Source organism: Mizuhopecten yessoensis, unplaced genomic scaffold (assembly GCF_002113885.1).
Source record: "Mizuhopecten yessoensis strain PY_sf001 unplaced genomic scaffold, ASM211388v2 scaffold10883, whole genome shotgun sequence".
In the NCBI taxonomy this organism is placed as follows: Eukaryota; Metazoa; Mollusca; class Bivalvia; order Pectinida; family Pectinidae; genus Mizuhopecten; species Mizuhopecten yessoensis.
The window spans coordinates 335809-398679 of record NW_018408769.1 but is presented as its reverse complement, the minus strand read 5'-3'; the positions used below and the strand labels follow the sequence as shown (position 1 = coordinate 398679).

Here is a 62871-nt window from a genome sequence, read left to right as displayed (position 1 = left end):
CTCTCTCTCTCTCTCTCTCTCTCTCTCTCTCTCTCTCTCTCCTTATCCCCCCTCTCTCTATCCCTTGAATTGATGTATACAACAACTAAGTGAGGGATTTTAAATTTGTAAAATGTTTGTAAATCAGGAATGATGATGATATCATTATGAATTAATGATGATGATGATAATAATATGTTGATGAAGATACATATAGAATGATGAGTGAAGATTATAATTGAAGATGATGATTGTATGATGATGGTGATGATTGTATTATGATGATGATATGATGATGATGATAATTATATGTTGATGATGAAACATTTGAAATGATGATTGAAGATTTTAGATGATGATGGATTATGGCAATGATGATGATTGAATAATTATATATGAAAGAGGATGATGACGATGATAAAGATGAATGATGATGATGATGATGATATGTTGATGATGATATTATGATGACAATGAAATTGATTGTGATAATGCTAAATCCATGCCCGTGTGTGTATATGTGAGAATGCGTGAATGTCCTGTTTATGTATATGTATATGTAATGAAAAACTTGGAAAAATAAAACCATTACAAAAAATTGTTCATAACAACTAAGGTCATGGGACGACGTAACAATTAACGCCGAAGGAAGACGTAACAGCTAAAGTCAGAACAACTAAGGTTATAGAATGACATAACAACTAAGGTCATAGAATGACGTAACAACTAAGGTCATAGGACAACAGAACAACTAAGGTCATAGAATGATGTAACAACTAAGGTCAAAGGACAACAGAACAACTAAGGTTATAGAATGCCGTTACAACTAAGGTCATAGGCCAACAGAACAACTAATGTCATAGAATGATGTAACAACTAAGGTCATAGAATGACGTAACAACTAAGGTCATAGGACAACAGAACAACTAAGGTTATTGAATGACGTTACAACTAAGGTCAAAGGACAACAGAACAACTAAGGTTATAGAATGACGTTACAACTAAGGTCAAAGGACAACAGAACAACTTAGGTTATAGAATGACGTAACAACTAAGATCAAAGGACAACAGAACAACTAAGGTTATAGAATGACGTTACAACTAAGGTCAAAGGACAACAGAACAGCTAAGGTCATAGAATGACGTAACAACTAAGGCCATAGGACGACGTAACAACTAAGGTCATATCACGACGGTCATTGTGAAAGAGAGAAAACAACATTCTAACAGTAAGATAACCATTCAAGGGTTGAATATTGCTTTGGTCGATTTCATGATATCGACCAAAGCAAGATTCAACCTTATCTTTCGATCAACGTGTTTTTTTTTCAATAATTGGAACTTGTGAAATCCATTCTGATCGTTTGTTTCAGGTTTTGGCCCATGGGCAAGTCTACGTATTGACGTAATGTAAAATAATATAGTCCGTCATTGAAGGACCATCATACAACATGATGGTATACGTTGATAGTTCAATACACTCAAACTATGTAGAAACAAAACACACAACAGTATTTTAAATGTCATAATTAATTTATGTTGATGAATTCATAAGATATCAAATTTTCTGATGCATCATTGCGAAAGAATAATGTCTAGACGCAGCTGCGAGTCTACGGCAGCCATCTTTTTACTAGCTCGAAGTGGAGAGCCGCTAAATTTCGAGGTTCTACATCTTCTGGAATGTGAAGCTGCGGTAACTAAATGTCAAATTATACAGGAAACCAGGCGTGGCTTGAAAGGACGAAACATTTGATATGACATTTGCCTGTTCGAATGTATTTCATATAAGACGGGACCACATGGATCTAACACAGGAGTTCTTCTTCTTTAGGGGTTCGTTAAAAATGTCTGAAATGTAGACATATTCTATACTGATTTGGTCACAGCACACATAAACATGCATTTATACACACTGATATTGGTCACAGCACATATAAACATCCTTTTATATGTATATTTATGTGTGCTGTGACCCATATCAGTTATATCATGATATGTGTATTTCAGTCATTTGTAACGAACCCCTGCGGATCTACGTTGTTTACATTTTGTACCGGGGATTGCTACTTGCACAAAGCAGAATGGGAAGCTGGAGTGAAAATTTCTAGGATAGTACAAGACTTGCCAGTACCGCTAGCAACCGTGAGCTGATAATATTCTGCTGATTGATCGTTTTTGGTTGTTTGAACAAATTCTTTTTGCTTCAATGAAAAAAGTGAAATCTCGTCAAGTGGTATCTTTGTTTAAACATGTCAATAGTTATCTCCCTTCCCAAAATCATACGCACAGGCAATGTTAATCTGGTCAAATTCATCGGCAAATGAAATATGTTACATTTGGTAGTTGCATTGAGTCCAACTTGGGTAGGAATTGAAATATTTACAAATGAAATCAATGATGGGACAGACACTCGATTGCTAATTGCTGATGCTCATCTGCAGTATCAGTAATATATCGGCGACCCGTTCTCCTCTGTCGGTAGATAATCCGGTAATGTTTCTATTGAAAGCGTAACATCACAAGTCTCAAACACTTCTTCTTTTAAAATTATGAATATGGATACAATTTGGAGCGAGTATGTATTTTGTTGTATCGCGTTGTGGGACGAAAACATAGTTTCTATTTATGATTATATTCCCCATTGAAAAGTTTGGGAAAACCACCTTCACAAACGATAACTATATCCTATTCAATGTTATCTATTTAAGAAAACAAGTTTTGTTATAATATGTTTACGAGATATGATGTATATATTCCTTATGCACGTGCATGCGCGCGCTAACACAGCACATACTTTCATCTGGCTCTAGAGAATGTCGCTACAATCGGCGAGGTCTCCCCCACTGTAGTGAAGTAAGCGCTCCGTGCCATAAATACATATACATCCCGCGTGTTGTGGTATCGTATCTCGCGCAGCTCGGGATACAGGAATGCTACACCTCCCTGCGCGTGTGACGTCGTTGGTCTGTTAGAGAGGTCTGGTCGCTCGTGTCTTGTGTTCGACTAGCTCTATAGGTAAGTCAGCATTTCTTCATACGCTTGCATTGTTTTATTTCAAGAAGTGTAAAACATAATTCACTTGTTGTGCGTGAAAGGAAAATCAAAGAAAACAGTTCTTAAACTTTATTTGCAAACAAGATTCGTTCAGGTGAGTTCTAATATCTAATTTCTAATTTGCAGCTATATATCATAGCTTGTGACACATATCTGTAGGATCTGTGTACCCCCTCGCGAGCATGCACGTGTACCGTGTCAATGAGACCTAAATCAACTACACCAGGGTTAGTAAGTAGCTTGATTATTACATGTTTATGCATAAACGCTTTGGTCCTTTCAACGATGTTCATTTCTTCTCTTGTTTCTGTCTCTCGGAATTATTATTCAGTCGTGACTGGTCCTAAAAAAGTAAACATTCATCTGTAGGTTTAATATTTTGTTCGATTATTTATTATATTATTTTCCTGATTTGATACTATCAACTCTCTGTGTATATTTGTACTAGATACAAGTTGACATGGAGACAACTTGACAACCACTAATACTGGCATGTCCCTTAGCTTTGTAAGATAGGTCAAGCCTCTGTAATTAGTGTAACCAATCCTGTACTTAGTGTTATCCATTCCTGTATTTTGCATTACCTATTCCTGTATTTAGTGTTTCCATTCCACGACATTAAAGGCTTGTGCAACAATACAGCGGAAACATTTATTAGTCGCGATGTTGACTCTGACCTTGGACTCGGACGCCGCCTGAGGCGAACAAATTCTTCAAGCACAATAGTTAGTTCTTACTTAAATGTGTTTCACACCTGTATATATATATATAAGATATCGATATGGTTACAAAAGTAAGTTATTCATTGTTTCAATCTGATGTGAGGGTTGCTGATGGTAGAGTATGTGTAATTGGTGTTATACAACCACTTTGTTAAACTTAATGAGTTCGCCATTCGGGCTCCTGGGTCATATTAGTGATTGTACAAACTCTCTCCAACTTGTATCGATAGTTATATATTTATCAGGTGAGATAACACGAGACCTCCGCTCTCTCGCGAGCTCGTATTACTGATCAAATATTTGCCTCATCTAGTGTATATAGACCAGATAGGTATCTACACGTGTAGTCGATTACCCATATAACCTTTGCTCACACTCCCACCGCCATTTTTGTTACTGCAGTGCGCCATCAGTGTACCTACAGGATCTGGTTGCTATGGCAACACACGGTATTGTTTAGTACTTGCTCGGTACGCGTGCATATGGTTTCTGATTGATCACAATATTACGCGATCAGATCGGATTCCATCGGACAGTTTACAAAGGGTTAGTTGGGTCAGTGGGAGCCCAAAGGTCCTGGGGGCGAGTCAGTGCGCCAGGGACAAAAACAGTCTCGGAGGAGTAAAAGTAGTACTGCTAAATGAATTGAACGGCGAGTCAACATGGCAGGGGCGAGTAAGGATGAATAAGGGTGACGGGGTCAAAGAGAGTCAGGACTAGTAAGGGTGGTTTGGTTAGAGGAACCAAATGATTCTAAGGGCTAGTCGGGCCAACATTAGCCTAATGATCTTGAGGGCGAGCCAATAGTGCGGGAGCAATACATGTACTACAAGTAAGGGTTTGTAACTAAAAGTAAGGGTGTTGGGGCAAAATCACCCGATGTATGGCGGGGACCAAATAATATATAAAAGAGAGTCAGAGTAAATGGAGCTTGATAAATTCCACGGACGGGTCAGTAGTACAAGGAAAGAAAGGAGAGTCAGGACGGTAGACAGATACCATTAAGCCGAGATGATCGTGAAATTGACTCAATGTTTGCAAGACGGGCTAGTGATCGTAAGGACAAGTCTAGATTGTTGTAACAAAAGTGTCAAACTTATCCTAGAGGTGAGTCACCGTAGTGGCAACGTAATTGTCCTAAATGCGATCTAAATGATAGTAAGGATCCCTGTACCACTGCCAAAAAAGTAATTACGCTACGGAAACTGTTTTCCCGGCATTATAATAACTTTAATAAAGAATTACTGACGAGAAAACCATATCTTGCGGGACTTGTACAAAAAAAACTAGAAATTAAATAAACAAAATATAATAAACAACAGTGTTTAGATTTTTATGACTTGGGCGGAACTAGACAGAGATTCGAACCATGTACTTCAGATTGTCATACGATTGATTTTACCGACTGAGCTACAATGTACCTGATCAACGAAATTGTCCTAATACAACGGTGCTACAGTTATTTTCAAACCGGAACTATGGGGAGGTTTCTGTATATACGAAAAAGTACAGGGCAGAAAATTAGGGATACTTAGTGGCGAGTCAGAGAATTGCCGACAATATAATGTACATATTGTAACCATGAGAGCGAGACAGTGGGTGTAAGTCAAGTGATTCCATGGTCTAATATCGCGTGTGTTTATAACATTATTGGGAATGAATCATAAGAAAAAATAATAAAATCTCCATTGACATCGTTGCATATTTCTTGACACTCTGTATATTCATTGTATTGCTGGTTTATGTTATCAGTTTTCGCGAAGTATGAAATTAAAAAGGTGTGATTTAGATACAAACTGACTTTACGCCATTCTGTCACAAAACTGTGTAATGACTTCAACGTTAATAGGTGTATGTTATATGACACAGTTTTATTATCAGTCATGAGTATCGTGCCAAATTTTCTGACAAAACGATTATGACTAATCTGTGAGAAATACATACACAAACCAACTCCCACGACCACAGGGCTGTACAGAACTAGAAAAAGATAGCACATCATGAAACTAAAAGTATTGCTGTGTTCATCATACAAAACACTTGAGCAATTCGCAGACGTGTGAAGAGAATGTTATTAGCTTTCCACATGTTGAACATCCCAATATCTCTTAAAGTGTCTGATGTAAAACGGTGCTATGTACTTTTATACTTGCTATATCCCACATCACGGAAACTGGTATGATACTCTGTCCACCTCCTGAGTAAGCTATCTATATAGAAGATGAACCATCATAACCTCAGCATTTGAGTCACCTCCAAAGACAAAACATAACGTTTGATGCTTATATAGACATTTGAACAAAGAACAATGCCGCCCACAATAAGTAGCGCTGTGCACATCTGTGATAAAGCTTTACTGTCGACCCGCCATTATCTATGTGATCGGAGATCAGCCACGGAGTCTGACAGTCATATATATCACCAGTGACAGATACCTGGGTTGAGTCCAGAGTGTACGGGTGACCGTGCACTAGGACTGGTCCATTGTTCCTTATTGTACGGTAATGTACCGTGTCGCTGTAACTCACAACGGTTCCTTATCTCTTGTCAATTGTAAGTTTGCTGTATTCTCCACAACAATCTATCATATCGCCTTACTCCCTTGTAATGGATGCTGCTTGCCTTGGTCCGTTGCCCGCTTTTCTATATATAAAATGGCACCTTCATAGAGTTGGATGTAAGTCTTCCTATTTGTGACAAGTACAGAGTGTAAGTAACACATCATGTTTTTGTTTCTGGTTTTTTCTGACCATCAGAAAAGGTCATTGCCAGAATATATAAAAGGCCGATCATACAAAGCGCAGGGTGTGTGACGACATGGTACCTACCCCAAACATTACACGAGATTTGTCAGTTATAGGAAAGCGCGATGAACATAAATTTTATGGTGGATCCTGAGCCAAGATACTCATGTTTCTGACTTGTAACGTTACAGTTTTTCTTAAGGTTTAGGGTTTCAAACAATCTCAAAGGCCGTCCATAGTACATTGAGCAACGAATCTTTCCCCAATTCCCCCCCCCCCCCCTCCCCCCCTGATGAAGAAACCATTTTCTGTGAGAACAATCATGGCTGAATATGACCATCAATAGTCTTCATCTACAAGAGAACCAGAAAACAGTGGTCACCAGTACTCCTCCTACCACACGCACGACAAAGTGAAACTACGTTCAACTTCAATTTGGTTTGGTTTTCTATCGTTTAGTGTCCTATTAATAGCTATCTTCAATTAAAGACGTGCCTCCGTGTTTATAATATATGCGTGCATGTGAGCAACATATATGTGCTTGAGGTGGCATGTTGGTGTATTTACTTCCATGCGATAGCGAAGATCTACTACTGACTTGAGAGAGCTACCTCATGATCACCGAAACACCACGCCGGACGAACTCGTCACACTATTTCACCACCCTAAATGCTGAACGTTAAGAGTAAATAACAACTAACATTTCAGCCAGGAACTATCATCTTGTCGTCCCCTACGGGCAGACGATCTAGTGCAGATTAGTTCAATTACTATGCCATTGTGTGCTTTTGTTTACAAACATGCCAGACTACTGTTGTGAACATCTGACTGAAATACTAGGAAAACAAATAAGCATCCCCCGACTTGCAGGTATAACAGAGAACTCCCTTACCCTCGGGTTGATTATTCATTTGGAGGTCTTATTATCGGCTTCGAGTTATTCAATTTACCCTTCGGATTGGAGATTAGTTTGTCGCATCCTCAAGGAAAAGGAAGATTATATCAGTCTTACACCCTAACATTGACCATCAGAACCTCTTCCCATCACTCTAACGTCCTTCATCTCTGGGCATTGTGTTCTTTGACCTCTGATATAAGAGTCGAACTCTCCATTAAGCTATATTGCATATAGAGAGAGCACTGTGCTATAATTGCCCCGCCCTGGTCTGTACAGATAATTTCAGCAGGCATTGGGTACAGTTCCAGTAAGACAGCAGGACTTGTTGGAACCCGGTGTTCCCTGCCGACCAGTTTCGATAGCCAAAATACACTCAAGGTTGAGGTGTCTGGTAAGATCATGTTTTTTTTATAACTAGCTTCCAAATGAATAGCAACAAATGATGTATGTGTGTCTGTTTGTAGACGTTCTTTCTTTTGCTTTTAAAAACTGGAGTTCATTTAGCGCAGTTTCAATAATATTATGTTTAGCAATTTCTGTGGTCATGTAGGGAAACATGTAAGGCACAAATAATATTTCGAGATGCAGTCGTCTGACTGGAAGTCTGCTTCTTTAACTTTCAGTCATTTATGATTATTGGGAAGGCGATAAAACATATCTCAGACTGCCAGATTGGAAAGATAGCAAATACTTAAAATAGCTAGTACATGATTCAATATTAGCAAAATTATTCTCGACCTGGACGGAACTATTTTTTTCCGTTTAATTTTTACGAAAAAAATAGATGATGAGAGACTGTATGAACAATGTCTCATTATTCACTTGTCTTCCTGTTGTTTAATTTTGAGCAGAGTACCCGTTCGGGTATACCAGTGTCTCTGATCTTTATTTGACATATGATTTTCTGTACTACTGCTCGAAATGCCAGTGGGTTTTTTCAGAGACAGGCAGACTATCCGTTGAGAATCACGTACTATCACGATAGATCTGATACTGTGGGTACAAACTCACATCACTCAAATATCACGCAAGAATATGTCGTCACATAATCGTCCGTGTTCGTACAGACAGGAAGATCATTTGGCAGATTTCTGCGTACTTTTATTTTATAGGTGGGACTGCAACAGGGCGGGTTGTTAATTCCATATCTGTTCAATTTAATTGTCATTCTTTCTATCAATTTGTTGCGTGTACTGCCAAACTTTCAGATATCTGTCAGTATCAGACCTTCTAAATATGTTTACTACAACTCTCGTCACGTTTGTTACCCTGTAAATAGTTATCAGTTTACATTGTAACATACACACTCACGCTCGATACTTCAGACTCCCTATCGGCAGCCATCTTCATCTGCTGGTATATATCTGTGTAACTCTTTGGCGTGCGCAGGCGATGTAATACCCAGCAGGTGGCGCTAGTTATCTAGATAATGCACAAATCCCATCAGTCATGCATGGCAAAGATAGCCAATCAACAAGCAAAGATTGTTTTCTATTTGATATGTTTACGTTTACGGAATCATAACTCAACGTTTATGATACATTATAATTTAAATGAGGAACAGTATAATCCTTTGTTTAACAATGTTTACTGCCTTTGTCGGATTGTTCTGCGTGTAGGACTATCTCGTTTACAGCTTTATTAAAATGTTTAACGAATTTGATTTTAATCAGAAAACAATGTTTTCTTCTCCGTGCAGCAAATATATCTTTGTTTTTGCTTAACATACAACAATGCGGTGCGCCGACATTCGTCTAAGCAGGACGTCTAATTTCATCAGATATTGAATTCAGAATTAGTCTTGAAAATTAGTTTTCATATGTACTAAGTTGAAAATAAGAACAAGTGCAGTCGGAGGGATGTTTATCATGAACAAGATGTGATCTAAGAATAGAACCTAGGAATACTTATTTTATTCCGGGCAGACGTTTTGTTTGATCTGTCATCGCTAGAAATAACGATAATTACACAACAGTTATTATACATATACACTACGGTGTGTTCGATGGAATAGGTTGTGCCAGCAAATTACGTATTCGCGCCCTGATGACAACATTACAATGTACTTCCGATGACACACACCGCAGTGCCAGCAACACAAGTGAACATAATCGGGCAGACAGCTCAGGGTCAATGATACTGTTATACAAGTGCTAAAGTTATAGTACAGTATGCTTCAGGAGAAAATGTAACTTGTTGGAACTGATATTACATTATCAGGCATCTACCTCTGTAGCTGAAACCATCACGTGTACATGTACACGGGGTAAGAAGCACGTATTCCGTCTTTGCGTATTGCAGAGTTATCTTCTCTTCGGAGAAGGTATTGATTGTTACGTCACTTTTTTGTGAGAGTAACGTCATCAATTTTTGAGAAAACGACGTAATTTTCTCACACAGACCAATGACGTAACAATCAATACCTGCTCCCAAGAGAAGATAACTCTGCAATACGCAAAGACGGAATAAGTAGTTCGATTTAAAATGCTCTGTATACCAATGGTAATTTAAACCCCCTTATACGACGATCATAATACCACGCAATGCATTTACATGTTAAGAATTAATGTCGATCTTGAAAACATGCATTTTAATTACAAGTGTAAAACATACACATCACAGAGCATGCTATTTATGTGGAGGTGAACGCAATGATGATCAGTGTGGGAACATTAAGTATTTTTCCATGTCACGAATGTTTGGTTTATAAATTAGGACTTAATCATACATGTAGCAATCCTGATATCAAGTTCATAACTCGTCAAAGTATTTAAGTTAAACATGTCCACACCCTAACCAAGTACATGCATGTATCCCTGGGCTCTCTGGGTAATCCAGCCAAGCCAATTTATAAAAATGATGTTCATACATTTTATATGTACATAAAGTTACTCATGAACATACCTCTCTCAGTAACGGCGGTAGTGCTGCTGTATGTTTGTTTACACGTGGGAGCTCACTAACAGTTTCTTGAGATGCAGAAAAAAAAATTCACTTGCAACAGAAGCCATTATTATTCTTTTATCGTGAAAAACAAGTAAGTCTGCTTGGTATGTGTTTGATATAGTCTGTTTGGTGGCTGAGATAACGGTTAATGGATTTCATATGCTCATGACCGAGAAGGAAACGCCTTGGTTTAGTACCTACCATGATTTCAACACATCGCAGTCTAACATTGGTATATATTTCAATTTAAGAATAATGTCGTTCTCTTAGCTGAATTATAATAAGCCAATCGTGACCAGAAAGTTAATGGTTTACCTTAACAGTTATTCAATCCTTATCAACCATCCAGACTGGTTAGGTACTATATACTGCGTACCTAAAAGACATATGTAAGGTCTAGCTCACGGTACTGAACCTCCATGTGTTTCACAAGATCTCGCCATTGTACCTATATAATTCTCACTGCTTTACCTGCAAGTCTCAAAGTCTCGCCACTATTCCTACAATTTTCGCCACTGTACCTACATGTCTCAAGGTCTCGTCACTGAACTTACAATTCTCGACACCGTACCATGTCTGTATGTATCGCCACTGTACCTACCATTCTCGACACCGTACCGTGTCTGTATGTATCGCCACTGTACCTTCAATTCTCGACACCGTACAATGTCTGTATGTATCGCCACGTGAACTGTACCTTCAATTCTCGACACTGTACCGTGTCTGTATTTATCGCCACTGTACCTTCAATTCTCGCTACTAGCTTACATGTCTCAAGGCCTCGTCACTGTACCTACCATTCTCGACACCGTACCGTGTCTGTATGTATCGCCACTGTACCTTCAATTCTCGACACCGTACCATGTCTGTATGTATCGCCACGTGAACTGTACCTTCAATTCTCGACACCGTACCATGTCTGTATGTCTCGTCATTGTACCTACAATTCTCGCTACTAGCTTACAGGTCTCAAATTCTCGCCACTGTACAAAGAAAAATATACCTACATGTCTCTATGTATCGTCATTGTACCTACAATTCTCGCCAATGCACCTACATGTCTCAAGGTCTCGTCACTGTACCTACAATTCTCGCTACTGATTTACATGTCTCAAGGTCTCGTCACTGTACTTACAATTCTCGCTACTGATTTACAGGTCTCAAGGTCTCGTCATTGTACCTACAATTCTCGCCAATGCACCTACATGTCTCAAGGTCTCGTCACTGTACTTACAATTCTCGTTACTGATTTACAGGTCTCAAGGTCTCGTCACTGTTCCTACAATTCTCGACACCGTACCAGCATGTCTTTATGTCTCGTCCCTGTACCTACATGTCTCAAGGTCTCGTCACTGTACCTACAATTATCGCCACTGTACCTACATGTCTCAAGGTCTCACCACTGGACATGCAATTCTCGCAACTGTACATACGTGTCTCCTCGTGGGACTACCTTCTGTAGATCACCAGACGTTAATACCCATTATCTGTTCTCAATCAATGTCTGAGGCGTGCTTATGCACGTAAGCTATTCATAAGGAACAGGTTTTGAAACCGATGTCTTGGAAAGATAACGCCGATCCTGCTAATGGCTAGCAGGAGGACGGACTGATAGATGGATTATCTGCCCATCAACTGGTCAGACAAAACTAGAGCAGCTTCACGGATTATTGACAAATAATAGGACTATTTCCGTGTACATAAATTTCATAGAAAAAAAACTTAACATATATGTTGCAGGTTCTCAGGTTTATTCATTTATTTATTTTTTAATTAATGAAATCGAAAAGTTTTGCAAGTACCAAAACCGAATTATTTAGAATATTTATATTTTGATATGAGTTAAGCTTTCCGGGCCTGCACCTGAGCTGTCTGGCACCGTGAGATAGGCCTATCTGTACCGTCAGGTATATAAATGATTCTCCCGATGTTTATATCTGAGTAAAGAGTTCAAAGCCAGGCCAAGTGTGGTTGTGAGAGCATTGCTTTCTTTTTATATTTGTTCGCAGCCTTGGACTGGAAATGTGCGTTTTTCTCCTCGATATAACGAAGATAGAAGAATTGCGCCGTTACTTGTATGTCCCATCCAAGCTACATTATCGTACGCTAGTCGTAACACGCGATACGGTTCCTAGTCCTCCCCTCATGTGTGAACCCTGCCTGATGAATACAAGTGCTATCTTACCACAGGTTATGCCTAACGGTGACCAGAACAACACTGTTTCTATAAAGATTGATACTTTGACTTCCACGCATTTAATGTCGATTAAATGTTGATATATAGCCACAATGAGTTAGATTGTACATAAGTGTGCATGCACTTTTCTAGTACGGACAATACAGACGCTTTCATTTAGAAGTAGTCTGCATTCGTGTTTATCTTTGGTTGTATCTTTCAAAATATGTTTGCTGAACTAAAACGTTTCTAAATTATAACCAGGTTTATATGTTTCCAAACTAAAGCAGACCATGGATTTATTCTCCTTAGCACATCCAGGACCTTTACCGACATGTTTGTTGGAAAAACATGCGGTTGTTATGACAATCAAACAGAAAACAAACAGTTCGTTAGCTGTTGCCCATATGGAAATATAGTCGGCTATAACTGGCGCGTGACGTTTTGTTTACTTTTTGGAAACACCTCAGCGAGTCATTATTTCGATATTCCTTGGGTCGGTGCGATATTCCCGGTGTTAGATGTTTACGCGATCCTACTGCCGATGGAGACCTGCCCCCTGTATTACCACTACACACTCCAAGTATTGGTGACAATAACGTTACACGTTGTCTCTTCAAATCTTCCAACGTTCAACCATTGTTAATCAAGTTAAAATCGTGAGTATTTCGCGAGTTAACAGACTGTGGACAGAAATACTAGTACTTAGACATCATCCGTTCATATTGTATTCATATTTCTATGATTGTCGCATTATTTCATGGAAAATTCCTGTGAAAGAAACTATATTGTATAAAACATGTTCAGCACACACACACATTGCAGTATTGGTAGATAGGTATTACTTGTACGTTCAATGTACAATAAATCCTGATGGTGAATACTGATCATGAATTGGCTTGTTTACAAGCAGAAGAAATGACAAAGTTAAAACAAATGCTTTAAATAACTAGATCGTTGTTGTGCGTACATACTGTTTTCGTTGGGGCTCCGCCCTGCTGGTCACAGAAAATACAATTCAACCTTTCATATTCTTATTTATTACATTAGACAGTAACCTTCTTTCCAGTAAAATGATAGGCAAATCAGATTATGTTGAGTTGCCCTTCAAATTGGTGTGTATCAGTTTCATTGGGGATCAAGGATTTGATTAGCCAGTGTGGTATAAGCGAGGATATGTGACGGACTGATCGGTGGGTGGTATCCGTGATGGCCTGATATGTCTCGATTAAATACGTAATTACAAGGCAGACCAGAGAGAACGCCCCGGGCGTCTTAAGTTTTTAAATTGAAAGTTTGTACATAATTTAAATGATTACAACTTTTGTAAACAACCTACAGGAGAACGCTTGGTAAAGGAGTTTTTATGAATATATCGATGCACTTTTCCGGACCATTAAATGCTTCTGATGTATGTCATTCCTCCCTCTCCCTTTCCTACTTCGCCTCCTCTTCTCCGTTTCACGTTATCATTCTTACTTTAGGATTGTGTCCTTGACCGTGAAATGTTTGATGTTACGTAGTATGAACATGCCAGAGTGAGCATGTTGATATGAAAAACATTCGGCTGTTGTATTAGTACTCCCCCTCCCTCTGCCAAACGGTCTTGGAGAAGGCATGCCGTAACACAAGGACTAGATGTTTATATTCGGCTAAATAGCGTGATCGGTATTTACGACTTATTATGGCCATGACGTTGTGATCTCTCCACATCTGTCCTAACTTATTTTATCATAATGTTCTTACATATAACGGTACGGTATAGTGTATGTCTCCAATGGTACCCGTTTCACAGTTCATTATTCTGTTGCCAATATTCTGTTACACTGGCCTCTAGGTCTGTTTAAGTTAGAGTGTTGGACTTCAAAGCAGAAAGCTGTGCTTGCATCAAAGGAGTGACAGCAGCACATTTATTTCTGAAGGAACACTGCCACCTATGGCATCGAGTTGTTAAAACTTTAATCATAGGTTACACGTAACTGTTCTCATCACTTCATCTTCCATAGTAGTCCTGTTGAATACCATTGATGTTTCACGAGTGTGACAGAAGGCTTCATTTTTTTCACGGTTGTGCAGCCACTCGGTGAATTATGATGAATCGGTTTTGTATTCTGTCATTGGTTAAATTCCGAAAAAGTGTTAATTTAATACTACTAGAAAATGTCAGTTTTGTCTTTCTGAATGTATTTAAAATTTTAACTTTTGTTCAATGAAGAATTCCAAACTTTTCACTAGTTTAAAGTTCGATCTTGAAACAATGGAGGATGACAACACATTCTATTATATAACCTGGCGGAGCTGACTCGTAACATTCGGATTCGAAATTAGATACAAACGTTTTGATGCATGCATGTTCTGACGACAACAATGCTCATTCCTATTGTTTATCTAGCTGGATTTTGAAACAGTGAAGGGACACGTACTAGTTCACAATACCTCTCGTTGTGTGAACATTGTTCTTACTTTTTTTACTCTACACGTATTAATATGCTTGGAATGAACTAACGATGGATGACCTCTGTTGAGTATTAATCTTCTATAAATTAAAAAAAGTAAATTATCGTTACTGCCACGAATTAGCTATGATTATGCCACGATCCTATCATTTTTTAATTTTCTTCTTTCTTTTTCCCCAAAATCATATTAGCGCAATAGAAACGTGCACACTCACCTCACACATTTCAACTTAGAGAAAGAAGAAAAGTCCTGACTTTACAATACGCCTTCGACAAGTTACCTTCATGGAAGCTGACATGCACAGCACGTGTTGTAAATTAACGAACACAGCGGCGATGTGAAACGATGCTCCGAACTACAAGTACAAGACACCTAGCGGGGTTGTCAGTGTCCGATGTCATGTATTGTAGTTAAGGTTTGACCATCTACTATAAAGCCGTACATATAACCATACTTTGCAATTAGTATGTACCTGCAAACAAGTATACCCTAGAATAGCATTGTCGGTAGTAAACACACCCTTGAGAACCATCGTCAGGTGTAAGATAATATACTTTCTGGCAAGTGGTGGTCCCTTTTTCCTGTTTGTTCATTTAAAGTCATGTGGTGTTTTTTTAAATAATTTATTAAAGTACATTTTTACGAATTTTACGAACACGAATACTATTTATTATAAATGAATTTCTCCGCCTCTAAACAGTTGACGAAACCTCACCCAAACCCTGGTATCAAATTCACCTATTCTGTCAAGTTGATGTTTGTTGTTGTTTGTTTGACCAACGGGTAGTTCGGTTATCTAGCAGGCGAAGAGACGTTGTGTGCAGTACAAAGGGAAGTAACTACTTACAAGCAGATCATGGTTTCAACCCTATCCCACTGCAGGCAAATCACGGGTTAACTTCGCACAATTGTTTCCTAAAGAGTATCCTCCCGTTAACTTCGTTTTGGTTATGTAGCTGTAACGCCACTGAGGTCAGGGTACTAAAGTTGACTTGTAGTTTAATTGGTCATAGCGACAATATAATGATAGACTAAATTAGTATATTTGTAGGTCATGGGTTCGAATCCTGGTGTGGCCTCGTTGCATTTTATACTCGGAACGATACTATTTTTCAGGCAATTTTCAGCATTTTTCATCAAAGTTTCCCAAAGGATGTTTTTTGTTTGTTCGGAAATGGAAATTTTAATGCGTAGTTATAGTTTTTGGCAGTTGTATAGGGGTCTTATAGATTGTTAATTTGTGTAAACTACAATATATGCGTTTGAAGCACAGCATACAAGTGCATCAATGTTCTATAAGTGCAACACTGTGTTCGCTCCAGTAGCCTCAAACCACACATCTATAGACGAAACATTTGCGGCAAGAGTAGAAACGATGATTTTTGTCTTTAATCTCTCTCATTACCTACACAGATAAGTTCTGTGATGTCGTTTAGAGTTGAGAAAAATATAAAAACCTGTTACTTCTACCGATGTAATATATTCTAACTAAAAATAAGAAATTTGAAATTAACTTTTCCGCCGTGAAACGTTTATTTGAAAGTGTATTCAATTTTATGATATACCCGACCCCTGACGACAAGTGTATCTCTAACGAAGCCCCGAGATGTTCCAATGAAAATATGACCAGATAACACCAGTCTGTTGATGTGTTTACACGATATGTGTGGTACTTTCTGACATAGCGCGCCTGATAAAGACAGAAAAAACTCTGTTTACACGAAAACTAGGTCAAGTGGTAGCACGTGCTCCAATAATACTGTATAAATAATATGTTTCATTTACAGAATCAAGTAACAAGCAAATCTATATGGGTTGAGAAACTGAAAACACATGCACACGTATTAGCGTAAAACGAAGTAGTAAAACATCAGATACACTTAGTTAAGCCTCATAAGACACACATTTTTAAACATCGAATACCAAGGTAAACATCAGATACACACAGTAAAACATCAGGCTCACGTAGGTAAACATCATATGTATTTAGCAAAACATCAGGTTCATGTAGATTACCATAAGATTCATGTATTTAACAGATACACGTACATTGTAGGTAAATAAGTAAGAGATACCCAAGATTAAACACCAGCTACAGGTATTTAACAGTACACGTAGGTTAATTTCAGATACACGTTCAGTGCACGTTATGTCAAATACAATTACACGTTTAAAATACAAAGTTGAACACAAGATTCACATGGGGAGTAACACGCAGTTAGATATAGGATACTTGAATTTAAACATCGTTTTACGATAAGAAATGACACATGTTGTAGAGTTTAAATTAGACATTGGACACGCCCGTATACGAAAGTTATTCAGTTCGATTTGGATGTCAAAGGAAATATTCTTGACAATTAAAGAGTCGGCCTCGGACATTGCTGTCATGTAAACGAAGCCATCTGTTCATGATGATGAGATGGTTCATTAACTCCAAACGTATGTACGTCAGGTGTGTCAGTGAAAAGTGACGTCATGAGTTTAGGTAACATCTAGGTGAAGGCATGTCAGGACTTTACTCAATCACACCAATTAACTGAGTCTGTACCGAATGGTACCATTCCACAGTGGGTAAACAAGTCGGTGTGAGATTAATGCGCGCTCTTTGGGTTCGAAGATCTTAGTCTCCTGATTCTTGCTTTCGTGTGTCTGGGTCTTTGAAGCTCTTATCTCCTCTGATAATCAGCATTGTTTACAGGATGTCTGGCCTGTAGTTATTGAGTATTACACAATAAGTACAGGATGTTACGTATTAATCTCGTCACGTTCGGAGATGTAGCTCTCATCTATCACCATAACAACGGCCTAACCTGATCAATGATCATGATAACGGTTAGCTCATTTTAATTTCATAACCATATAATCGAAGACAAGATAAGTTTACAAATGTAGATACTTCTTGTAAAATCTGTTCAGTATTAAACGGTATATCACTCGATAATATGCTAATGCAAATAATTAAATTGACTAATTATGAAGTGCACAACACAAATGTGGTTTATAAAAAACTTAACTTTAAGGTTTTGTTGGTAGTGCAACCTTTGGATAATTGCTCGTATTATAATTACACTAATTGATCACAACAGTCAATGGAAAATTCATTAATTATCACCTTTTGAGAGCAAACCTTGTTGATAACGTAACTTAAAGCAGTAAACATCAATGCTAGAAATATGTCAATACTTTAAGAGTGCCAACTTTGCACAAATGAAGTCGTATTCTGGTGCAAATGTAAAAATGCTTGAAGCTGTCTATTACAAAGATTGATAAATAAAAAACAAGCATAAACAGCATAAAATTATCATATTTTGTTATTAAAGCTAACTTTAACAAGAGAAGGCAATTATAACAAGTTACAAGACAAAAGGGAGTATTAGAATACTATGAAACTGAATTACAATACTGAATACTGGTATATCAGACAAACATCCTCAGGTTTATTGGTAAAGCACTACGGCTGTATAAGATACATTAATGTGGAATTTAATACGGAAATAATTTTGTTTGAGAATGTGCGGCTTACCATGGACCTAATACAAGCATATTTAAAATATATTACAACAATTGAAATTGAGTTTTCAATTGTATTGATTCATTACATGTGTGTTTCCAATGTTATATTATCATAAATGTACAGTGTTGAGGAAGGCGTTGAGAACTTCTGCCTAATCGATAACGAAACAGGTATAGACATGTATTAACAAAAATCTATTCAGAACTCTACAACATTTTCTTTTATTAATAGTCACTTAATTCAATGTATCCTTATTTGTATTATATGTTGAAGAAAAGGGAACGCAAACACATTTTCTGCTTATTGGTCTTTTACATTTTAAATTAATGTGTGTAAGATTTCCTCCAATCTCTCTCAGCCATTTCTCCAACCATTCAGCGTAATGGTAACAACACTACCTATGACAGGGGAGATAATTCTGACATGATGCTTGGCTTAGAATAGGGAAAACATCGTTTCCTCCATATTCAAGAATAGTTTATGCTTAAATAGGTAAATGAAAAAAACAAGCGATTACAGTTTCTTAAGAACATGCTTCAATTTCTTACTTGACATTGATATAGAATTGGAGGAAATTGGACGAAACAGAAACACTGACTATTTTCAGCTGTACATCAAACGGTTCCACATACATCTAAAGGTGTAAAATCATATCACCAGTTAGAAGTAGGAAGGCAGCGTTAATGTGCCGAATCTGAGACCTGACGCTATCCTTACTGACGTTTCGTGTGTTTTTGTGGCATATAACGAGAAAAACACACTCATAACTTCACTCACTTCCAAGCACGTCTGTGTTCTCTTTCTGTGTGTGTTGAAGGTTATACAACTGTTCAATATCAGACGGGACATATTCACTTACTGCTATCGGCACCCAACACACTGAGCGACTGCAATATTGTAGAATCTGTTATCTGAGGAATGGCCACTGACGTGGGGAGCCTACTTTCGGTTTTACCACCGCCTACACTCGATGGTGCCAAACGCTGCCGCTAGCCTTACAGTGTTATTGTGTATTTATCTAACTAGGGCTAAGTAAACATCAGGATTATGACTAGCTCGTATTGAAGGAATAACCGCAACGACTGCTTCATTCCTTGTGTTAGAAATACAGCATAAACTTGTGTCGTCTTTTGACGAGGAGAAACTCGTATTCCTACATCATCCCATAATACACACACCAGAGGTGTACTCACGTGTATACTTTACTGCGGAGTTACTTACTCTTTGTAGTGCAGATCCATTCTAACAACGATAACCGGATCACGCGCTGGTACCTTCCAATACTATACTCCTGTATGTGTATCTACCTTTTTATGTCACGTGATAAGTGAAACGCAGATAGAGGCATTTCACTTTTTTAAAGTCCAGCGTATGTTTTCATCCATTTGATGGCATTTTGTTTACAACAGTTTGCATTGTTTCAGGGCCTGATGAGTCGAACCATGAAGATGTGAACGTGTTCCTAGAACCCAATTCGCAGTGACGTGAGGACGGACGGACATCTTATCGACATAGGAACAGACACAGTCCACTATGGTAACTAGCCAACAATTGACCATCACCCTGACAGGAGGAGGACCTTGGGGGTTTCGGCTGATCGGTGGGGAAGAATTCCCATTGCAAATAGCAAAGGTAACTATCTTGTTAATTGTGAAAATGACATGACGTTAAATACAGCATGAAAATTCCTCCAAGGAAGTACGACAGGGTCTAGGACTTACGCAACTAAACCAGTCACTAGGTTATTACTAAGCTGTTTAACTGCTTGCTTTGATGTTGGAGGGTCAACACCAATGACAACTGTCATTTAGAGATGCATACATGAGTAGGCTGCAAAAGACATGTTGTCGGTTTTAATGGCTATGGCAGTGTCGCAACTTTCAGTTGTTGACAACCGGAAGTTTACTAGCAAAACCGGTGAAGCGGGACGGGAATACCCTCTTACTTTTGACCCATTTTGAATCTGCCATCGGATATTAAAATCTATTAAAACTGTACATTTTCCAAAGTTATGTAGAATCTACATGTAGTTTTCATTCAGTAAAATCTGTCAACAATGATACAATTAGATTACTCAGAGGCACAAACGGGAGGAAAAATATAATGTGAAACAGTTGCCGATTGACTGATTTAGTTGCGTTAGTCCTCACTGGTATATTAGTTCAGCAATTAGATCATTTGTAATGTATATGTATGTTTGCTTTGTAGACCGGATTACTTCCCTTTGGAGTTATGTTTACATTGATTTGTTTCCGTGCTTACTTTGCACTTTTGACATATTTGTATTGTTTATTGGATATTTTTACATCGCTTTGTTTTTTACCTTTACCGAGATTCGTTCTAAATATTTTTTCGCTAAATAATTGTTATGCTTACTTTGTTTTATACATGTAGATGTATACTAATGTTGCTTTTGGAATGTTTACAAAAGGTAATTTGATGCAGCTTTTTTTTTAAAAAGGTGATATGTATCATAGTGTTATCTGCCATAGTTAGTGTTATGGTGTTACTAAGTAGCATACTCAGTATAGTGTTGTTGTTTATCATTTATGTACTAGTTGATGTATGTCGCGATATTCTATTCAATATGAAATCACCGAAACAAGCTTTTAAGATCTCAGTTGAAATTGAAATGAAACGTGTATTTATTACCTTACCAAGTATGTAAGTGTCCATCAACAAGTTTCCAATATCAACACAGACCTGAGTCAGGTGATATAACAGGAGGTGATGCAGAACGATCAATACATCGTACTGTGATCATAGGATCGATATTGACACATGTGATGGGCTCATTCTCTATTGATATATTGTATGTGGCTGGAATGTTTTGTTAATATACCTTTTATTCATTTACTGTGAAATGTTAGGTTAATCAATGAAAACAAAATGCATTTTTTTTCTATTGTAAGAAGTAACATTTTTTTTATTAATTGCACACGAAACTGACCAACTAGAGAGAAAGGTTTATCGTGAAAAACACAATTGTCCACTCTGACATCATAATTGCCCGACGGTTTCCCATTGTGACATCGATATATACACGATAATTTTGTTTGACGATTTGGAAAAATATGATAAATGGAATATTCTTGGTATTTTAATGAATAAATCAAACTTTACATTTTTCACTCTTTAAATTATTTCAAAATGTTTATCCTTATAGCGGTCGTGGTCATTTTATGTTGATAATCTATCTTGGTGATATCTAATGGTTTCACATTGAATACCATATATATATTTAAATAATATGACAGAATACCGATAATTTTCAATGGTTCAAAGCACGGGTGGAAATATCAGTATATAAGTATCGTTATGATTTGTCGATACTTTATTTGTGATTGAACAATTTGTATAAATGTTTCATTAATTTTTCATTTTGATAATTTCTGATATTTCAGCGGTACAAATAAAATAAATCGATAAATGTTGTTGAAATCTATATTGATATCTGCTAGTATATTATAGCCTTACATTTGTATATATAGATATCTGTCATACCCGTAAAGTGATCTATTTATATGGCTGTCATGGTAACCTACATGTTGATGTCAGCTGTGTTACTCTTATATAATGTTGATACCTGCCGTTGGAATGCAAGAAGACGTCTGTCGTAGCGACGTATGTAGAAAACCTGCCGTGGTAATTGTTAGTTTGCTCGGGGTTAAACGTCCTGGCAACAGCCAAGGTCATATGGGGACGGGTGTCTTGGAAAAACACAACAACCAAGGTAATATGGGGTCGGCTGTCTTAGGATACAAAACAGCCAAGGTCATATGAAGACGGGTGTCTGGGGAGACACAACAGCCACGGTCATATGTGGACGGGTGTCTGGGGAGACACAACAACCAAGGTCATATGAAGACGGGTGTCTAGGGAGACACAACAGCCAAGGTCATATAGGGACGGGTGTCTGGGGAGACACAACAGCCAAGGTCATATGGGGACGGGTGTCTGGGGAAACACAACAACCAATGTCATATGAAGACGGGTGTCTGGGGAGACACAACAGCCAAGGTCATATGGGGACGGGTGTCTGGGGAGACACAACAACCAAGGTCATATGGGAACGGGTGTCTAGGGAGACTACGGCCAAGGTCATATAGGGACGGGTGCCTGGGGAGACACAACAACCAAGGTCATATGGGGACGGGTGCCTAGGAAGACAACAACCAAGGTCATATGAAGACGGGTGTCTGGGGAGACACAACAGCCAAGGTCATATGGGGACGGGTGTCTGGGGAGACACAACAACCAAGGTCATATGAAGACGGGTGCCTAGGAAGACAACAACCAAGGTCATATGAAGACGGCTGCCGAGGAATATTCTGCAGATTAGAAAGAGTAGAGAAGCCAGATAAGAAAAACATTAGAACCAATCCTTGTAAAGAGGGGATAAGATCAGTTTAGGTTTATTCATTGTCCCCAAGCAGAAGTCACAGAAGATGAACTCCCTATGCTGCCGGGGACTCACATTAGTCGCCTCTGACATACTGTGGGGGAAACAGCAGGCCTCTTCTTTCCCCGAGCCTACAGGAGTCTGTGGTAATCAATGTTTGATATCAGTAGCAATACATAATATATGTCGAAGTGATATCAGAACCACCTTAAAACGCGTTCATTCTTATTGCTAAATCTCTATGGTGTTTTTTAGCAGGCTGCTGCTGTGTATAGTCTGGTACTCAATAGCCTGTTGGAAATGTTTTAGACATATAGATGTGTTTCATATCATTTTGATGCAAACCAGCTCAATTAGCTTTCACATAGAACATATGTTTGGCACGCTGTTATAACATTCACATGTCACGTGTACCCAAACATTACATTAAGAAAGTGCTTTACAATACAATTCATTCTTAATAGCTTACGTCTTCGAAATCATGATACTAACCTAAATAAATACACAAAGATTTATTTTCATAAATCGAAACAAGTAAATAATGCTGATATGAATCAATGATTCATTAATAGAGTAATGTAAAAGTTGTTGATTATTGATAAACAAAAAACAAGTAAAGTATTTCGATAAGTCCTTGTAAAGGTGAGGGCCGATACATATGTAATCTGGGGTGTCTGTGTACATCTGTTGTACATCTCATCACCAGCAAGTATGTAATAATATCAGTAATATATCAGTGTGTTTGTGATGGGCAGCATCTGACGTATTCTCACCAGGTGTATATATATCTTACACTACGTCGCACGCCATGGTCGTATGCACTGTAGTCCAAGCAGCCTCCAAGTACCTATCACACCATGGGCGCGTGTACTGTGGTCGGAACAAACCACGAACTATACTGTATAGTGCGTAACCACACCATGGGGCAGTGTTATGTTAAATGAACACTCTCAATTTAGCACCTTCATTTTGTATGACGGTTCATCTTGATTTGGGTTTTTTTGGACGGTGCTTTGTCTGTTCGCATTGCAAAACAAAAACAAAAATAACGTGTTTTTTTTTGTTTTTTACCTTGTTGAAATTGTATTTTGTTCTGTTTGGAGTTTGAACATGTGCGATGCTTTGCAAGAAAATAAAAGAACCGTCTAGGTATATTCTCTCATTTTCTCATGTGTTTTAATGGTAAGGAATGTATTAAAAAGCATTATTGTGGTAATTAGTTGGGAACAAGTTAAACTTTAGTTGTAACTATAACGTCTGGTAGATGTACCTACCGAATGAGTACGAAAAGCTAGTGTAAAGAGTACTTTCCGATTTTCTTTAAACTACAAGAGCATGATATGAGTAACCCAGGTAAACCGATAAAAGAAGCTATACACATACCATACAAAGACCTTTATTTTGGCGTTATTGATATGCTTACAGGAAGTTCAGGTGATACATTGAGCTAGTCATGTAACACGGCGAATGACAAATATGTGGATTTAATAAATACATAAGACTGTGTCACCCAACACATCCATGGTACTACGGCTGGTTGGAGTGTTTTGTTACAGTATCACTTTTTGCAATACCGTGTAGGTGAGATATTCAGGTAGACACTAAAACACTGGGATGTGTAGGGCGACACTTCCCCTCTGTGTCGGTGTCACACAGGTAATAGTGGTCGATGGTAGTAGACTTATCGGTGCTGTTTCTATTTTGTTACAACTGTTTGGATAGAGAAAGAACTTTCAGGTAAACATTTTATTTTATACATTCGAGTTTTAAAAGCACCCGTATCTGTAAATTATCACATATGTTCACGTTATCTATTTGTTTTAATATATCATTTTGGTGAACATGTATGGCCAAGCGATTTATATGATTGTAGCAGTTATAAATTCATTTTAATTTCATTTTTCTCTATGATGCATTCTGCTTATATCGATTCATTTTCATATACTGTTGATATGTCTTACCTTTATGGTTAGTCAGAGTGATGAGTTGATTTTTCATCATTCATAATTAAAGAAATACAATTGTTCACTATTTATATTTTTAATGAGTTGATGAGCATGGTGTAGGAGAAGAGCTGTATTTGTTATTTGATGAGCATGGTGTAGGAGTATAGCTGTATTTGTTATTTGATGAGTGTCTTTAGTTGTACTTGATGAGATTGTCTTTAATTAGTATGTTATTTATTAATATTATTCAGTTGATGCGTATGTTTTAATTTTAATGTGAATAGTAATTATCATGAGTATAAATATGATGAGTATGTTTTTCAGTATTTATTTGAGATGTGTTTTGATGCTTTTATCGTGAAGAATATTATTTTTTTATGGTTATTATAATTTCATGTTCCCTTTTTTTGTAAATTTCTCATAGTGAAAAAAAACACTTACATCATTTAAAAAACTACAGAATACCAGAGAATAAGAAAACTATAATTTGAACTCAAAATCTGTGGAAATAGTGCAAAACATGACATAAGCTTAAGATATTTTTTCAAGTACCGTTGATAATATGAGGCAAAATCGTGCATATGTTATGTGCAATATCCATACGTTTCCTTTGTTGGCAATAATCAACAAATAATCAACATATCCATCAAAGACACATCTGGTGTATGTGTTTTATCACTAGGTAAAATTGAGTATATAGATCCATTAATAGGGGGGGGGGGGCTGTTATGGCGTTTTCTTTGTCACCATTTGTCAGTATAACCTTTTTCGCTCTGTAACCTAACTGCGGGAGTTGTACTTGGTAAACGGTAGATACCTACATGTATCTGTCATTGGTCAAAGTTCCTGGTTATTCAAACTAAACATCATTCGATACAATTGACTTACGGTTTCAACTTCATAACTTTACTGTTTCTGAATCTTAAAAAGGGTGGTTCAAGATAAAAAAAAATAAAAGACGTGTTATCATAGTTGCTTTAATCACCTCTATATCTGATCTGTATATCTGAAACTACTTTTCTGTATTTAGTATTTGGTGTTAAATAATTGCTTCATTTATTTTGATTTGACAAATGTTCATATTGTCCGACGAATATAACGATAACATGGTCCAAGATTTGCACTGGTTCAGAAGAAACACATGTCTGTTTGACAGAAAGGTTACAACAGAGCGGTCTGTTTGACAGAAAGGTTACAACAACAGAGCGGGTAATGAAGTTTGTCTAATTTTTGAGACAATCTGTCTCTTTATTATGACACATGTATGAAAATATCAAATAACAACATTTGAGACGGAGAAAAAGAGATACTTTAAAATATAGTTATGCTGATGTTAACACAACCCCTCGGACGGATGGGTGCCGAAGACTAGTGATGAAAAATCAATCTTAAGATGGTGCAACAACGTAAACAAAATAATTATATTTCAAGGACAAAACTTTAAACACAGTTGTGGTGGCTTCGACCGTAGCTTAAATATAAAACTGTTTAAATATATCTTAAGTGCTTTATCAACACTACGATTATTGGATATGTTACATTATGTTACTATTATATCAAATTACTTTAAGCACATATACATATAAGTTGTATGTGTATTTTCTACAGTTCACGATCTTTGTGTCCTATCGGGCACTATCAATCGCGATGGAGCCCACATTTCCAGCACGTTTTGCAGAAAAAAGTAATGTTTAATTTCTCAGAAGCTGCCCAAGTATGCTACATTGAAAGGGCAACTTTTAACAAGTATACGACACGAGTGAGAAGTTGGGGATATGTTCATCACATCCTATTTATCTGACCAAAATTGTTTACGTTTCATCTGTGGACCATCATCCATTACCTTTAACATTTCAGCGCGCAATAATAAAATTGTATTAGTCTATTTTATCCCACTATGAATCCATTTGCATCGGCGGCAGTAACGAAATGATAATACAACTATGTTAAAGAGTTCATTTAAAGTAACAATCTCATTCGTAGTCCATGTTCGTTGTTTGACCTGTAAAATCATCCTAGGTCAGGTCAAAGGTGATTAACAAAAAACGGATTGAACATTACAGTAATACAACTGCTACTAAAAATGCATCTTTATCAGTGATGGAACGCACATAGTAACAGAATAATCTTTGCTGCACACGTTTTGCAGAATGTTCCCGGCTGACATTCTCATAGATGGCTAATACTTCATTGTGTATGCTACAAAAATGTGTCTAGATGTTGCAAAATGCGTTCTGGAAATCAGGCGTGCTAACCTAGATTCACATAGAGGAGATAACAGCAAACTAACACTTTTTTTATAAAATGTGTTTGCATATCTTACAAGAAATGTGTATGCTTCAAACATCCTATCACACAGACGCTCAAATAGAAGTTTATACTCTCCCAGCCTCCAAGTATTATTGCAGTTTATCTTTTTCCGATAAGCAATGTTTTTGTTGCCATGAACGTTAGAACTGTTGCCTTTTTGTGTACATAAATATATAGTTCAGCTCTACTACACTGGAGATCCACATGGGGTCATTCGCTAGGTAGAACTATTCCCTTCCTTTTTGTTTTTAAAACGAAGGTTTTTCGATTTTAATCCCCCTTCTATATTTTACGCTGACATAAGAGATATGTTTATTGTTTGTAAGAGTTATCTCCCATATTTTTTAATCATAGCTGTTTGATAATTTATAATTGCTTACCTGATATCATTTTCTTTACCACACATTACGTCATTTATTCATTCTTAAAATATTTGTTGTAGGTGACTGAGTGTGATATTTCGTTCGACAAGTTACATGTCATATTTTCATATACAGTGTTTGTTTCTTATAGATAATTTTTGCTGATTGCTGACTGGAAAAAAAACATGATTAAAAATTACATTTGCATATTTTTCAGAGGTATGATCCTAGGTGTCTTATACGACTGATAATATTGGTGTTTCTCTCACTGACACCTGTTTACCAACAGTGATGCACTGGTAATTTACTGTAGCAACCCACTCATATGGAGAAGCTGCTGGAAACATCATAGATATTTGACAATTTTCCAAATTTTTAATCACGAACATGTTGCAATCATATCATGTGTTAACAGCTGCGAAAAATAACTATTTGAATTATTTAAACATTTCAAGTGATGCTTGTCGGATTTTTAAAAGTTCATGACGACACGTGAGTTAAGAAGTTCGAGGTTATAATGATTTACAGAACGATCAATAGTTTTATGACATTAAACACTGTGACATGTAATTGCATTGTTCATCATACAAGGAAGGTTCCATGCTCGGAACTTATGTTTTCATAATCCAGACAGCTCGCATGTGCCATGGTGTCTACTGTCAAAACGCTTTATCATGGCATTACGTGTGTACTGTCATAACATCATGTACCTCATACACATAGCGAGATTTTTGTATCGAACAAAAATGATAAGATGGATTTCCTCCGCCAGAAATATGAAGTTTTCTCTTCGGTGCTGATTTTGTTATAGTAACGTCTTTGTAATGTTCGTTAAATATGTCGATTTTTTATTAATGTTTGTACAAATCTACTGTGCACAAGTTGTGTTTTATGTGGTTTAAGCTAGATATGTGCGAACCACGCTGATGTGCAGTCACGTGATGTCGATGTTTGAGAGATTTCAGATTTTTAATTGAGTTGTTTAGTTTTTTATTCGTATCAGGACTTTCTATAGAAATGTCCCTCCATTGGGCCTCGTGGGCTTTTTGGGGGATCTTGGTCTTCCAGTTAAACAGTACATATTTGAATATCAATATTAGAGTAAAGTTAGAACATGCTTTTTATCCTAATAACTGTATTCTGACATTGTATTGTTACAGAGGTACTCCAAAGTATGAACTACACATTTATTTTATCATGTTGCTATGACAACGTTTTCTATGGTAACATTGGTTCATTATTGTGTATACACGAAGATGTACTGCTGTCGTATATTCTTAGTAGTTTGCTGCGTTTGACAGTCTACATGAGAAATAGCTTGCAAGGCTTTCGTTTTCTACAGTTAACCGCGCTGGTAGCAACCATCATGAATTCACTTGTTATCTTTCAAAGATGCATGTAACGCAAATCCTGCTTTGAGTTTACAATATGCATGACAGACATTCAAAAGTTTCTGGACGACGTCATATCTAAATGTTATACATTACCTCATATGTATTAAAATAAAGTTACAGTACAGTGAGTCTGACTGTCATCCATTCTAACCACACTCGGAATCTAACAGTTACACCATGTCTGATTGATAGTTATTCAGTGGGAAACTAACAATTATAACAAGAATCTCCTCGGTTTTTGGTGTCATCGCTGACATTCGCTTTTCTCTAAGTGTTCTGATTTTCTGTTGTATATTAAGTCTTTGGGATATAGAGTTATGTAGAAAGTGGGACACATATATATCTCCATTACTCTCAATGTTTGAATCGTTTTTCTGTTGCAGATCCGCAAGAGAAGCAAGGCATGCTCTGGTGGCCTCCAGGAAGGTGACACGGTGGTCTGCATCAATGGCGTCTCTATGCAGGGCAGGTCTCACCCCGACGCCATGTACGAGGTGGACAACGCTGGAGAAAAACTCAACATAGCGGTCCAGAGGTACTTGTTAAGCAACATCACAATCCATAGGCCGCCTCGGAATTTAGATGCAATGTTCATTTTCTGTCCGTGACTCCATTCGTTAATTATACAACCCTCATTGTCATAAATTTTATATCACAAAATTCCAATTCACAACAGGCATCAGCCGAACGTATTATTGTTTTTATCTTAAAACAATGAAATGCCATCGATTTTGTCATGCAATATTCCAGGAATGCAGAGGAGTATGTGAGTGTAACCCCTGGTTCATTGACCAAACATAAATACAAACGGAAGTCCTACTGATATACATTCCCTTTACTTTACTCTATTCATTAATGTTGACACTTTGTGTTAAAACACACCTAGTGCTATATATAATGCGGTGGTTCTTTTGGCATTCATTATATCATGTTAATATAGATCCTTGCCCAATGGTTTATGCTTATTCACTCAATCATCAAAACAAGTAGCCAGAAAAGTAAATACACACTTTGCTACCGTATCACGTTTCGAGCTATGGTATCTAGAACATATGAGCCCTGAGACTTCATCTTTTTTGGAACGAATTACTTTGAGCTAATATCAATGTGCCCTTTTTGTATAAATAACAATTTTTTTCATATTTTTGTTTTTTATTTTTACTCCAAAAGCATTTAAGGACAGATGAAATATGCACAAAATCGCCAAAATCAGTTCGTTTCTCGGACGTATTTGCATTATTAAGCATTTGAGGACACAAACGAGATCCATAACTCATATTTTAGCAATACTTATTCAATCAAGTTGTCTTGGAGAGATTTCCCCAACAATAAGCATAGTTGTAATTTTTGTCTTTAATTTCTTATCGAATTTGTTTACAAAATAAATGTTCACAATCTTAATTATGTGGACATAAAATGTTTTGATAAATACATGTTATTACCTTAATCCGTTAATGATAAGAATAACGCACGGTAATATAAGGGTATGATAAAGCAGACAATTTCCCTACTTTGACTCACACGAGATTTTACTTAATACGGTGGTGTCTTTTGTAAATCAAGATGTAGATCAAAATTACTGGAAATTCATATCTGAAAATCGAACCCTTCGTTCGTTCAACATTTATAGTTAAGCTGTTCGCTGCCCTTTCGAGATTGCATGACTTTCATGATTGAGTAATAATCTTATTTGATTCCTGAAAAGTATACATCGTCATTTGACATTGATTGTGTGGTAATCATTGTTATCTTTGTTACCACAGGGAAGGAGGGTCATTCCAACCTCTTCAGCTAGTCGAGCAAAGAGCACAGCAGCCTGTGGCAGCACCCATGCCGATGAGCAATGGGTATGGAGGAGCACCTGGGCCAAAACCTGTCTCAACCTCTCAGACTTTTCGGGATGGCAAAACTACGACCAACGTGGTGACCGGAACTTATCAACAGACATCTGGAGGCGGCAGCCACCACACCAAGGGATTCGTTAAACAGGTAGTACAGACACAACCAGGGGCAGTGACACGCCAGCAAACGACCACTCGAGTCACCTCCTTCTCTAACCAGGCGTCTAGCAACGAGAGCCCCGTAAGGTTTCAAATCAAGAACCTCCGTAACGAATTCAAGGAGAATTATACTCCGATGATATTCGGACAAGGAACGGAACACACGTATGAAGACTATATGCGGCCCGACGACACAGTCCGTATGCCTCGTGTGTTCATGGTGCGGGACATCAAGGGAACCATTTCCGGGCAGTCCGAGCAGCAACCTAACTACCTTCCCGATGCCATGAACCAGCCGAAGGTACCAAGACCTTTACCACCAAAAGCACCGAAGCCAGTCCGAATGGCACCGGAACAACCTCAATTCAAAGTTCCAGATCAGGTACCACTTCCGGAGTATAAACCAGCTCCTATTCCGGAACCGGTTATACCACAGGCACCACCGCCGCCACTTCAACCACATGAAGTGCCGGAGCCATCAGATCCTGTTTCTTACTACCCGCAGGATGAGCCTCTGTTCTTCCCGCTACCACAGGCACCTTTTGTTAATTTTGACGCGCATGCTTACAACGAACAGATCAGATCGGGAAATTACAATGACGCAGGTGACTACGAAGAAACGCCAGAGGAAATGGAAGAAAGGTTTAAAGGAAAGTGGCCTATTTTTGCACCAAAAGTAGAAATTCATTATGACGAAGAATTTTTACAAAATGGCATGCAGAATGGTTTCATCTTAGAGAGACCAGATATACTTCCCCTTGATCTCAGCCGGAAGTTGAGTGGCGCTGAGATGGACAGCGACCCATATACACCAGGAACCCCCGAGTCGTCCGGTGTACGAAAGAAGAGTGAGTACAGCTCTGTTAAAGTGTTGCGCTTGCAGTGGTTTTGCCGCCTCAATATCTATGATGCATGGTTTGCTTCAATACTACCCCTATGTTTACATCTTTACAAGTTCGCCTTATTAGTCCGAAAGATATAAAAAAAACATGTTCATAACTTCTATGTTATCGTGATGCCCTTTGGCAGTTTAATGCGAATTTCGATCTGAAAAAGAACCATAAACAAAAAGTACATTAACAGCAATTTAGACAGAGTAAGCTATTGTCCTCACACAAATGCCCGGTAATGTGTGACTGTTAATAAGTTTGATCTAATAATAGGATTACCTCCAAGGGGTGTGGTTTCCTATACCTTGTCAGCTTTCACATTGGGTACAGCGTTAGGTGCATATTGTTCATATCGTTTCCCGATCATGATTACTTACTTCATATGTTCTTTTTAAAGAACGCCGTCATTAATAGGTACAATGAGACTGGGTCAGTTTTGTTAGGATAATGAAGTGTGTGTGGTTCAGCAGTAGGTTCGTGTGATGCCTTGCAGCCTTCTGTCTGTTAGCTTGGTGAATGATGCCACTCTCCGCTATTTATTCGTAGCTATCCCGTGCTGCTGACTTGAGGCGTGCTTGGTAGATAGTAAATTATGTGTTAAATTGCTGTCATGGTTACGGTTGTTGCCAGGACTTAACAATTAAAACAGTCCAACTCATTTTATTCTCTGTATTACAATAACAAATGCATTTTAAACAAATCATTTTCTTTTATTTTGGCTGTAAAATTTTATGTCATAATCCTCGGGTATGTAGCCTATCTAGATAAACATATGCAAATCATCGAACATGGCAACATGGCCAAAGCTCTAATACCTGAGATAAAATATAACACACAATGCTATGTGCTATCATTGTTGTAGCTATCGGATGTCCGTCTGTTGCTGGTCATGTTTAACGTATCCTTGTAATTGCATTTCAGCTGTTCACTTTTCGAGCTTCCCGATATTAAAAAGCTGCTGTTTTGCTTAATGTTTTTTTTATATTAATCTATATGGAATATTTATTATCTCAATATTAAGATGAAACATAAAAAGAAAATAAAAGAGTTATTTAACTTGGTTTACAAATTCTACTCCATGGATTAATACTGAAGTCTTACATTTCAATAAAAACGATTAATTAAAAACACAAATTTGATTGCTAATACTTTAAAAGGACTTGTTTTGATAAAGCATTTGATATTTACTTGACACACACGAAAATATCAATACCACAATTTAAGAATATATATGTGGTATCTATTGTAACTGTATTACGTGGTATATATAGTACCTGTATTACGTGGTATCCATAGTAACTGTATTACCTGGTAACTATAGTATCTGTATTACGTGGTATCTATAGTATATGTATTACGTGGTATCTATAGTAACTGTATTACATGGTATATATAGTAACTGCATTACGTGGTATCTATATTATCTGTATTACGTGGTATCCATAGTAACTGTATTACGTGGTATCTATAGTAATTGTATTACGTGGTATATATAGTAACTGTATTACTTGGTATCTATAGTAACTGTATTACGTGGTATCTTTAGTACCTATATAACGTGGTATCTACAGTAACTGTATTTCTTGGTATCCATACCGTTATGACCATAACCTGTATATTTTTCCTTTTCACTTTGGCTGATCTGTGTTTTGTGGCGATCACAGAAGCACACCTAGATCCATATGTAGCATTCAGTGAGTATTTATAAATTAAACCACTACTAGCACTCCGAAAACAAGGGTTGTATGAATATTCCTCGATTTATTTACTTTCACAAATTTAAATTATTTTCTCAATGATTTTTATCCTTTTTTTCCTTTACCTCCCCGTGTTCGTTGCCGATAACAGAGGAGAAATACTATAGTGAGTATGTCCAGGGAAGAATTGATGTCGTACCGTCTCACTAACATCTCGTCCAATTCATCATTACTAATTATATTATTTATTGTATTTTCATTTTCTCAAGAAAACTAAGATTGTTAAGGGGTGACTACGAGCTTTCTGCTACGCTGCCTCACGTGGCTGTATAGAGGCAAACGGCTTCGTTGGTTTATAGGTTCAATGATCTGGAACTTATGTCCTTTGTTATAACGTCTCTCTACACTTGTCATTTGTAGCGAAGACTGAATTTCGAACACAACCATGGTGATAAGAAATAAATGATGAAAGAGTAGACCGTTCCAGCATCAACGCAGATTTGATGTTAACCACCCTTACGCTTTCACCTCTTACGTGGAATTCCAAAGATAACGAATAACTGCACAGACAAATATAACACCATACTAAAGGACGGGTACTGGTTCATAGCTATCAGCTTGATAAACAGTAATGACATTACATTAAGATAAACAGTATATTTCGACGTCATAATAAAAAAATACAACAAGAGAATACCGAAATATAAAAAAAAAAAAAAAATGGAACTTCAGAAATCAATTAATCTTGGGCAAAATGTGGACAAAGGACAGATTTACGCGGAGATCATTGAAAAGTAAAAGGAGAATAAGACCAGGTGATCCGGAAGGAAATCGTCCTTTTGAGCCGTAAAGTGATGATTTTACAATTAACGATATTAAACAAGATACAATAATTCATTAGGACCATTCTACAGAGCACTCCTCCATACACTCTCATCCGTCAGGGTCGTATGGCAAAATTCCAATGAAAACTATCAATTTATTGATTAACATGGATGCTTTGTCCCTCTAATTAATTTTGGATAGCTTTATAAACTCAAACATGTACTCGTAGTTTCGTACATATAATTGCTGTAAACACAAACTATAAGTAAACTTTGTTTATTGTTTATTGATAATAGTAAGTTTATACCAGATTAAATACAATAAAATGTGTAGGGTTCGAAGAAGTCGACATTGGTCAGTGATCCAAACAGTTTACAGATTTGTTTATAAGAATTTAAGGATGAATACAACTCGTTTGCTTCCTGAATGCCTTACCAACAATGTATGGTCATTTTACTGGCGTCATTTGCACCGTGCATTGAGTGATTGTATTCGTTGCAATTTCTGAAGCAAAAGATTTATTTTCGGTCGATAGAGAGAGAAAGAACAACTCAGGAGATCGTCAAGAATGATTATCAATGGAAATCGCCATTATCCAAGTTAATCACTCAATATAATTTTATATTGTGGGGATTATTTTTGTGGTAGATTTTCAAAGAGAAGAAACCATTTTTTTCATGTTAAATAGAAATCTTGCAATTAAATCAGAATACGGATTTGATCACTGTTCTGACGATGTTTTTCTGACATTATCAACTTATCTTATAACCATTGGCGTTAGAGCGAGCGTACATGATATGATACACGAATGCAGTGTATTGTAGTGACAGCTGCAACTGATTTATTTAATCGCATTATTGCGTTTATTGTTACATCATCAATGTTGCAGGTTCAATTAGGACATCAATATTTAGCGTATGGTGTGACTTATCCTAAGACATCATTACAAATTGCTAAGTATGATGTCATCATGTTCTGTGTTGTTATCAAATAACATGTCATCCTCTGAAGATCCTTGAAAGACGCGAAGGCACTATGGTTTGCCTTCTTCTTAGGGGGTAGGGTTGTCAAAAGGGTTTGCTTTTTAATTTTTATTGCTTATATAAGGGTATTTTATTTTTATAATGTCTGTTGCCTGTTTTGTTTTGTAATCGATTCAATGTTACATTTATAATGTATTGGACTTGCATTTCAGCATATGTATAAGTTTATGTAGTATATATAAGCACATGTATGTATATACAATATATATATTGAATGTTCCGTTATACTAACTGAGACATTGATAATGATGCCATTAGTTTAGCCAGTTTGATATGACTGCAAGTTAATTATGACAATCCATTGCGTTATTTCTATTCATTAATACCAGTCTGTTCCTAGTATGCGGTCCTGGACCGTTATATTGCCGTTTTGACATTAAAAACGTTTCTATAATTGAATGTGTTAGATAAGTATTTTCAATAACTTTCTACTTATCTGCACTATGCAGCCTGATGTATCAAATGATAATTGTTTTGCATAACTTACATATCCTGACTTTCTATTTCCATTCCAACCCTTCCTACCACCACCACTACCACATTACCTGGACAATTCCCGACCACAGAAGAAGACAGTAAGTATATAGTTCTTGTTAAACGTAACTGTCTTACGTCATGCACATATGTACGTACAGGGACGTCACGGTATAGTCTAGCTTCGTCAATTTCCTTTGTACTGAAACTGTCATGTACGTGACTGTACGATCTACGTCAGTGCCATATCTACGTCACTGTTCCTTTCTACGTCACTGTTATCACTACGTCACTGTACCTACCTGTTCCACGTCATTGTCCTAAGTCACATTCCCCGTCATGTTAAACAAGTCTGTGCACATTTAGCATGTCTTCCTCCTGTATTATCCAAAATATTCTGTTTCAGTCTCCTTAACTGCCGCCATCGGTACAAAATACAGGAAAACCTCATATACTGCCGTCATCATTAAAGACAACGTAAACCTGTTATACTGCCGTCATCATTTAAGACTAAGTAAACCTGTAATACTGCCATCATCAGTAAAGACTACGTAAATCTGTTATACTGCCGTCATCAGTAAACACTACGTAAACCTGTTATACTGCCGTCATCAGTAAAGATTACGTAAACCTGTTATACTGCCGTCATCAGTAAACACTACGTTAACCTGTTATAGTGCCGTCATCAATAAAGACTACGTGAACCTGTTATACTGCCGTCATCAGTAAACACTACGTAAACCTGTTATACTGCCGTCATCAGTAAAGACTACGTAAACCTGTTATACTGCCGTCATCAGTAAACACTACGTAAACCTGTTATACTGCCGTCATCAGTAAACACTACGTGAACCTGTTATACTGCCGTCATCAGTAAAGACTACGTTAACCTGTTATACTGCCGTCATCAGTAAACACTACGTGAACCTGTTATACTGCCGTCATCAGTAAACACTACGTAAACCTGTTATACTGCCGTCATCAGTAAACACTACGTAAACCTGTTATACTGCCGTCATCAGTAAACACTACGTGAACCTGTTATACTGCCGTCATCAGTAAAGACTACGTGAACCTGTTATACTGCCGTCATCAGTAAACACTACGTGAACCTGTTATACTGCCGTCATCAGTAAACACTACGTAAACCTGTTATACTGCCGTCATCAGTAAACACTACGTGAACCTGTTATACTGCCGTCATCAGTAAAGACTTCATGACCCTGTTATACTGCCGTCATCAATAAAGACTACGTGAACCTGTTATACTGTCGTCATCAGAAAAGACTACATAAACCTGTTATACTGCCGTCATCAGTGAAGACTACGTACACCTGTTATACTGCCGTCATCAATAAATACTACGTGAACCTGTTACACTGCCGTCATCAGTAAAGACTACGTGAACCTGTTATACTGCCGTCATCAGTAAACACTACATAAACCTGTTATACTGCCGTCATCAGTAAACACTACGTGAACCTGTTATACTGCCGTCATCAGTAAACACTACGTAAACCTGCTATACTGCCGTCATCAGTAAACACTACGTGAACCTGTTATACTGCCGTCATCAGTAAACACTACGTAAACCTGTTATACTGCCGTCATCAGTAAACACTACGTGAACCTGTTATACTGCCGTCATCAGTAAACACTACGTGAACCTGTTATACTGCCGTCATCAGTAAACTCTACGTAAACCTGTTATACTGCCGTCATCAATAAAGACTACGTGAACCTGTTATACTGTCGTCATCATTGAACACTACGCGAACCTGTTATACTGCCGTCATCAGTAAACACTACGTGAACCTGTTATTCTGCCGTCATCAGTAAACTCTACGTAAACCTGTTATACTGCCGTCATCAGTAAACACTACGTTAACCTGTTATACTGCCGTCATCATTTAAGACTACATAAACCTGTTATACTGCCGTCATCATTTAAGACTACATAAACCTGTTATACTGCCTTCATCAGTAAAGACCACATACACCGGCTGTTTTAAAACTATTTGAATTCGATTTTCCGTGCTATAGTTTCGACCCTCTTGGGATCAAATCGCGTCGTTCCGATCAGACCTATGTTTAACCAATCATACCCGAATGATGATGATACTGATTACACTGTAGGCGTTCCGATCAGACCTATGTTGATACTGATTACACTGTAGGCGTTCCGACCGATGTTTGACCAATCATACCCGAATGATGATGATACTGATTACACTGTAGGCGTTCCCTATATTGGTGTATTGTGTCCGCTGTTAAGATGGTATAGCTGTATATTTATAGAAATGTGTATTTGTAAATATATATAAGCATGGTTTGCAACACGATTACTTCGAAAATATGTGTATAAATTTGCATTACGGAATATGTTACTACTCAAGTGTCGGCATGGCCGATACCATCCTAATTGTCATAATAGGAATTTCAATTATTAGACATTTGACATTTGTAGTAAAAAAGGATTGTTGTTTTGAGAAAATTATCTTTTTCTGTAAAATGTGTTTTATGTTCGATGATTTACGCCTTTATTGTATTTAGAATGCTGTCACTAAGACGTGTCTGGTGGTAAGAACGTGTGTTTTTTGGGTTACACTGTATTTCCAGTGTCGGTGTTAGTTGCAGGTTGTCATTATCTACCTCTATACGTTAACCTCTGTCTCAGTGTATTGGTGTTGTCAGGGTGTTACCATTACTAAGAACACAAAGCGCAGAGCTGAGTCCTGATATTTGTTGGTATAAGTGTTAGACGCTGTGGCTTCTCACTTCTCTGTGTATCGTTGGGTTAAGTGGAACGGTTCCAAAGAAATAAATTACAGCCCACATGCACCTTTCAATTATACCCATAGCTTGTATATTGTTGTGTCCTTATTCTTTATCATAACACCTCAGTCCAAGGGCAGATGTAATGTAGACAAACCATAGCAACATCATCATCCTGTTGTATTGGTAGGTGTACAGTTAGTATGAGAAAGTCTTGATAGACCATGCGATGTTCAGAGGTCAATTGTGAAGGTCAAGTCCAAGGTCGTCTATACATAATGCATATCTGCATGTCTGAAGTAATGAGTAGGTAATGGGTTCAGGGGCTGTTACCTGTTTATACGCTAGGATCTACAGCGCTGTGATCTCACCGTAATGATGGTTCGGGCGCACGTGTAATCAGCATGCTTTGTAAGTTTCGGTGTACTGATATTAATTGATCAGCGTTAATTTAAATAAGATACCTGCTATTATGAGATAACATTTCAGTTGTAGATTACCGAATTTTCGCTCAAATCAATTGATATAATGATTGCGCTTTTGAGAACTGGGGCCTGCAACGTGAACACTAGCTAATAACTATGTGTAAATACCGTCCCTTATGTAAAAGTATTCGGTGTTCAAGAGATGGGAGGGTTGAGCCTTATGTTAGCGCGTTATATACGACACTGTATGAGGGATGTAAAACTACCCCATAATTTCCCTTCCTATCAATAGATACAATTAATACATTAAGCTAGTTAGTGCTCAAAGATATGGACATCTGGGTCGAGTTAAAGACACTACCTTTTGTCTTTCTTAATTAGTAACATGCAAATAGATACTAACATTCAGTATCTTGCAATGAAGCACGGCGTGGGAACCCGGTTGGCAATTAGCCAATGCATCACTAGGGAGGTCTGACGTCATAAACTGAGATTATGACGTAAATTGGTTGTAGACGCTCCCCGAGCAACTATATAGCAGTATAACCCTGTGGAATCATATCATTCTCAATGGAAACGTATGATGATATATTTTGACCTTTTAACCAGAGACTAATTCATGCCAATATCTACTATTCTGTGACAAGGTTACACATCTAGGCAAATACATCGGCCTTCTCTTACACGTGTATAAACGGGTAGGCAGTGAGCTGTACTTACAAGTGTATATAACAGTTCAAGGTTATCCTGTAACATATGCATGTTCGCTAACATGCTGACGGAAACTTCCTAGAAACATTTGTATACTAATGTTTTATAGCGGTCCTGATTTTAGTTGGTGTATGCCTCGTTGTTGTTTGTCAAATTACTGTCTTCTCAATGCAAAGTTTGTTACATCACGAACATTGCTAAATAACTAGTTATCGCTAATAGCCTTATACAAGCAGTTAGACGTGGAGAGATGATGAAGTCATTCACGGAGGTTTCACATTCTGTTCTACTTTTATAAACTTAGTGCTCCAAATTCGTCGACAGAGATAGTGTTTGCAAATTTACCATCGATATTTGGGACATCACGATAACTGCTTATACCCTGTAGGCTGTTTAATTGTGACAGGTATTTTGTATAATTAATTCACTTGTTGACCCCGACTATTGACCATTCGTTCCGTACTATTATCCGAATGTGGTCGTTAAAATGCCTCAGACACAACTGAATTAATCACTAAAATATGTAATGCTTACATAGCTGTTTCCTTCTGCTGATAATGGCTCATTGTCACCAACAAAATTCGTTAAGGGGGGAAGTAAAAACGTTAAGGTAACCAGACTTTGTCTGTTGGTACTAATGTCTAGGGCTGCCTATCTTTGTTACTTTGATAAATCTCCGGAGAGGTCAGTATCTACAGTTGGAATGTGAAGGTGTAAAATACTCTCTGTTTGCGATAGTATACAGGTGTATAGTCATGAGACGATGGTCGTTATGCGGGATACTAGTGATTCATCCCCTACCCTCTTTTCTATAGCCACCACTTGGCGCGATCTATCCCACTTATATCTAGTTTTGTTTCCTTAAGACCACTAAAAAAAACAAAATGATGAGACAAAAATACCACTAACAGTAACTCGCTGCGGGACTGATTTTGGTGGTGCTGAAGACATGTTTTCCGTTTTATCGCGTTGATATGACATTGACCTCTGTTACCAATTATATACTTCTATTGGCATCTACCTTTACATGTTAGATTATCCCTCTGTGTGTGCGTGTGTACAATCTCTCGTAATCCGCAAGTCCCACGTAACGTTATAGCGACATTGACCTCGTGCAATTGTCCTATTTCATGGACGTAAATCTTAGACTGGCAGATAAATTTCAATAGTAATAACAGATAAACTATTTGTACCAATTAAGTGGTTTTAATTAATTGATCTGTCACGTGTAACGCTTTGATTATTATACTATGTACAAGTCTGAAGTAGCAGAAGAAAAACAATATCAATCAAAGAAAAAGTGCCATTTGCTAGCTTGGTTTCCCGAATTGATCTCAGAATGTCTACGATATATATATTATATACTTTCGCTGCTGTTATAAACGTTACTGAACAAGTTAAATCATTAACTGACGTGAAATACAGAAAACTGATAAAGCCCCAAACGTGTTGTTAACCAGTCCCTAAGTCATCAGAGCCACTGATGTCGATGGTTATGCAGGCATAGGTGCTTCTAAGAATGTACAGATAATTAAACCTGTAGATAAAGTTATTTATATATAAGTGACCTGTTCAAACATCTCCCTTTAATCCAGGTGTAACAAGGTTGGCTGCTGGCGAAGTGGGCCCTGCATCTCAGTAGGAATGCCAGCACTAGCATTGTTAATTACCAAATTCTTGTGAAGATCTGGAAACTATCACGTTTGATCTTTTTGGTAAACAAGATCGACTAGAAGATAGAGAAATGACGTCAAAAACCAAGTTTGATAAAAGATGTAGCATGTTTCAACAAAATAGTTCTTCCTCCTACTGTGTTTAGAACAGGTTGTTCTAGGAGAGACGGGTTTTGGATATATCGAAAGTCGGGAATTAGAGTCTACATTATAAACCGTTCTTCAGATGAAAGTAAGGAACGAACTATGTGTTTGTGTAAAATTTCAATTTGAATTGCCATTAGTCGTATGTGAGAACATTGAGTTGTTCCCAATGAAAACCACTGGTTACTTGGGCCACGGTGAGTTTCAGTCAATGTGGAATATTTCTACGTCTTGATTGTTGCTAAGACTGTGTCGTGTATGTATGTTTAGTGACACGAACCTGGATTTTAAACACAGCATTTCATGTTTACAATTAAGTATTTGACTGTCAAAACGAAGCAGGAAAAGAAGCGAGATTATACTGCCTTTGTTTATAAGTAAGATGTGATTTAGTTGACAGTTGATTGATTGAACCACAGGTAAGAGACACGTGTAAAGGTGAATGTGTGTATGACCAGATTGTAACTAACCATCCGTTCTGTCCCCTACAGAGAAGCTGTACAACGACTCCGCCTTCTATGATGCTCCTGACACGGACTATCCCACCATCGAAGACCAAATCACCCTATGTAAGAAAATCGCGCGTTCGTTGACGTCGGCAGCCAATAAGAAAGCGAGAGGATCCAAGATGTTTGCCAAGCGTAAACGACGTGCTAGCAAATGGATACACGATGGCGAGTCACATATCGGATCGTCTTCAGCCGGGGACGTAGCTGACCTTCACGACCTCGATAGCGAACTTCACCTAAACGAAGGCGGTAGCAACCCACTGTTCTCATTTCGTATACCCAATATTAGGAACCGTATTCTGTTGACAGACGGCGGTACTCCAAAAATGAGTATTTCACAGCAGGAATTTGAACAATTGAGGCTACAACAGAAAAAATGCGAGCACAAGGCAGTGTCTCCGAGTACCTGTCATAGCCTGGTAGCTGACCTGCACAACCAGAGAAACAGGGGAGCGAAATTATTTCAAAAACGTCAAGCAAGGTCAGAGAAATGGGTCATCGACGAAAACAACGCAACGAAACCGATGTTGTCACAACAAAAAATTAATTCATTTTTGGAGTCAACATCATCAGTACAAAACAAGGCCCCCACCCCTTGGGAGGCAGCCCTGGGTAACCCCCAGGGACGTGTGGATAATGCGTTTGACCAAATGGACTATTCAAAACCCACTCCACAGCAAAAATATAGTCCGGCACCCCAGCTGCCACAGCCCGCCCCTCAAGTCGCCCACGACCTCTCGGGAACGCAAAATGTCAGTGTAGTGACTGGGCCAAACTTTAACCGCACCCCCAAGGGATGGGGGTGTGGCCCCCCACCAACAGCTGTTCAGGGTGAGTATACTTGTGTTTGATGCCCTGTTATTTTATAAAGTATAACGGGAAAATATGTATGCTTATTATAACTACTGCCTTAATAACTAATAACACTGACATGTAAAAGTATCGATTTGTATTTAGTTTCTTATTTATATATTGATAATTAAATTTCATTGAACTGTTCCACTTTCAAGTATTTAGTACTCGGAAAACGAAAGTACCACATTTGTGTGACATACTAAGCCTATCACTAACCCACGTGTTTCTTGTTTTGATACTTGATATATGTTATGTCCATCATATACTTGCTGTTTGACTGCTGTAATAGGCTTTTACCGGACATTTGATAATAATACAGCAAAACCGTAACGTAACAGAATGGCTAGAATGTGCGGTGATATTAGGCCACCCTCCAGGCACACTCGATTCAACAACTAACGCCAATAGAGCTGTGCACTAATTGGACCTTACGTGTTTATAGTTGTTGCCAGGGATACCCTCAATATACACATACTTTTCTATCATTTGTATTTATGTTTAACCATACGCCCACGAAAAACACGTGCACGTGTGCAGCAAGTAGCGCAGGAGGTAGGAGACGTAATCTAAAACATCTGTAACAATGTGGCACAGCAGTTTAATAACTGTGGTTATTGTCTACCACAGCATGCTGCAATAGTCCAGTACACAAATAGACCATCACCTGTTTACTGTGTATGTGCGTACACGCCAACTGTTCATCATCATGTCAAAGTAACACCTGCTTCGATTCGAACAGAAAAAAGATCTGTTATTGCAAATATTATTCAATGAAATGCAGTAAAATACAATTTAACAGAGGTTAAATTTTCAAAAGGTGCATTTAGCTGAAATAAAACCCGGAAATTACATATTTTGATTGGATGATAGAATACTTCATACAAAGGAACCAGGTTACACTTCTTCTCTAACATATGAAATGTCGTATTGAACATAGCAATGAGGCGAAAGGGATCTTTGCAGTTTGATTTTTGAAAACAACGAGAGAGTGAAATAACTTTGGGTACATATGGCCGTTAACGTTAACATCAACTCATAGCTTACCATGTTTTGAGAATCAAAGGCATAACATTGATCTAAGAAATTATACTGATAAGTTTAGTTATAAAGAGTTATCTCACAGCTCGTGGCCTTCTGAAAACAAAGAATATCTTCTGATCATCTCAAGGAATCACTAATATACTTCAGAGTTAATTTACACAAACCAAGCTAACAACACCGGTGTCTAGTCAGTCGCAAATGGAACTGGCCATCTTTTTCTGTAAAAGTAGTGATATATGCACTCTTTGCTAGACAAAGTAAACGTACGTTTTCGAAAGCTCGCAGAATAAGTTTTCTGGTACTGTTTGTGTTCCAAACAAACAAAGCATTCATCAGTACGCAATTTGATTTGGTTGTATAAATACTTTAATAAGAAGCAAATACAAAGTTTTTGACTTCCTGTATTGTTATTTTTGATGTTTTAAACTGCCTTACAAAAATGTGCTTTCAAACAATCGTTTGCTGACATCATAAACCTCTGGTTCTCATATAAATAGTCCTCTCCGAGACAGACAAGAAATTAAACAATTGGAAAACACGACGAAGAAATGTATTTGAATTTAAATAAGTCTAATTGGAATTTAAAAAACTACTTTTGGCTGTTAGATGTCAAAATTAATTAAGCTTATTCAAAAATTGTTTCGGAAGTATGAGATTTGTTATATATATCTAAAACAACAATTAGTTAATTCATAATTACAATGGATTAATTTAGTATACCCGGATTTTATACCGTTAAATCCTTATAATCATGCCAAAATTAATACTTTCATATTACAATAAATTCATTTTATTTTTCGATCTTAATGATGTTCCCAAATAGCATAAACACAAACCAGAGTAAATTTGGTTTTGTACCTCTAATGTGTACCCCACTTTGTCAATGATACTTTATTCGTTTCAATATGGAACTCTTCAACATGTAAGTTTCTCCTGTCAATAGTCACACATTCGTATAAATGTCTGTCTTTGATTATAAAGCACTTGTTCTGCCATCCAATAAGAATATGGAACATTGTCATATTTCCCAAAAATGTCCTGATTTTGAAACCTTAATATCTTTAATAACTTTAAATAAATTCATTGTATTCTACAATAAGCCAATTGCAAATAGCAACACTAGCTTTCATTGTTGAAAACAAAGCATAAGTTCAGCGTCGAAATCTAATTGTTCTATATAGTAACAGCTTATCTATAATATCCCAAAGTTAAGCCTATAATAATGACAGGTCTATTTGAGGGCACCTGTCCTAGCATCTACATCTGACTAACAGGCGATGCCATATCACTTGTGCACTGACCACAGTTAAACAGCGTAAATTACGGCATAGAACTATATTCATCGATATCATAATAAAAGTCCGAATGTCTCGCTGTGTTGGTGCACTAGTAGCCGGGTTTGTAACGCCTTTGATATAAGTGCAACTTTCCGATTGCACCGCTATCATAGGTTAAAACATACAGGATCAGTTCCTCTCAACATCACAACCACTGTTGGTGTTAGTTAGGTCACTTCCGTATCATTTAGTGTACACAATCTTAAAGAAACAGGATTACCTGGATCTATTATATTGAAATACCAGAGCTGAATTCATATCGCAGTAAGCCTTATATGAAATAGAAATTTGCCAGAATTTTAAATTATCACTTCGACTGGAAATAAAAGAATGAAAATTCCTAGCGCTCCAGCAACAATGTCCTAATAGTCTAACCAGTTATTGTTTCAATTGGTTACATAGCACAACAACAACAACAATAAAACGTCAACTCAAAAATATACAAAGATAAACGAAACGTTAGCATGACGCCATAAAAAAATCACACAGTATAACACTACGTAAGATACATTTACAAAGCGGTTTCGTGACATCATATAATATTACAAACCGTTTGAATGACATCACATATGATTACAAAACCATAACATGACATTCGTTTTTTACATTACGCGTGTAAGGTACCAGTTATTTAATTGAAAAAAACCCCGATTTAATTACCTTAGTTTTCATTAATTAACTATAACGTTATGTGTCAGATATACACTTCATGATCACATGATCAGATCTAAGCAAGTTAGGGTAAAGCAATTTACTATTGACCTAAACTAATTATTCTCAGCATATTATGTCTGAATAAATGTTTCGCATGAACACCTCAAAAATCAATATAGACTATAAACTGTATGATTTGACATGCATCGTGCCCGATAATTTCCCAAGGCACAGTGTCCTAAAAATGTTCTTGTCCAAACACAGGTACAACTTTCTGAAGGTAAGTGCAATGCGGCACCTCTCATCAGTCTGACTATCCCCACCCTTCCTCCTCCTCCAGCCCCGGGACGGATGACTATCACCCTATCTTGCCCCAGCTCTAAGTGGGGTATTTGTCCATCACCCTCATTGTTCAACACACTCTCCATTGCCCGGTCCTTTGTGTTGTTACACGGCAGACCTTGGTGTCTTGGGTCCAGGCGGTCGTTTTTAATGTGATCATGCATGTTGTTTTTAGTAGATTTTAGCTTAGCTTATCGTTTTTTATTTGATTTTCTCACATCATCATCCATATATGTCTATATCTTGGCATCATCATTATTTTCACATTGAAGCAAACGAGCAAATACCTAACCGCAAACAAAGTTTTCAATTTCATATCTGAAACATCCGCTTTTGCTTTTTCTCTACGCGTCAAATTCTTAATTGTCGTATTTAAGACGATTAATATGATCTATAATTAAAATATTTACAAAATAAAAAAAAATAGAAAAAATTACATGTGTTTTGTGACTGCAATGCAATTTCACTTTTAGTTGTTTCCTGATCATTCTTTGCTGAAATTAAATTTCAATCAATGTATGTATATACAATTTTGCAATTCACGAGTCAAACAAGTATTTGAAATATTGTATGCGACATAAAAAATACGTTGTTTTCACAAAAACCAAAACTTTTCATTTATCATATTATTTTATGTATGTACGTGTGTTTAACGGTATGAGTGCGTATGTATGTATTTTCGCCTAGTCCCGACACACCAAAAATGGTAGGTATCTGTATGTTTTCTGTGTTTATAAATCACAGTTTCGTATTCGTATTCTTGTTCGTAACACCTTTGGTTCATTTACGTTCCATTCAATAACTATTAAAACAGATACTAATTTTACCTCAAGTGTCTAATTATTAACTTTAAAATTAGCAACAATAATTCTGATGATCAGTCTAACTTTGTCTCTTTTGCTGCAGCTGATGAACACCATGGTTACAACACGCTTCGTCGTCAGGTGTCACATAAACAGGAACAGCCCCCGCCTCCCCCGCCAAAGCCTCTCAAGGCAACGCAAGAAAACTACAACCCCAAAATGAGGGCTTGGAACCCGGAAATGAGTGGATCGTATAATCATAATACGTACAATATCGCCAGGTTCCGAGGTCCAGGAGGCAGCGCGGGTCCAGAACAATACGGTCACCGTGCCGCAGATTCGTATCAAAACATGGTGCCGTCACATATGATAATCGCGTCCGATGTGTGATCCTATTAACCTTTTCCACGCCTTTATTCGTATAACTTGGATTATAATGATGACCCTCTAAACACGAGTGAAAGTTGGATATATATATATAGTTCACCTTACTTAAATGTGTGGTTTAATAAGCAAGATTCCAGAAAATCGTGATCATGACTTTTAATTATAGTGTTGTATATATAAGAACTGTGCGTGCGTGTTTGCCTGGATTAATTTAACATAATAAACTAGGACTATAACAGAATAGAAAATCGGCAGAAATGTAAAAAAAAGAAAACCTTGAAACGACTTGAGAGTCTATGCTGTGTGCCTTAATCATATGTCTTCCAACAGGGCTGTTTTGAAACTCGATTCCTGCAATATTAATTGTAGACCAACAACACCTGTATCTGGGCGGTAAAAGAACCACTGCATGAAGAGATTATATGCCGTCTGATGGGGAGAATAGAGGTTTGGGCAGGCGTCCAGATCCCGTTTTATTTTTGCTGTCGTTTGTTACTTATGTTGTTACTATGGATACCTCAAGCATTCCCCTTAGTTTAGTGAGTTTTTTTGGGAGTAGCTACCTCTTGCACTGTGTCTGTGATTCGCACTACCCGGGATTTTGTTTAATGAGAAACTGTCTTTTCTGTAATTTTTCCTTCTCGTTTGTTTGAGGTTATAAGACAAAAAGGATTTAAAGTTCAATATGACCACCAACTCCTCCTTCACCGCCCCTCTGTTGGAGTACTGCCCACGTGTGTGCTATCCTGTACGTGTATACACACGAGAACACACAACCCGTCTGCTGCAACCTATCCGACGAGCTGGATGCACTCTCCAAGGTCTCTGCGAGACAAACGGCCGCGCCTAATAAGGATCTCGTTAATGATATAGCAGCAGTGTCAAATGATAGTACTGACTGAGGTGGAACACGAGATTACCGTCCTTACCCTTATGATGGTACTGACTGAGATAGACCACGAGATTACCGCCCTTACCCTAGTAAATATTTGTGACTGTGGTGTACAAGGCTTGCTGTTCTTATTTCCAGTGACCGCCATCAGTATGCTGTGCACAGCAACATGTACATGAGTTAGTCCCCTTTGTATTGGTGTTAATAGGTTTGGATATGCAAGTTTTACCTATAAAACTGTAAATAATCTTGTTATAATATTTGTAACTAGTTTATTTATTTTATTTGTTTTATTTGTTTGTGAATTAACACATTTTGTATGGAGTTATTAATATATGTTATAACTTATTATATGGTGATCTAAACTATTTATGGAGTATAAAATTCCCTAATTTATTTTCATACTTGCACCTTAGAACGGTGACTTTAAATGCCATTAGTATTTGCCACCCTGAATATAGCAAAATAATCTATCATGTTTTGCTTGTTTTTACTTTTAATGATCCATTTTTGAAATCCATATAGTATCATAAGCTAAAAATAGAACCGTATGACGCCACACCGACCTTGGACCCTAATACATCATGAGTGTGACATCACTGCTGTAGCAGGAAAACGTCTCCTTTCGTTCATTGTTTTCGTCAGACCAGGCACCTTAGGTCAGGTGCACGAGTCATACGGTTCTAACCATCAAAGTATAAAAATAAGCAAAATTTGGGGTTTTTTCATCACATGACAAATGTGTGTGGACACAATGCCAACATTTTGACAGGAATGTTTTGTATCATTAACCAGCATTAATATCTATTTATATCATTTTACAAATTTCCCGATTGATGTCATAATCCAAGTCGCCCGGATGTTTGGTGCATGTCCTGGTAACCTTGTTGTCCACACTTCCATCGTTGTATAGTTTCACACTGTACAGCGTGCCCTGGAGAATTGCGGTCAAAAATAAAGAGAGTTAACGAAAAGTTACGCTCTGCTGTTGAGCTTTCTGCAGACAGACATCCGGGCGATTGCGATTGTTGTGTAGTCTGATGATGAATGAGATTGTCCTATTTGGGTGAAGATACAATGCCAAATTGATAGGACACCTGTCAACATCAACATCTGCTTTCGATAGTCCACTGATGTAGTACTACATCCAGTGCATGCCGTTGGCCTTTAACACAAAATAAACAAAAAATATCGAAAAATCTCTGTTGAATTGTTTTATATGTAAACAGCTATATTCATTTTGTCAAGCCTTATTGCAAGAAAGCCTTGTTTGGCTGACACCTCATTTGTCAATGGATGAAAGTACGCCTATTTGTTCTAATTATGGTCGACATATTTCATGACTTTCGCAGATTATTTTCATATAAATGTTAGTGTTCGTTATATAATCAAGTGTGATCATATTTTACGCTCAAAATACTTGTTAATCAAATAAATATAAATATACCAATAGATATTGGAACTGAAATCTTTTGAAACTGTTTATGATGTTTCGAATCATTACACTCTGTATAGTATACGTATAATGTGAATTGAAGCAATATACCAAGGTTTATTGTTTGATTTCCTTAGAATCAGTAACAAGTCCAGCTAGTGAGTTATCTAAATTTGTGTTATTATCTTCCTTGAATATCAATATTTTCATTTATCAATACAACTTCGAATCAACATATCTTCGTGACATTCAATGTTTTGAGATTTCTTTTCGCAGTAGCTGTACGTATTATCGGTTAAAGTACTTTATTTATATGTTATACTCCAGAAACCAAAATGGCTTTAATGCGGAGGGGTATAGTTACCTTATGCTCCCAAAAACATGAATTCTGTTCGATCTTTTGTTTAAATGTCTCCTCTGGTGACATCTGATGACCTGCACTGATATCAACTAACACAATTCAGTATCAACCTTTATCAAAACCTGTTCGTTTTTGATGACATATTTTCCTAGACGAGTGTCGAATATGATGCTTTTCCTTCCGCGCAAATGTTTTCTTCTTCTTTTCCTTCAATGTGGCAACTCATATTTTCGCTATTTTTTTCCTCGTGAAAGTTCTTAATGTCATCGTATACTGTCCAAGAATTACAAACAATGTACTACAGCGTGGAAATGCCCTACCCATAAATAAGATCTTATGACGTTATTGTGGCGAGGTGTCCCATTTAGACACAAAAAGCACATAGAACCCATCGAGAGATGAAGTGAGTGATCGGACAACTAATACATAAAACTCTAGTGTTGTTATTAAAGGTTTAGTAAAGATAATTTACAAATCAAAAGTCTCTGAAAGCCGTGGAATCATACTTTTACTTTTGAAAAGGGATCAACTCTCTCAGAGAAGTTGATTTGAAAAGGATTAAAACCACTGTTGCATATGTGCGAACAAAGATATTGTAACAAACACACAGGGTTAAACCTAAAACCATAAAGCAATATCAAATACCAGATCATGTTTCGGCTGACACTAATTCAGGTCATAATACATTATTCTATCTCTTTGAAGATACGCAGGATAGTATTAGCCAAAAACATTATTGTTACGGTGGAGATCTACAGCACATAACCCGGTGGTCAATCTACAGAATAATATTAACCAAAGTAATCATAATCGGAATTTGAAGATCAACAGAACAGTATAAGACGTCAAGGAATATCCATACTCTGAGGATAAACACCCACAGTACAATATTAGACATCACGGAATATCCATACTCTGAGGATAAACACTCACAGTACAATATTAGACATCACGGAATATCCATACTCTGAGGATAAACACTCACAGTACAATATTAGACGTCACGGAATAGCCATACTCTGAGGCTAAACACCCATAGTACAATATTACACGTCACGGAATAGTCATACTCTGAGGCTAAACCCCCATAGTACAATATAAGACGTCACGGAATAGTCATACTCTGAGAATAAACACCCATAGTACAATATTAGACGTCACGGAATAGCCATACTCTGAGGATAAACACCCATAGTACAATATTAGACGTCACCGAATAGCCATACTCTGAGGTTAAACACCCATAGTACAATATTAGACGTCACGGAATAGTCGTACTCTGAGGATAAACACCCATAGTACAATATTAGACGTCACGGAATAGCCACACTCTGAGAATAAACACCCACAGTACAATATAATACAAAGCAGTGCTACTTATGTTTATGTTTTCATAAATGAAGGATACAAAAGAGAAACAATTTATACTTATGAATTAATGAGTATTTTATTTTTTAAATCTCGTACTACAGTCTTAAATAATATCATAAGCACAAACCAACTTTACATTCCACATTGTGATTCAAGCTCTACCCAATTCAAAGAAACGTTTTTGATTTGAATCAAATCAACCTCTTTCCAATTTTAACTTGACAAAGATAAAGATGAATTTTACGCCGTTAACTGCTGTGCTAGTAGGATAGTTACTATTACAATTTTAATATAAAAAGTGTGGTCTTCCTTCGTCGTTTCTGTTTTAGTGTTACGTATATATGCATATAATTCGTATTTTAAACCTATGGATTAATCATTTTACATTGTGTATATTAATTTGTTAAATAAAAATGAAACACAAATGACGACGGGAAACAATTAATGACACTCGTGCCCTGCCAGGGAATCGATCATATCTTATAAATAATTTAGGGAAAACAAGAGAGTAGGACATTTTTTTAACTCGTGCCCTATCCGGGACTCGGACCCGCGACCTACGGCACTGATCGCCTAGCCTAGAAATATGAGTTTCTTCCACCACATCACTTCGACTATATTAAAAAGAATGTTTTGTTTACGTAACGGTCGTCAACAGATCGACACTTTCAAGGGGGTCATAGTGACACTTAGTCTATTAATGATACGAGTACATGGATTGCAATGTAAAGATATATACATGAATACGAATTGTACAAGTATTATTTGATATTAGATATAGTACAATAACGACGGGAAGACAATGTCTTAATCTTCGGATCAATATACACTATACACTGTGTTTATAAATTGGATGAATAACATAGAAACAAACATATTCATATCTACGAAAAATCAAAACAAACGAAAAGGTTCTTACAAAGCAATTTTTTCAATGTTTTCAGTTATTTCGATTTAAAGTTAAGCGATGAAAATAAGAAAATATACAGTCTAAATTGGGATTGTTTCTCAAATTTGTTTTCCACATTGACAACATAACAAAATAGTCCTAATTATTGCAGTATAATGTACTGATATTTTGTCTTTCGAGCGGCGAATGTATTTTGTATAATCCCAATCGATTTGTATAACAAATTACATATCGATATACATGTCAACTTGTATTATAGACACATTATAACATACATGATCGATACAATATACTAAACGTTTAAGATGAAAACATGTTCTCAAACAAGCTATGACGCTTTGAAGGGAAATTGAGATTCGTGTATAACTCCTGTCTTTATAAAACGATAACAAAACATTTTAAAAAAAACACTCAATTATGATAAAAGCTGCCTGATTAACGATTTCTGATCAAATATAAATTTATGTTGATTTTCAAATTCATTACAAGTAGCTTATAACATTTCAATGTAGATTATAGCATACAATTGCCTTGTAATCCGTCCGGTGATCTTTTGAAACAACACTGTCAAAATGCACTTTACCACTACATAGCCAAACCATTCAAGGTTATAGTTGTTTAGCAATTACGTGATTGTACTTGCCTGTGACGAATTATCTACATTGTCTAACGTTTGTAGTTATACGAACCGATACGACGTCCACATTTTGCTGGAGAACAGTTCCACGTAAGTAAAACCGTATCCTGTCAACAGTTCCATACCATAATGTTCTAAGTTATATGCTCTGACCAAATCTCCTTATACACATGAACAGTTCGGTTAAGAACATTTGAAATAATCTTCACACGAACATTTCGGAGAGGTGAATGAGATTCTCTACTCTCGGTGGCGATCAGGTGGTATTCGGTAGTCACCTAGTAGAAGGACGTACGCCGACTAGCTCCATGCGTGGCTACCCTGCTGTGAAGGGCCTTTGTGTATCGACTGGGGTTGTCAATTTTCAAATTCAAATGTTCAAGATGTCTCCTTCATCCGGCTTTGGCATTTCTGGCATGAACGAGCTTTACATGGACTCCGTCTTTTGGAACGATGGCTCCGCGACAAAGAAGGTTCAGGTCGTCCTGAAATAATTACGCTGTATGTTAAAACGGGTGTTCTATCATGTTTTGTTAAAAACGATAGAAGTATTTTCAATAAAACTAATATAAATACGAACTGCATATAGTATTCACTTATTGATTACTTAAGTTGAGCACAAATAGTGTAACGCATGACTATTATTTCTTTAAAAGTAACTCTATACATGTATAAGGAAGACATAATATATTAACGGATTCCTTTATATTGGTGATGTGACATGTTATTACCTGTGAGGAGTTGGCGGGTTTCAGTTCATAATCCTTGATGATACGAGCAACAGCGATCTTGGTTTCCAGCATTGCAAAGCGGGACCCAATACAGTTCCGTGGACCAGCCCCAAAAGGCATGAATGTATACGGACGGATCTGAGACTTGTTTTCCGGGGAAAACCTGTATATGAAAATAAACATTTTCATTACAAATTAATAAAAATAAATAAAAATGTTTTGCATTTAAAGTAAATTTTTTACTCTATTTTCATCATTATCTATACTTTCTAAATTATGTCTCTGAAAGATTAGTAACTTAACACTTGAATGCGTATTGTAATGTGGCACTATATAAATTTAAAGTTATACAAGATTTGATTGCAATTGAGAGCTTACCGTTCTGGCATAAATTTCTCTGGGTGGTCCCAGAATTGAGTGTCATGGTGAAGTCCCCACACGTCCACCTGTACATTCATACCAGTCGGAATATACACGTGTCCGTACGTGCGAGCAGCAGCTGCTTGTCGTGTGACGATCCTGCGGATAAACACAAAAGTTTATTTATCTTATTTTTAAAATTATGTTGATGTCAAATCAAAATCGGAAAGCAATTTAATTTCAGTGTATTTTGATTTGTGTTAGTATTCATTCCATATGAATTATTCCGATGACGACAATAATATATTGATTTGTGTATAAGATGATATACTTACAGTGAGGCGGTTGGGTACAGGCGGCAAACCTCGTCAAACACCATGTCTAAATAGGGTAGCTTTTGGACCGACTGGTAACTGATTTTCTCCTGTAAGGATAAATATTTAGGTTAGGAATTGTACCCATATGCATCTCATTTACATGCTATTTAGGTTACTCCAATTCACTGCCTTACTTCATACATTATACAGGTAACTCATATTCAGCTTACACGCTATGGGGCTAGTTTGTTTCGTTATCATTCTTTCTTGTGAAACAATCTGTGAAATTGTGCAAAAATCATCCAGATAATATTCAAACGTCATTAAATGATAGGTAAGTACTTACTTGTCCGAGCTGTTTGATTTCTCTACGGATACGTCTTTGGGCTTCTGGATTCTTGGCAAGTAAGTGGCAGTGGAAAGCCAGAACGGCGCTTGTTGTTTCGTATCCAGCAAGCAAGAACGTCAGGCTTTGTGCAACAATTTCTCTGTCGGTCATTTTCTGGTGTTTGTCGGAATGAAACAGCATCTGTTGCATCAGGTCAGTCACAGATCCATCATTCTAAAAAGTCCAAATTGACAATATTCATAAATTTAATGTTTTTCATTTTGAAAAACTTCCTATATCACTGATGGCAAAGCGAATGTAAGAAGACTTAGTGAGTAAACCTAATTAGCTATACATACCCCAATCTCTCGCCTGATTCGGATGACCTCGATGATCTGATGTCGCAACCAAGACACAGGGTTCATGCCAATAGCGAGTACCACATTCTTAATGGCGAATATGAAGTACTGAACGAATGGGAATAGCACTGAAACACAACATTTACACGTGATCAGAACGTACTTATATCGGCAGATTATAATGTTTACACACGTAGTCTCACATGAAAGATAACGATTTCAAAATCATGCGTCAAAAGGAAAAGTTTAAAAAAAGATGTTTAGTTTGTGGACACTTACTGACTATTGGAAGGATGACTGTGGTGCTCATGTTTCTAAATAAAGACTGGATGTTATTGAGGAAAGCATCAGACAAGTCCAGCTGAGCGTTTGTATGGAGGCCGAAGGCGCAACGCCCTATCACATCTAGAGTCAGGCTTTGGAATTGTCTAAACGAAAGAAAAAATCACTTATTGTTTGTATTGGAGAATATGAAAAATGTGCTCATCATCTATGATAATTATGAACATTATGGTCATTTAAAGATGCAATTCTCATATTAGTTTTAATTGAAAATATTCAGTATCAATCTGTGAATTGTGCAAATAATTCTGTATACAAATCATGTAGTGGTAGCAAAACATTGAATATTTACAGAAAAAAAGTGTATACATAAAGTAATTACATTGAATATGTACAAACAAATATTATATACATAAGGTAATAACATTGAATATGTACAAACAAATATTATATACATAAGGTAATATAATTGCATATGCGTACCTGTAGATGTCGAAGTAGATGCCCTTGTCCTGCTGCGTGCCGAGGTTTTGGAGAAGTTTGTCTATCTGCTGTTCCATTACAACCGTCATTGTCCTCAGCTTGCTGGTGCTGAATGCGGGCGATAGGATGCTGCGACTGCGGCGCCATTGATGACCGTTTTCCAGGAACAGACCGAGACTCTTCCTAGGGGCCAGGGGGAACGGCTGTAACAGGCAGCAAATGATATAGTACTTCTTCTATGGGTTATGCATACTCTCATTGTAATGTTGACGAATAGTGATTTACAGAACAACCAATTGATGGAGTGTGTGCATAAATACATTAATGCTACAGGACGGTTTAAATAGATAAATATTCAAGCTGTATGTGGTTGGTATATTCTTTGTATTCTGTAAGATAAATTCATTATTTCTGTTGATAGTGGATAATGTATATATACATTTACATATATTATACCAAGGTTGATTGATCACAGGGCAACAAATGTCCAGGGACTTCATGTGGTCATGACACTTAAGGTATGATGGAGTAATGTAAATCAATAGTTTTAATTTATTTAATTATTGAAAAACTGATAATTTATTATGAAATACCAAAATGCCATATATTTGTATCCTTATCATATTTAATGCCCAACTGAACATTCATTTAAAACAAATAAAAACTGCATTAAATAAACCAACAAACCCATGCCAGTAGATACAAATGTGGTGTTAGAGTGTATGAGTGAGTGAGATTATTTTGTGTTCTTATATAATAATTAATGTCTTCTTTTTGTGTTTTCATATTTTTTTTATATTTTTTTTTATTTTTTTCTGTTTTCTTTTAGTTAATTTTCTATATGATTTTCCAACTCATCTCAAGACATGTCTACTTCAAATAAGTCCTGGTACATTTCTTTATCAGCATACATGCATGTATCAGTTTTGCCGTAGCAAATTTTAGTTGCTCAAGGTAAAGACGTATATCCATATATTTAATTCGATTTGGAATACTGTGTATATTAATAACGGTATATGTAATTCTTCTTGACACAAATTTTACAACTATATTAAATATTAATATCTCAAAGTTTGTACTTTTTTTAAAACAAATACTATTTTTTCCAAGGATTTTTTTTTATCTTAAGTATCACATGAAATAATGTGGGGGTTTTATGGTGGTTTTTTTTTTTTTGTAGAAACATGAAAATATTAATCCAGCCTAATTAAATGTACATTACCTAGCAATAAATGTATCCAAGTGCCATGTGATGAGTTGAAATAAAATGTATGTATGTAAATATTGTATTGTATATCAAAAGTATGCTCGAAGCCATGGAGAGCTTATATAGGCAAAGCCTGTTGCTCAATCCTTTTGTTTAATCAATAAAGTATGTTTGAAATGAAACGAATGGAGCTAAATTTAAATAAAAACATATTGTAATTTAACTGTTTCAAAATATTTTTCTTTATTTTATATGTACCTTTCTCGCCTGGAAATTTGTGAAGTCTTTTACCAGTACCTCCCTTACGACGGCTGGATCACTGATTGAAAGAACAGGAGTAAATCCCTCGAAATATCTGAACAACAAAAAGAGAAACCATGAAGTCTCAGAACCTATTAGCTATAATTCGATGTAGATAAAGATGATATAATCCGTGGTTTGCGAGATAGTGATACCTGCATCAGTTTGTACATTGAACTAGATATACATACCCATATACAAGAGCTGATATAATGAACAAAATAGAACGTTTAAAGAACAGTCGCGGAAGATATAGGTTAAAAATTATTTATAGGACAATAACATTAACAAATTTACTGAAATAAAACATAAAGCAATCCAAACCAATTATTTCGACAGCATATATTCTGCACATTTATACCAAAAAATAATTTTAAGATGCTTACCCAAAGGCTTTTCCATAAGTCTTCCTCCAGTCAATAATTGCTTGGAGCTGCCCCTAAAAAAAACAATAAATATTATGTACACTTGTAATCTATACAAAAAATAGTGCCTGGCTCATCCTTAAATAGCCATATCATTTAATTGGAAGTAAAGCTCAATCAAACCTAGCCCCACTAAAGATAGAATTTCAATCAAAACGTAAAAATCAGAACAGGTCTTTTCAAAAACATTTGGACGAAAGAACATATTAAGAAATCTACAACATGTTAATTATTAAATTGGGAAGTCTTACTAAAATATCCGTACCTTTTTCATTATTTCGATGATGTTTCCTAGAAGAAACACAGGTTTCGGCCCGGGTATTCCATATCGCTCAAACACACCGAAGTGAAGTTTCAAATACCTGTAAGTGTAAGATATTACAATTTACATGTGTAATCAATATTTCAATATGACTGTTATTTTTAAATCACGGAACAAAGTACACGTAAATGACAAGTTACCTGGCTATACATACCAGTATGCTAAAACAGAGACCAATACCATCAGTACCAGAGAAAGTGCCATGTTAGTTTGTAAAATAATGTAATGTAATCCGTAGCTAGTGTTCCAAGTAAATGATGGAATTATGAATTGGTCGAAACCTTTTATATGCGATCGGTTTTAGTACCCTGTGTCTACTTGGTGTGGAGGGAAGGGCTTGTGCTGATATCCTTGCTGGTAAGGGGGTACCTCCCTTATCACATCCTTTATACACTTAGCTATCTTAGGACAAACACTTCACGTCTATATTAGGTAACTGCCGAATAAATATAGAAACACTGGTCAAATTTAGTAACATTTTGGCTATTTGTAAGACGTGTACTTCAAATGAATGTTAGACTACTAGGGGGTTATAATGATAATATTTAAATTCTCTCTTCTGATAATTCTAAATATGGAAGCTACACTTGAGACTTTGAGATCCCTGTTGATTATAACGGGTATCGTCCTTTAACGAGTCGCGACCCTCACTCAGATTTGTGTTTTGAACACCACACATAACGAGTTTGTTTAGGAGTAATTGCATCCTGTAACAACATTAAAAATATTATAGAAATATGAAATGTTGAAAAAAAAATGCTGTCCGGAGCAGTTTTATTTCAAGTTTTTTGTTTTTATGAATTAATAGAACAAAAACAAATTTGTTTGTTTTCGAGAAAAACTTCGATGAATATAACTTACATTATTACGGCTATATAGGATTATTTTGGCTAAAGGAGTCAAATATTTCACAACTTTCTCTTATTCATCTATGATTTTAATTTAGCAGTGCTATCATATACTAAATCAATTTTAATATATATGCTATTAGTTATATTGCATTATTATCTTATGTTTTTTTACGATTTACAGATACAGTTATATTCAGATATGTTCTGCATTCATATTGTAATGAAAACACATTTCAACAGAATATATTTTGAAATGCATCCTTCGACAAAAATCATCATGTATTAGCTTGTCCAACACTCACAACATATCTTATTATGTTTAATAAAACTATAGGGGTATGTTTGTTATACCATGTATTCCCCTCATTCATTTATATAATAAAATAATGAAACAAACTGTGGTTGCATTCTCCCAATTATAAACTTTCGTACTGTTGAGCCGCTACAGGTAAACGCGCCGTCATATTTGGTGAGCTTTCTATAATTTGTGAATCCTTTTGGTTGGTTTGTATATAAGACATCATTAACTATCCCGCAAGAATAAAAGCGGCATTTAAAATGGATGCATTTTTTTAGAGACAACATAGAGTATGCTGCATCCTACATTAGCTTTAGATAAATATTTATGAAACCAAAATTTTAACAAAAGATACAAAACGGTTGTTAACTTGTTTTTTTACCAGCATGTGTGTTTGTTTATTTTTTCTTGGTTGGACCCTCAGCCCTAATTCCTCTCTACCCATTTGGTCCAACAAAATATATGTTGCCTTCAAGTCCATTCAATTAGGACACACTATCTCTCGTGCTTAATCAAAATTCGAATTTCATTGAAGGGATGTTTTGGAGAAAACTGTTATGTCAAAAGATGATTTACATCTTGAAATGTGACATAGCGGTTTATAATGCTGAATGGTCGCGATTAATTACCACAATAATATGACAGTATTTCAACGCAATAAAGATTATGTATCATCATGAAAACAGTAGTAGGAAATATAAGTGAACAAAATGTCGTTTTTACTCAAATCAGCATTTCACGTTAGCTATAATAAAATCATTGACAAAGTCAAATTTGGTAATAGATACAGTATGGTAATAGATACATAAGGGTAATAGATACAGTATGGTAATAGATACAGTATGGTTATAGATACAGTATGGCAATAGATACAGTATGGCAATAGATACAGTATGGTAATAGATACAGTATGGTAATAGATACAGCATGGTAATAGATACAGTATGGTAATAGATACAGTATGGTAATAGATACAGCATGGTAATAGATACAGTATGGTAATAGATACAGTATGGTAATAGATACAGTATGCCAAAAATGAATTGCGCTGCATCACACAGCTGTTTCGTCCTTCTAGGTCTCATCGGTGATGCTTAGGGCCAAAATAAGGTAAATATCCAAAAAGATTTAACTATTGTTGAAACAGAAGGGGAGGTGCGTAAACTACCTTAATGATAGGAATTTCAAAAAATCATTTCTGTTTATTTTCCAAATCATTAATGAGTAAAGATTTTTTAGTACATGTATAAGCCATGTCTCTACTGAAAGGAACATTATTAGCAGGTTAATGCAGAGAGCTATACAACGCTGCACCACATGGTTACCTCCTCTAAGTAGGCCTCACCAGTGGTACTAAAGTTCAAGGATCGAAAATCCATGATTTCGAAATATATGTAGAAAATAGGGTAAAAATGCCTATAAAAACTCTTTATAATCTTACAAATTGATAATTCTCAACAACAAATGATATTCTATTCTTAAATCTATATGCATATTTGCCAAGCCTGAATAAATCCCAACTGACACGCTACGTCCACCAGCAGTCAACCACCTTCTAACGTAAAACAACTTCTAGAAAACCGAAGGAAGGAAACACTTACATATATTTAGCAAGTCGATGCAGGGAGTCAGTCAAAGTAAATATTTGTCTATTTCGTCAATTTAAGACTCATTAGTGGCACTTAAGGTTAAAAGACTCAAATTCATGTTTGTTTGCTTGTTTGTTTCTTTGAGGTTTGAATCTTTGCAATAGATATGACCATATAAGACGGATACCTAGAGAGCCGTCGACAAAAAAGAAAGAGCAAAAAAGTGAGAAATGAAAATACACAGATCAGTTGATTTGCAATGAGGGCGGAAGATCAGTTTTGGTCTCTTCATTGTCCCATTAGCTGAAAGCGCAAAAGAAACTTATTCCTACAGGGGCCCTACATTAGTTGCCTCATACCTACCTGCTGTGCAATATTGCAAGTCCATTCTTACAAACACCTGCACCAGTGAGTAGCACGATCAACTGGTGGTTGTGGTTTTTTTTGAAATACGTGTTAACGATTAAAACCTTCTTGCAAACAATTAAAAGTCATTTCCACATTAATCTCTAAAACATTTTGTTATTTTCAGGTTGCATGCTTACATCGTGACTAAACGCTTGCACCATAACCGTACTTGATTAAGAACAAGAAAAAAGCATGGCAGCATGTAAGGATCTGGTAGTTGTATAGATATAAATGGCTCGAGGGGACGTCAGTACACGTGAATTTAGGACACATGTCATTGAAAACACTAGAAATTTCTACTGTAGTTTTCCAAACATACATTAGCCCTCCTTAATTATGCTTTGGATGTATGACATTTTAGTGTAATTTTGGCTTGACCAGTGGACTACCTCCGACCACGTAGCTCAGTTGGTTTAAACGACCGTATTGTGATCGGTGTTTTACCCGATAGCTTGAAAAAAGGCAAACATAAATCGCTCATCCAGTTGGATTCGGAATAGCGAATAGCTTTCGAAATTAATTTTGCGGGGAGAGACAGTAAAGCTAGAAGTTTACATTACAGACTTCTACTAATCACTATGTTTAAGCTAATGAGGGAAAATGAATGAAAATATTATTTATTTATTTTTTGTAGAATCTGCTCAGTTGATTATAGCTGTTTGTTGTTCTAAATCTTTGTTTTGAAACACTTGCAGGTATACGGAACAATCATAATTCATAATGAAGTACATTAGAATGAATAGACTTACACCACATACGTACTATGATAAAGGATAAGCCAAAACTCAACCCTCATTCTCTCAGAGGGACAAGGCATTTTAAGTCAACTAAATGAAGAACGAATATGTTTTGATAGTTTATTCCTTCTATACCTATTTGACTACAACAGATGGTACTCTTAATGCTCAACGGTTAATATTGTTCTTCGTCGACTAAGAAAAATACATGCAGCAATCGGATTTTTCAAATTTCTGCTTTATTCCAAGATTATGTAGAAAATACCCAGCATGTGTTTTTTCTTCAATTTTAAATATCCGTTATACAAAGAACACAGACAAACTCTTGTTACTTCTCTAAATAGTTTTGGTAATCACATATACAACTTTCCTACAAAGCTGTCCTCTGTGAGATGAAAACGTGAAACTATTTGTCAACTCTATTTCTTCAGATATAATGAGAGATGGATGATACCAAACGTGAAGATAACTACTGTTAACATATAATTCTCCAATATTTACTTATAACTAATTTGAATCAAATACAAGTTCAGTTGTGCGGATTGTTCAGTCTCAAGCAACAGTGACCTTTGCTTTGATTCATGCAAGCGGAATTTCGGTCAAGTTCTTAGCATGTAGGACCAAGGTCTTTTATCCTCGTTAACGCTGTAGTGTGTTGTGTTTGTACGCCGACGAAAGTTTGGAGGATTTTGAAGGGATTAATTATAAGCATGTTGAGATGTTGATTTTTGCTTATTATAACCGGATAATATATAAGTGTAGATTCATCAAAG

At 36.7% G+C, this 62871-nt stretch overlaps 2 protein-coding genes across 13 annotated transcripts; one reads left to right on the top strand and one right to left on the bottom strand.

Annotated features, from left to right (window-relative positions):
- The first annotated feature begins 2839 nt into the window (after positions 1 to 2839).
- Positions 2840 to 49835, top strand: LOC110463258. 12 transcript variants are annotated; one of them, XM_021517707.1, is made up of 10 exons: positions 2842 to 2997; positions 19921 to 20128; positions 29294 to 29445; positions 30674 to 31758; positions 33465 to 33494; positions 33649 to 33663; positions 35932 to 35940; positions 42059 to 42907; positions 46228 to 46243; positions 47212 to 49835. In XM_021517707.1, the coding sequence occupies exons 2-9, from the start codon at positions 20030 to 20032 to the stop codon at positions 46239 to 46241; spliced, it is 2253 nt and encodes a 750-aa protein (XP_021373382.1). In that variant the 5' UTR covers positions 2842 to 2997; positions 19921 to 20029; the 3' UTR covers positions 46242 to 46243; positions 47212 to 49835. The 12 variants fall into 12 exon arrangements, with proteins under 12 accessions (XP_021373369.1, XP_021373379.1, XP_021373378.1 ...); XM_021517694.1 differs by lacking the exon at positions 46228 to 46243 and having other exon boundaries at positions 2840 to 2997; XM_021517701.1 differs by lacking the exons at positions 2842 to 2997; positions 46228 to 46243 and adding an exon at positions 3057 to 3130.
- Positions 49836 to 51534: 1699 nt separating this feature from the next.
- On the bottom strand, positions 51535 to 58447 carry LOC110463252 (cytochrome P450 3A11-like). The gene is made up of 12 exons (XM_021517689.1): positions 58370 to 58447; positions 58159 to 58255; positions 57855 to 57907; positions 57427 to 57523; positions 55962 to 56164; positions 55476 to 55624; positions 55197 to 55324; positions 54856 to 55071; positions 54528 to 54616; positions 54211 to 54351; positions 53833 to 53995; positions 51535 to 53586 (listed from the first exon to the last, which is right to left on the bottom strand). Exons 1-12 carry the CDS (start codon positions 58417 to 58419, stop codon positions 53494 to 53496), a joined length of 1479 nt encoding a protein of 492 aa, XP_021373364.1. The 5' UTR covers positions 58420 to 58447; the 3' UTR covers positions 51535 to 53493.
- Between the last annotated feature and the right edge of the window lie 4424 nt (positions 58448 to 62871).

Excerpts from the sequence above, each read along its gene's own strand:
- LOC110463258 (XM_021517694.1), top strand. The coding sequence starts at position 20,030 with ATGGTAACTAGCCAACAATTGACCATCACCCTGACAGGAGGAGGACCT. Across the intron at positions 20,129-29,293 it reads TCCCATTGCAAATAGCAAAG|ATCCGCAAGAGAAGCAAGGC; the intron begins GTAACTATCTTG and ends TTTCTGTTGCAG. Across the intron at positions 42,908-47,211 it reads CCCACCAACAGCTGTTCAGG|CTGATGAACACCATGGTTAC; the intron begins GTGAGTATACTT and ends CTTTTGCTGCAG.
- LOC110463252 (XM_021517689.1), bottom strand. The coding sequence starts at position 58,419 with ATGGCACTTTCTCTGGTACTGATGGTATTGGTCTCTGTTTTAGCATAC. Across the intron at positions 55,325-55,475 it reads AGTCATCCTTCCAATAGTCA|TGCTATTCCCATTCGTTCAG; the intron begins GTAAGTGTCCAC and ends GTTGTGTTTCAG. Across the intron at positions 53,996-54,210 it reads GAGAAATTTATGCCAGAACG|GTTTTCCCCGGAAAACAAGT; the intron begins GTAAGCTCTCAA and ends TTTCATATACAG.